The following is a 72,089-nucleotide window of genomic DNA, read 5'->3' as shown; positions in this document are numbered from 1 at the left end:
TATATATATATATATATATATATATATATATATATATATATATATATATGGGCATTTTTTGTTGTTTGAGATTTTTTGTTGTTTGACGAACTTTCAGGAACAAACTTCAAAAATTTATTTGTTTATACTTATGCCAAATAAGGATGCTTTGCAAAATATTGCGATGATTAGAGCTAAACAAAAAAGCTCTAAAATTTTGACCACAACTGCTCAAACGTGAGAGCGACAAGTTAATAAAATATTTTATGTACTATTCTTTAATAAACTTATATTCATCGATAAATTTTAAATTTTATACAATAATCTTTTAGCGTTCAAAAATTATGACTATATAAAGTTAGAGGGGTTTACAAATTTATTTAAAAAAATCACGCTCCAATTATCGCAAGTTTTTGCAAAGCATTCTTATTTGACATATTTATTAATGAAAAATTAATTTTTTATTAATTCTTCTTTATTAGTTCTTTATTTAAACTATTTATTAACGGAAACATTTAGTCTTTTGTTTTCGCATTTGTATAGAATATACAAATGCGAAATCTTGAATCTACGATCTTAAGAATGATTGAGAATTGATCTGAAAATGATCTGAGAATTATTGAACTATTTATTTTTAAGAACTATTGAACTACATGATGCGCAAAACAAATTTCTCAATATTTTTAATAGAGCTATGACTTTATTTGTTCGTTTGTTTAAAGTAAGTTATTTGAGGGAAGGAGGTGTTAATCGTTCTCTTTGAATTTTAGTTTGAGTTTAATTTGAACCAATTGGGAAAATTTTTTTGTCAAAATAAAGTTAGAATATTACTAAATTAAGATATGATTGTTGTGGAAGAATGAAAATCGGGGCTGGGGGGGGGGGGGGAGAATAAATAAAGAATGAGTTGATATAAGGGATTTGGGTATAAAGATAAACAGTTTACTTTTTCAAGGTTTTTTTTATATAAGATTTTTTGAGTCAAATGTTATTTTTAACTTATGTTCACATGTGGTGACTGGTAATGATATGATAATTTTATTTATATTTATTCCGTTATTATCGGTCAACGTGAGTTTGGGTAGAGTTGAATGAGATGAATATGAAATTTAACGCATAATATTAACGTTTATTAATATATTTTTTTACGAAAATAATGTATTTTAATTAATTTTTAATAAATAATCAAAACATTAAAATTGTGGTTGAGCCAAACAGATTTTGGATTTGTTTGCGTTACTGCATTAGATACCCAGCAAATAGTCTATTTCGGAATTTCAGTGGACCTATATAGGCATTTTGAGCTGTAAACTGTAGTTTTGTTCATTGGTTATCTAGTGGACCATTAGTGGTAGCCGCCTAAAGTGGCTGGCCGATGATTAGCCACTATAGCACATGTTGTAACGTTATCGGTTGAACACTTATAGTGGATGACACTAATGGTCCATTGAATAACCGATGAGCAACAAACCAATAAACTGCTCAAAATACCTTTATAGATTTACTGCAAATCTACGACAAAAATATTTGCTGGGTATGCCGATATTTGCATTAGCTATCGCACAGCAACTAATATGCAGTTAGGTTGATTGCATTTTTTTTTAATTAACCTAATTGCAATGAATTTGCAGTTAAAGTAACGGTAGCGTAAAATATAAATTTTAATAGCGTAAAAAAGAAATTATAAAAAATACTTAAAAATTCAGAAATACTGTAGAATTAGTTCTGACGTAATCAAAAATGGCGTAACTGAAATTTAATCGCCGATATCTAACAATGGGAGGAGTAATATTATTTTTGTGCTTACACAAAGAGATAATTTCATCTCTTTCATTTTAGTAAAGTAATATTTTAAATTTCTTATTTAAGCAAAGCTTAAAAATGTTGGCGCATAATTGCTTTAATTATTTTAAGTCACTTTTTTGCACTTAGAAATGCTAACACCGTCATACCGTTAAAATAAAGCAATCCGCTATAAAGATGTCATTAAAAGACCTGAAACAAACATAAACATAAACAAATATAAGGGTGACGTAATTCACTTTTATGTTAGTTATTGCTTTTTTTTATCAGTTTAGTGATGGATCAACTTAGTTGATCAGACATTGTTCCAATGTAATTGTCATAGTTAAGCAAACAAAGCATATTAATTAGAAGCATGGCACAACATTGACATATGGTCCGGGCCAATTTTGTGATTGCGCATGATTAAAAGTTTGACGTTTTGTTGAGCTACTTTTAAAGTTTTAGGTCAAGACTGTCAAACGTCGAGTTATGGTTAGAATGCTGTTGGCTGTTTAAAGAACTAATTTTGTGACTCTGCATGTTTCACTAAGTCGACATTGCATTGAATAATTGAATTGAATCATGGTCTAACTTAATATTTTATATTCTTCAAGTTTAATAGAGTTTATTGCTTACTCAAGGAGCTCTCATTAAAAATATTTATTATTTAGAGAGTTAGTAACCAATAGAAAAATAACCTTTTAGCAATACTCATTTGCTAATGTTTTCTGGTATTATTGTTTATTCTCTTCCAGATAATAGCTAGAGCGTTATAAACTATATTTGTTGATCCAAAGATCAGAACAAAAATTATTAGGAAGAATTAAAAAAAAAAATGTTAGTTACAGAACCCAAAGATAATCTAATAGTTGGTTAAAGGATTGCATTAGAAAATGCAGTTTCTCTCTATACTAAAATTTATTTTTTAATTTTTTTTTAAATTTTCCCTGTGTTATAGATATCACCATCATAAGCTCGATAAATATTACAATAATTTGGTTACCGTTTATGTAGATTTGTTACTTTTAACGTCAGCAATTAAATAGCTTTTTTTTTCGTCTGAATTTAAAAAAAGGCGTCCAAAATATAGTTTTGATATATTGGCTTTCACCAAGATTAATCTTGTCGTTTTTAACATAGCACATGTGCTCTATTAAAAACAGTTTTGACATATTGGCCTTGACATCAAAACCGGTTAAAAAGGTTTTGACATATTGGCCTTTATGAATTCCATTTTTTTTTTAACAAAGAACACGTGCTCTGTTAAAAACGTTATTATTATTAGGGTGACGTCATTCACTTTATGTTAGTTATTGCTTTTTTTTTATCAGTTTAGTGATGGATCAACTTAGTTGATCAGACGTTATTACTACCCGTTTAACAAACAGTAATAATATTTTCTTTTTCAAATATTAATAAATATTTTTTCAATTATGCCTAGATACTTTAACTTGTCAACGAAAACTAATTTAGGACCAGATTAGAAAATAGAAAAAAGTGGTTTGACACAATTTTAAATTTCTACTTTAAATATATGCATATTATATTATGTATAATAATGTATCACAAAATACTAAAAAGAGACGCTAAAAACTTAATAAATAAAAAGTAATAATAATAACAGTGTAAATGAAAAATAATAATAAAAAGTAACAGAAAAATAAAAAGCAAATAAAAATAGAAACTAATAAATATCTCTTTATTAAATAATTTATTAGATAATTAGTACTAAGAATTTTACCAGCGTTCTCGCGTAGGTTCTTTCATGCAAATATAATACTCAAATTCGTTAAATGAATAATACTTTTTGTTTAACGAATAGTACGATTCGTTTAACGAACTTTAAGTTTAATGAATAGTTCTATTCATTTAAAAAATTGCACGAGACATCACTAAATTATCGCGATTTAAGACCTTTTATGAGACCTTAGGTGTTGTAAAAGCTGTATTTGAGTTACTTCACGGATCTCACTCGTCTACTGTCCTGCCAATCAAAAACACCTTTAGTGCAAAAATCGAATTTTTTAGTTAGGTGTTGAATATGGTTCTTGATTTTGCAGCTACATAAAAAAATCAAGAAACCCTTATACAAAGGATAATTGGTCCTAAAGACAAAACGAATGTAACAATTTTGGATATAGTCCAATCTACTGTATCACTCATAGTTGCTTGTGTTCAACTACACCTGAACTATCTCAGTTACCTTTAGTCACACTTTTTTATGTTCAATAACGCATATAGACATTTTTTTCTTGTTTGTCAACATCTTATTTTGTAAAATTAACTATAAGTACTCAACAAAATTGGTCTTTTTAAAGAAAATGATGGTACTGACAATAATTGTCGGAAACACGTCTAGAAAATTTGGTTAGAGTTGAAAATTTTGGTATTTAATAGTCTAACGTATTATGTAAATTTATAATTGTTTAAAAAGTATTTGGAATGTCAACATGAGAAAATTAGGCGTGGCTATCATTAACGTATCTTTCATATCTATTGAAGCGATATTGAGACTTAAAGCTTATTGAATGGCATTAAATTCGATAAACTTAGATAAACTGACGACATAATATTTTTGAGGTAATATTATCAAGGTCTTAACCAATGAATATTCTCTCAAGCGCTACAGACGATTTCGGACTGGTGTGCGACGGATCTACAAATTATATAACGTTGTTCCTATATATACTTATTAATTCAAATTCTTTATAGATTTCTTATTATTTAATGATTTTCCAAACTTTATTATCATTAATCGAATATATAAGTTGCTTGATTTAAAAAAAATTATTTTAACAAGATGTTGCATAATGTTTATGAGCAGGCGTGTGAATAGTTTAAACTGCTGTTTGCATAAGTTATCATTATACAGGTTTGCATGAAACTACCATTATTCAGGTTCGCATAAAGTTACCACTTTTATGTGCATTAATGCATAAATACAATCAAGATAAATATCGTCGGAAGAACAAATTTTATTATAAATAATGGTAATTTTTAAAAGAACTATTTAAAAGTTAAAAACCTAATGTTTTGCTTACATTTTGTTGTAACGATTCAGCTTATTAAGCATTGATTTTTTTCCAATTTTATAGCATATACTTCATTTGATGTTATTATGTCTATAAGTAAAATTTTATAATGTGACGGAATAAATATTGGGCAAAGATTTAATAACTTTTTCTTGGTTACTGGTTAACAGTGTACTACCCAGCGGGCACAGAACGTCCGCTGGATGTCTTATGGACAAATTGCGAACTTGTTACGTCCATAAAATGTCTTATGAACGTTCCACGGATGTTTTTTTATTAAATTTCTAGTTGTTTTTGAATATTAAACCCAAGTATATTTAGTAAACTTGCATATACAAGAGAGCATAGTTCTTAAAAAATCAAATTAAAAAGACAATGGCAGTCCTACGTAAGCAAAACAAACTGTTTAAAATTTTTCTGACAAAAACCATTTTACTTGACTAGCGGTTTTATTGATTGTGGTATCGAGTATAAAGTTGAAATGTTTTTTTTTTCAGATGATGTGTTGAATGGGAGGTTGATTAAGCGCGAATTTCATAAGTGCGAACTGGCGAATTTCATAAGTGCGAAGCGTTGCAAAAACTGGCATAAGTGTGAAACTGGCATATGTGCGAGTTGGCATAAGTGCGCCGAAAGAATTTGCAAACATTGTCATAAATGCAAACCAGCATATGTGCGCCGAAAAAACTTGCAAACATTGGGATAAGTGCAAAGCAATTCGCATAAGTGCAAAATGGAATAAGTGTGCCGATATATATATATATATATATATATATATATATATATATATATATATATATATATATATATATATATATATATATATATATATATATATATATATATATATACTGCTCGTTTCTGACAGCAATAAAGACGCTTTTAATTTTTTCAGTACTTACCCTGGCAATATTTGCATAGTTTATGTAGCAGTGAATAAATGAGAAATAAATTTGTCTTAATTTTTTTTATTGAGATAAGTTTGAGCTTTGTCGTTAACTCCAATGTTTTTAGAGACTAAAGTGCATACAAAATTGATATGTTGTCTCCAAGCAATGTTCTCATCAAAATAAACACCTAAGAATTTAATAACGGAATCTCTTTTTATTTCAATTTTATCAATAGAGATTTGAGGCAAGTTTGAGGCCTAAAATTTTTTTACCTTAGCGAATGAAAAATAGTCCATTTTGTTTTTTCAGTATTTAATGTCATTTTATTTGACTTGAACCAGTGGGATAAAAGTTTAAATTCTTTATTTACGGTGGAACAATATTTTAATGTTTTCCATGTTTGTTTTAGATCTCCTTATGTTTAGGCGATGTAGAGATAAATGTTGTTTTAGTTCATTCAAAAACAAATGCGGTGCTTCCGTATTCATTAAGGAAGAACTATCAAAAAATTTTTTATCAGGTTATGCTCTTTGAGTGTGTGTAAATCATTTAATCTGAAGACATTAGATGGATTTTCAAAGTCACTTTTCATTTCAGTCATATTTGAATTTATTTATTTCTTTTTTTTATTTATTTTTACAACTACATGATTTTAATAATATATAATTTATTAATGATATATATTAATAATAATAATATATACTTTTATTACAAATACAGCCAAAATGCTTCAAAAATAACTGCAACAATAATAAGATGTATTTGATGTACAAAATAACATAATAAAGTAAAATAATATTACAATTTATATTTTGAGGAGACAAGATAAGTCTAAAAAAAGGAAAAATAAACTTTTAGTTATGTAGTCAAGGTAAACTCGCAGTAAACTGTGTAAAGTCTTGTGATCGAGAACCCTTTTTTTAAAATAATTTCATGAGATACTCATAACTATTTTATTCTTTACTTATGTTTTAATGTAATCAGTTGTGTTATTAAGTATGAAGCATAACATAAATATAACATATTCATATATATATATATATATATATATATATATATATATATATATATATATATATATATATATATATATATATATATATATATATATATATATATATATATATATATATATATATATATATATATATAAATATATAAATACATCATAGTTATATTGATCTCATATTACGAGATTAATGATATCATAAAGTGATACGCTTATGCAGAGCCACCGAAAGCCGTCACGCCGCCTGGGACAGCAACCCTGATTGGCGCCCTTATTTAAAAATTTCCCTATATTATAGATGAAGGACCTTTTTTTTTCTTCGGTACCTTATTTTCATTTGGTGCCCCCTGGGATATCTGCCGCCCAGGACAATCTGTCCCTTTGTTCCCCCTCCCTCTCGGCGGCCCTGCGCTTATGAGATCAGTATGATATCAAAATGAAATCACACAATTATCTCAACTTGAGTTAAAATTTTATATCATAATATGATATCAAAAAATGATCACAGACTGTGATATTCTACTCTGAGAAGGTCATGATATCACAATATTGTCAAAATGAAATCACACTACGACATTCTAATGAGAAATGTATCGTTTTTATCTTTTTTATGCAATTTTTGTTCAAAGTATACCTAGAATAATTATTACATAAATATTTTAATTATAATTACAAAATTATGATAAATATATTTATTCAAATATAATAATTTTATAATAGTTATAATTTCAGTATAATAATTAATATATGAAAAATGCGATTAAAATAGTATATACAAAAATGCATATATTTTTAATCTACGCGTTTAGAATTATAATCGCAGCATAATATAATTGCAGTATAGTTTTAATAATGATTAGTCATACAATTTTTTACCTTAAAGGTTTAGTTTTAGCTTAGAAGATAGAAAATTATACCTTACTAATGGTACGTCACATATACTACCCTAGAGTAGAAACTTTTACCTTGTTTTTTTTTTTTAATGTGTACATTACATTTTAAATTAATAATAATTCATGTGTAATATTTTGCTTATAATATGTTCACGAGTATATTAAAATAACATATTTTAATATACTTGTGAACATATTATATTTTCTCTCGAATTACGAGGGTATCGAAATTTGAGAGAAAATGTAAATGTGTGATATATTAAATCTTTATCTTTGCTTTATCGATATAATCTTGTATTCTTAGTTTGTAATCTTGTATTCTTAGTTTAGTTTATGTCTTTGCCTTAACTTTAGAACTTTCAACATTTTTATAAGTTTTCTACTTTATGCTTTTATGTTTTTAACACATTTTTTATTACGTCAGCGATTGCTTTCGTATTAACCAAAGCCAAAACTAAAATACGAAAATATTAATATATTTGCTGAATAAAAAATATTTGCAATTACATATAACACTGATTCAAAATTTTTCAAATTAAATAAATTGATTTTTAAATAAAGTAAAAAAAAATCTATACAGATAAAAAATTATAACGCTGAACATGGAAACAACCCTCCACACACTACCCTAAAATCGCCTCTGAAGACTTAACATGAAGTTTTAAAAACAACTGTGGCAAATCATATGAATCATAGTATTAAAGAATGTTATGTTGCATTGCTATATAAAATAAAGTTTTGATATAGTAAGTGATTTATTTAATTATTTTTATTTATACTGTACAGTATATCTATACTTTTTATATCATATCATCAAAAAAGTATTAGTGTTTTACAAGTTTGGATATGGTTGGGTTTTTGCTATTTGTAGTGGGTCCTTTTTTACTGCAGTATGGAATAGGCGTAAGTCGTGGGGTAAAGCATAATTGGCGATGACGTTTGTGTGACGGGGTAAACTAGCTGATCCTCATCGAAACGCCAGTAATAATAGACACGATTAAGAGGAGATGTTTATTACTTGATCACTACACAAATTATGTTTTGATGATATATTTTTTGCATATCTTCGTTCATATTAGTGTTTAAAAAACAATTTATAGTTTATTATCATTGTTAGTACTGTTTAGGTGCATTGTCTGTCTTATTTATTTTAAATATTCCTCTATTAATCTTTATTTTTGTCTAGACAACTGTCAAAATATGCTTTGTTCGAAAAATAATTCTCCTTTATTCTAATGTACTTCATTTCTTTCCTCAGGCGTTCACTGCTAGTGTGTGACCATTCGGCGAATTTTATATGCCAAATAAAACGAAACTGTTTTTCTAATATTTACTTTAAACTTAATATTATTTTGAATTCCTAATATTAAACTACACCGGAATAAAAACAAATTACCTAAAACTCCAATCTGCTTTTATTTCAAAATGCTTTCTCCAGCAAAACAAGATCATTAGCTGTAAATAGTGGTAGTTAGTTCCATTGATTTATTTGTGGCTAACTGGAACTCTAATTGCTGAACTGTTATCAATTGACACAACTTGTGTTTTAATTTGCTCTAAACGATTGAGTATCTTCTTTACAAACGATTGAGTATCTTCTATACAACGATTGAGTATCTTCTTTACAAACAGTTGAGTAGCTTCTTTATAAACAGTTGAGTATCTTCTTTACATCATATTGGATAGACACAAAAATGTAATTTTTTAAATATCTTTTAAAGACTTCTTTTTAAACTCCAAACCCTCTTTTGTTTAATGCTTTAAAGAAAAATTTGTAAGAAAAGAAAAATTTTGCTAAATATAACAATTTGGCATTGACTGTCATTTAAAAAAAAATGATAGGATCAGCTGCTAAAATTTGTCATTTAATAAAATGAATCATGCATACTTGACATTTATTATTATTATTCAAAATTAAATTTTTAGTTAATTTAGTATACTAAGTTAACCGATATTTTTATTTCGGCGTATATGAATACTGAACTGGACCACACCGGACTTTACCAGACCATACCGGAGTATAAAAAACAATTTTAGTAGAGCGAAACATGCATAAGTTGTATTACATAAATACAATAAAAATCTATATAATTACAAAAAACAAAAAACTTTATATTAAAAATAGGGACAGACGCTGTGGAGCATTCATGCTTTGACTGACTAAAGTATGGACAGGCGCGGTAGAGTGTGCATAAATCGACTGAATAAAATAGGGACGGGCACAGTGGAGTGTTGCTACATCAACTGACTAACATAGGGATAGGCGCAGTGGAGTGTACATGCAAGTGCAAAGGGTTTTTGGTTAGGCCGAGCAGCCCGTAAGGATAACTTATTAATCTCATAAAAAAGCCTATCGCTCTAATCAGATTCAAAAACATCAAACTTATTTACAAAAATTAATTATTTTTTCAAAATATTAAAAACTTTAATAGGTATTGTGGTTTATTCTCCTCCGGCTAGTTGCCATACAGAGACCACCATACCAAGTCACGCAAAGACATGTTCAGCCCCCCAAGAAGGAGCGTCATCACCGCTTCACGGCCGAGAGTAAAGTGAGTTTAGGAAGAACGAAGTTATCTTAGAGTTAAAGATGGAAGTAATCGTGTTAGAAAGATAGCATAGAAGAAAACAGACAGGATTGCACGTGATGTTAGATTGTGTCAAAACTTTAATGATGTTAGATTGTGCCAAAACTTTAATATATGATGGGAGCGAGATCGCACACGTGAGACATACGTATGCTATTAAATTTTGACTATAATACATATTTTTACTTGTGGGTGCACAATTAAGTATGTTACAAAAATTTTTTTACGTATAAATTTTTATTGCATATATGTATTACAAATGCAACTTATGAATATTTCCCTCTACTAAAATTGTTTTTTATACTCAGGTGTGATACGGTGTAGGTCCGGTGTGGTCCTGTGCAGTATTCGTATACACCCATTTAATTTTAAATGTCTACGTAGAAAAATAAAAAAATTAAAGTATAAATTGCATAGAAAATAGAGTAAATGTAAAATAAAGTAAAAACCAAGTTAAAGACATAAATATGTAATAAATTATAAACTAAATACACGGAATTAAATTATAAACAAAATACACGGAATTTAATTATAAACTAAATTATTTAAAAAAAAAAAAAAAAATACACGAACTTAAACTATAAACTAAATACACGGAATTAAATTATAAACTAAATACACAGAATTTAATTATAAACTAAATACGCGCACTTAAAGAGTTTTGATCGAAGCTGAACGAGTCCATTTTTAGATAAATTGATGCATAGTAAGTTGGTGTAATATTTGCCTAATTTTATGAGCCAAACCTTCTTAACATAGCAATACACATCAATATTTAAAAGTTGAAGAATGTTATACAAATGAGCAAGTAGGCCTATGAGCTTGACTTTTAGGTTTTTGTTGACACAAGCTCTGTAAGTCTTTCACGCTTAGCATTTTTATTTAGTTGTGCTAAATTCAATGTTGAATATTTGACGAGAATCCAATTCCTAAAGTTCATGAGCAGAAATCTGCAAATTGATGTACATTACATTAATAGTTTTAAAGTTTTAAAAATAAAATATAATAGAAGTTAGTAAGATAACTTCTAGTTATTTTCATTAATCTAATGGGACTATTAGATTAATCACCAGATTAGTCCTATTAGATTAATGTCATTAATCTAATAGGACTAAACAAATATTTTGTTAGGGTGCTCTATGGGTAACATTTTGCAACACTTCAGCTTTTTTTTATTTCTAACTGTTCATAGTTATACAAAAAATAAAACCTTTAGTGGCTTAAAAGGAAGCAACAACTTCATTCAAATCTAACTAAGTATTTTGAAGAAACTTTTTTTTTTTTTTTTTTTTTTTTGTTCTTATTTTGTTGAGAATATCATAAACTATGATTAAGTTCCGGTTTTTTATAAATTGCACATTTAAATCTTGTGTTGATACTCAAGATTTAAATGTACGATTTAGAAAAAAATGGTTGTAGTATATTATATTCTCAGCAACAAAAAAATAAAGGATAAAAACCACGCAATTATCTTTTCGTGCGAAAGCTTTAAAAACTATAAGAAAAAATATTACGTTGTAAGGAATATCTTTATAACTCAATTACTTTGAACAACAATAATTGTTGTTAAAAATGTATTTTTACAACAGAATATCTCTTTCTTATAGTTTTTATAAAGCTTTCGCACGACAAGACATACGCGTCGTTATTATATGACGGTAATTTTAGGTGAATTTTTCATTCATGTTGTTCTGTTTTACATTCATGTTTTTTTCTTGTTTTTTTTTTAGGTAACTTTTACATTCATGTTTTGAAATGTTTACGAAGATTCTGCTTCTTATTTATGCATACTTTTTAAATTAGTAAAAGAAATTAAAAAAAAAAAATTAAATAATAGTTTTTTATAAAATAATTTTCTTACAATAAAAACAAAAAAGACATAAAATCAATAAATTGACAATAAAAAAAGCTTTTTAATGTTGCTTTATGTAAAGATTTGTAAGCTTAAAATCTCGATGTCTTTCACAGGGTAGGGCGGGGCTACTTAAACATAGGAGTTTTGCAATCTCAAAAACTACGCATCCCATGACAAAACATCTAATGGATGAAAGTTAGAGAATTAGAATGTTAACACAATACACAACAAAAGATTGTTGAAAAGTAGTTAAGTAAGGTACACGGACACTTTTTTAATTTTGGACCAAAAAAGTAAAAAAAAATATTTCACTATTTTTCTCTTCTAATGATGTTTCTAAATTTTTTTATCTGCCATCACTTAAATGTTGATATTTTACCAATTTATCGGACTTTCAATTGAAATTAGCTGTTTTTTCCTAAGTTTTGCTGTTCTCTTTAAAACCTAACTAATGTGTCACCTTGTCTAGTTGCGGTAAATTGGGGAGCTTTGAAAAAATAAAAAAAACTGAACTATCGAACACAAAGAAATAACTTTGATGAGAAATAATAGAGTGGTACATTATTTATATTTATTTTTAAAACTAATAATTTTTAAATCGGGCTTCAAAGTTCAAGAATGTTCTATAAAACAGTGTTTATATATTTTATGACACTTTCTTACTATTTAATCTTTTTTAAAATAAAAAGTTATTTATAAACTTTTTTATGCACACGCTTACTGTTAGTGAAAGTTTTATTGATGATTCACCCAAGTTTAGTGCCATGCATATTTGTTTATTTGTTTATTGCTCAACTTACTTCACGCTATTGCTTAACTTATTCCGCTGGGGTAGTTTTGTCAACTGTTTAGTGTTTCTGTGACTCTGACTCATTTTTTTAAATTAATTAGTAATTTTAACTAAAAAGTTTTGAACAATGGCGCCTAAAAATGGGAAAAGTTAAAGATATATCAAGCGATAAAATTTCAGAAATATTTGCTTTATAAAAATATTCCCCCAAAAAAATTGCAAATTTAGTTAAAGTTTCTGTGATGACAATCAGCAGAATCAAAGGTAAACTTGATAAAAAATACCTGCAAAAAGTACCAGAAGTGGAAAATGTGGGAGACCACGCATCCCTATCCCGAGAGATGAACGGACGATTCGTTACATTTGTGTTAAAAACCAAAGAAAAAGTACAAAAGCAATTACTAAAATCATACAAAATACCGTTATCAAAATTTCTAACAGAACTACAAGGGTCGAATAGCAGAACTGGGGTTTAAAGGCTACAGACCTGCGAGGAAGCCTAAACTTACGCCAGCAACAAAATTAAAACGCCTCACTTAGGCTAAACAACACCTACATATCTCTGCTAAAGATTGGGAAAGTGTAAGTAAATACTTGTTTGACTTTTCATTGCAACACTTATTAATTCATTTATATGAGTTTTTATATTATTATTTTTAATTGTTTTCAGGTGTGTTTCTCAGATAAGTCCCAATTTGAAATATTAATAAATAAGTCTTCTTTTGTTAGACGAAGGAAAGAAGAGAAATATAACCCAGACTGTGTTATGTAGACGGTAAAACACCCACCAAAGGTGATGGTGTGGTCAGTTATAAGTGATGAGGACAGTGGCCTTCTTTATATAGTTGAAGGGATGATGAACCAGGTTAAATATAAAAAAGTATTAGCTACCAAATTAATTCCTCAGTTACATGATTGATTTCCTAATCCACCCAAATGCATCTTTATGTATGATTCTTCCCAATGCAAATAAAGATAAATCAGTGACAAGATATCTAGAGTCAAAAAATGTTACTGTTTTACCATGGCCTGAAAATTCTCCCGTTTTAAACTCAATAGAGAACGCTTGGAAACTTTTAAAACGGATAATTGGGCATGAAACTATAACCAACAAAAAAAATCTCATAGAAACACTAAATAATGCTTTGTATAATGATCCGGAATTAAAAGCAAATGTAAAGAGTTGCATCTAAAGTATGCCAAGAAGGAAACAAGCAGTAATTGATGAAAGATGCGTCCCAACCAAATACTAAAAAACACTTTGTATTATGAGTTTTTTTAAATAAATGCTTTAAATAGTAATAGTGTAGTAAAAGTAATAGTGTTTAAAAGTGTTTTACTTTTTAAAGAAAAATATTTATTTAAGCTACCAGCACCAATATTTATATAAAAATTTAATATAAGAATACGTAAAAGAGCTTATAATTGTTAATATGATATTTTTTGCAAGTGTAACTAATAATTTGACCGCCCACTTTGACACCCACCGTATATGATATTTTAATGCTTATAATATAACACATACTATTAAAGATGTCACTTGAATTTTATATATATAAGTCCACAACCCTTATTTTTACTATTTCAAAGGTAAAATAAACTACTGATGTTATTTTTCTGTAAATGTAAAATATGTTTATTCCATGCATTGATACATTATTTTTCAGTGGTAATTAAATAAATAAATTAATGCTACAAACCTAAAATACATTTAGGTTCTTGATAACACACACGTTGACAAGAAAGAAAAATTATAAAAAGTTAATTGCTTTATATTTATTAAAAAAAAATTAATAATAGGTTTAAAAGCCAATTTATAATTTGATGACCTCTAGCAATTGGTTATGCATATTGTGCATTAATTTTCAATGATTTCTTAAGACATTTCTTCTGCAGAGCTCCATTTGACATTTCCTCTGCAGAGGAATTCCCTTAGCAGAGCTCATTTGAACTGAGTTTTTAGTTTTCTTTCGTTTTGGGGTATCTTGCAGTACAATTTATCCCAAAGATGTTTTATCGGATTATAGCCAGGGTTCTGAGATGGCCGTTGTAAAAAGTTATTTTTACCAATAAATTCTTTGCATTTTAAACAGTATGTTTTGAATCATTATCCTATTAAAAGATGTAGTTGCCCATAAGCTCTAATCGATTGACTTAATCTCAAAATATTACTTTATATTATATTTAAGTAGCCTTATCTTACTATCAATAAATTATAACTTTTCTATACCATTACAAGAAAAACAGCCCAAAACCATAACAAAATCTCCGCCATATTTTACTTTAGGTTTTATTACAGCATCTTTATGGGCTTCTTGCGACCTTCTCCACGACGTATTGAGGTTTTTAATTTAATTTTACCTTTTCTTTCCCAAAATTATCGAGGCTTATCTGCATGTTCTCTGGCAAGCCTCAGACTCTTTGCGGCATTAGTTTTTTAAACAAATAGTTATTTCCTAGTCACACGGCCACCTAATTTCTCTCGGTCATTTCTTTTTCGCATGGTCTTCTATTTGCCTGAGTTGCAATTAATCGGTTTTGACGAGGTCTGGTCCTTCGTTTTCGGCCACATTGCGATAAAAAAAAAAATGGTTCTGGTCCTTAAAAATTTCTTCATATTTCAACATATTTCTCTTGAAATATGTTGAAATATGGAATATGTTGGCGATATTTTGGAAAGATTCACCGTCTTATCTTCGCTCATAAATTATTTGTTGCAGGTGAGCCGTTATATTTGTAATTTTCGGCATTCTAAAATAAATATCTAATTATAATATACATTCTAATTTTTAAAAATTTACTTGGAATTAACTTTTAAAAATGTATAATAACAATATGTTATTACAAATATGGATATATTACAACATAAATATATTTATAAATAAATATATTATAACATAGACTAATTTGAAAATATAATTTAATAGAAATATTCTGATAAACAAAAAATGATAATAAATTAACTTGCCACCTTGGAGGTTACAGTAAAACTAACTAAAATGTTTTGACCTGATTTTGTCATTCATAATGACTCAGCATGTTTACTCTACATAAGCGCGCCATAAAGAAGCCCCTATATATACATATATATATATATATATATATATATATATATATATATATATATATATATATATATATATATATATATATATATATATATATATATATATATATATATATATATATATATATATATATATATATATATATTACGAGTATATATATATATATATATATTTTTTTTTTTTATTTTTTTTAATTTTTAGTTTTTATTTAATATATTTCCATAATATAGTTTACATAGTTTACATTTTTATCTTTATAACTTGTTAGTGGTGAAAATGTTTACTTGCAAAACTTGTGTGTCTTTACTCGTAAAAATTTGTATTTCAAGTTACGTATCCGGTTATAATTTTTTTCAAATTCTCAGTTATTTTTAGTTGTTGAACATCCAAATCTTCAGTTTTAATAAAATAAGACATCTTTTTTTTTCTTCTTAATTTTTTAAATCGTCTCAAATTCTTGACAATCATTAAAGACGTAGATACAAAGAAATTGCTGTTTTGGCCAATGTGTTCCGGTCTGATAATTTTTTTTTTTTAAAATTTATTATTGTTTGTATGTAAACACATATATAAATACACACACTTACACCCATACATATACATACACACATACATATATAAACATTACATACATTTTGTATGTATAAATTTTCCTCTTTTTTTTTTTAATATAGTTTAACATTTACAAATATTGGAACTTTCATACTTTTAATAAATTATAAAAGAGAATATAATCACCATATCAATAAGAATAAAAATAAGAATAATAAAAAAGAAAATTTAAATAAAAACTTGGTATCTGATAGAAGATCTAATGATCTTGTCGCCAGAACCATAAAACGTTATAATAAAATATAACTTAAGCTATTAACTAATATAAACAAATAAAAATGACAAAATACAAAAACAAAAGAGCGTGTTTATATAAATTTTTTATTTTTAAAAGTCTTTTAAAATATTGTCATTAAAAAGAACGAATTCTTTTAATTTCTTTTTAAAGATTCGGAAGATAATTGATAAATCAAAATTAGGTAAAATGATTTTGTTCCAGAGATTAGGTGCACGATAAGCTATACAGAACTGATTGAATTTTGTTCGACAAAAGGGTTCATATAGTGAGTTATCATTTCGTAGTGTATACCTATTTTTTTGTTTTTAAGGTAACAAAATCTTTAAAAATGTGTAATGACGGATTGATTTTACATTGAAACATAAAACATAATATTTTATATACATTCACTTCATAAATATTAAGTACTTTTATATTTTTAAATAAAAACCTTGAATGCGTAAGTCGATTTTCAAAACAAACTAAGCGTATTGCGTGTTTCTGACGATGATAAAGAGTACGCAACTTACTTTTGCTTGTACTTCCCCAAGCAATATTTGCTTGGGGAAGTACAAGCAAATATTGCTTGTACTTATAAATGAGTAATAGAGTTGGATTAAAATGGTTTTGTTTAAATAATTTCTTGACTTATAAAGGACTCCTACATTTTTAGAAACTTTAGTGCAAATGTAGTCAATATGCGGTTTCCATGTAACATTCTCATCAAGATAAATGCCAAGAAAACTAGTAAAAGTTCCCTTTTTTATTTCAAGTTCATCGATAAGAATTTTTGGCATGGTTGTTGGTAAAAAAAATTTTTTAGATATAGGGTGAAACAGAATGTATTTTGTTTTATTAAGGTTTAAGGTTAATTTGTTACATTTAAACCACTCAGATACGCATTTAAGTTCTTTATTCATATCAGAAAACAACTCATTAATATTAGTGTTTGATAAGAACAAACTCGTATCATCAGCAAACATAATACTCCGAAGATTAGCTGCTTTACTTAAATCATTAATAAAATTAAAAACATAAGAGGACCTAGAATAGAACTTTGTGGAACACCACAGGTTATTTCAATATAGTCACTTTGAAGGCCATCATTAGAGGTAACAAATTGCTTTCTATTTAATAAGTAACTATGAAATCATTTTAGCATATTGTTATTAACTCCATAGTATTCGAGCTTTTTAAGCAATATTTTATGGTCAACGGTATTGAAAGCTGTCGAAAGATCAATAAAGACTCCTAAGCCATATTGTTTTTTTTTCGAAAGATTCTGAGATTTCCCTAACAAATTGAATAATTGTGTACTCAGTTGAAATATTTTTTTTAAAGCCAAACTGTTTGGTATATAATATATTAATTTGGTCAAACTATTTAAATATTCTATTATATATTATTCTTTCTAATAATTTTGAAAAAGTTGAAAGAACCGAAATTGGGTGATAGTTGTTAACATTTGTTTTCGCCTTGTTTGTAAATTGGTATAACTTTCGCAATTTTCAACTGATCCGGGAAAAGTACTTGTTTTATAGATGCATTAAACACTTTATAAAGAATATCTTTCAGACTTTCATAACAATCTACAACTATGTTACCACTTACTTCATCAGCACCAATAGCTTTATTTCTTTTTAGAGATTTAAAGGCTATATCAAGCTCGTCGTGGGATAATTCAGAAGAATACTCATTGTTATAATGAGATTTATTTATAGAACTTAAGTTATCTTCAAACAAACTCTCGGTTATAGGAACTTTTTTAGAGAGATTGGTTCCAATTTCAGTAAAAAATTTGTTAAACATGTTTGTTATTTTGCTCGGTTCACATCTTCAAATTTTATAGTTTGTGGTAAAGAACTTAAGTGATTTTTGATTTTCCTGTTATTTCTTTTATTATTTGCCAGGTGGGCGTTGAGTTGTTTTTAAACTTATTGATCAGATTAGAATAATATTTTTTTTTAGATTTTTACGAATTTTTTCAAATAAATTTTTATATATTTTTTCATTTGCAGAAGATTTAGTCTTTAAATATTTTATATACAACTTTTGCTATATTTTCGAAGATTTTTTTAAGCCTTTTGTAATCCAAGGACTGTTAAAGGTTTTATGACTTATTAGTTTTTCACATACTGGAAAGTTCGCGTCATATACTAAGTAAAATGTTTCGAAGAATTTATTATAAATAATACTTGCATCTTCATTAAAGTTGATATGCCCCCAATGAAGTAATGATAGTTGATGTTTAAAATCATTTATTTTTTGTCGTTGTAAATACGTTCTTTTACAATTCTATTTTGTTTAATTTTATTAGATAATTTTGTGTTAAGGTTAGGAAAATAGGGAAGTGGTCCGATAAATCAGTTTTATGATCTGAAGTAAAAATATTTTCAATGAGGTTAGTGGAATTCTAGTTGGAGAGTTACTCTAGTTGGATGATTGATTAGGGGAATTGCGCTTGCTAAAAAAATTTCTTTATAGAAACTTCTCACTTTTTTGTCGTCGTTATAAATAAAACAGTCAATATTAAAATCCGCAATAGACAATTTCAAAGTTAGCGTAGCCATCTTGGAAAAATATTCTTGGGGGTGCAAGTTGAACTTTGAACTTTCTGTTTTTATGCGAAATGTCACATAAAAAGTATGAAAATTTTCTCAATTTAGGTTCAAAATAACTCATAGATTATTAGTCTATTCTTGGTTTAAAATTATTAGGAAAAAAGTAAAACTTGTTGCAAGAGCTTTTGCTGCTATGGAACTTATTCTTGAAATTATATCTTCACAATTTAAAACCAAAAGAAAAAGTGATTATACCTTTTTTTTGGTTTTAAATTTTATATTATAAATATAAAATATATTATACATATAGTCTATATTGAACAGTAAAGTTACACTTTTAGTATTTTAAATGGTACAGACTACACCGTATGAAAACTTTAAATCATTAATTCACTTTAGTACATACATTTCATCACAGTGAATTGTTTGATCTCATTTAAAAAAATCAATAATTTGTGATATAAACAAAGTTTGTTATGTATTTTTTAACTGAAATTATATGTTCTACTGAGGATCAGTGTAAAAGAGTTCAACTTGATTACGAATATTTACGATAAAAGTATGAAATTCCAGATCCCAATGGAGTTAAAGTAGAAAAGCGTGTTGACAATCTTACCAAATGGCCTGTTTTAACGATGGGAAACATTTTCGCTTATATTCTCAACAAAAAAAAAACTTTAACAGATTGTATTAATAAATATAAAGATCAGAAGGCCTTTTCGTACTTTGAGAGTTTTGTTGGCCTTATTTTTATTTATGAACACTTTATAAAACCAAAAGAAAAAGTTATTTTTTATACTGTACAATGACAGCATCACAAGCTCTCCGTGAGTCTAAAACTTTACGGATAGTTATAAAACTAGGTGATGAAAAAGGAAGTGATATTTTATCTGGGTGGTGTTCATGTATGGCAGAATCATATAAAACCTGTAATCATGTAATTGCATATTTATATAAAATTGAATATGCAAATACAAAAGGCTGGTGCAGTCCTGCATGTACTGAAACAGCATGTCAATCGAACCATGGAACCCACAAAGAAGTGGAACCTAAAAGAATTTCAGATTTAGTTATTTTAAAAAACTTGGAACTAAATCTTCTTTAGGTATTGATTGTGAAGAAAATAGGATGAAAAACTTAATTAGCTTTGATTCTCGAGTTGTATTGCACAGGTCAATATCTGCTGATAATGTATCAAATTTCATAAGGGATATACTGTAAATGAAGAAGCTGTCTTATTCAAATCCATTGAATCACTTAGTACAACAAATGAAGAACATTACAAGTATGTCTTTGTGAAAAACATTGCACCTAATGTTATAAAAGATTATTCGCAAGCTTCTGAAACAGAATTAGTTTAAATATTCATAGAAAAACTGAATATATCTATAAAGGCCATTAAAAATATTGAAAAAGCCACTAGAAGACAATCTGATGTTTTATTGTGGTTTGAAATAAGGAGTGGAAGGTTAGCAGCCCCTAAAAATCATGGTATTTATACTAAAATAAATACTACTTTAAAAGCACAAGGGACAATAAAACCTAAAACTACACCTATTGTTTCTAAAGTAATTTCCAATGATAGTAAATCTAGTATTGCTATGAAATGGGGTACCCAACATAAAAACACTGCGTTTAAAAGTTTTTATGCTCAAGAAATATCAAAACATCAGGATTTTAGAACAGAAAAATGTAGAATTTTTTTTTTAAATTTAAATGCTATGTAGCTGCATCACCTGATGGCATTGTATTTTGTAAATGTCATGGTAAAAGTATTTTAGAAATCAAGTTTTCATCTTTGCGATAAAAAATATCCAAATCAGTCAATGAATATGATTTTTTAACTGTTAAAAATGGTGTGAATACTTGAAAAGAAAATCATAAATATTACACACAAGTTAATTCACAAATGGCAATAACAGAAATTAAAGAGTGTTTTTTTGTTGTATGGACTACCATAGAAACTTTTGTTTAAAAAGTTTATTTTATAAAACCTATGTTAATCCAGCTCTTTTAAACTTTAAACCTTTAATATTTTGTTGTAAATGTGATAATATTTTGCTAAAAAAATATGAAATTGACACAAACAAGAAATTGTATTTAAAAGGTACCCAGTGTCATCTTTTTGAAGGTTGACTCCATATTATATGTGAAGGTATAACAGGTATTGAAAATGAAAACAATACTGAATGGATATGCTCATACTGTCTTGTTTTCTTACCAGACATGCAATAAAAAACTTTAATAATCAGTAAATACGCAATTTCTTAAAAAAGTTTTAGAACAATTTTTAACATATTTATGGTTTTCAACCAGAATTAACTAGTTAGTCTATATTTTTTTGTTGCTGTAGTGTGTTAAAAAATACATAGCAAACTTTGTTTATATCACAAATTATTGATTTTTTAAAATGAGATCAAACAATTCACTGTGATGAAATGTATGTACTAAAGTGAATTGATGATTTAAAGTTTTCATACGGTGTAGTCTGTACCATTTAAAATACTAAAAGTGTAACTTTACTGTTCAATATAGACTATATGTATAATATATTTTATATTTATAATATAAAATTTAAAACCAAAAAAAAGGTATAATCACTTTTTCTTTTGGTTTTAAATTGTGAAGATATAATTTCAAGAATAAGTTCCATAGCAGCAAAAGCTCTTGCAACAACTTCAACTTTTTTCCCTGATGTTTTTACCCACGAACAGACAAATAATCTATGAGTTGTTTTGGACTCAAATTAAGAAAGTCTTCATATATTTTATATGACATTTTGCATAAAAGCAGAAAGTTCAAAGTTCAACTTGCACCCCAAAGAATATTTCTCCAAGACGGCTTCGCTAACTCCGAAATCGTCTATTATAAAGTTTTTTTTACTTACGTTGTTACCAGCGTGAACTATATTATGTTGCAAATAAGAGCTAAAATTTTCGCACGCACCGTCATGTGGCCTATAGCAGCTGCTTATAAGTATGTTTTTTCCTTTGTTAATAATTAATTTAGTTGTTGCGATCTCTTTATCAGAAACGCTCAAATCGCTTCTAACTTTATATGCAATGTTTTCTTTAACGTATATCAAAACTCCTCCACCGCGTTTATTTGTTGGTCTTTCTAATGAGACTAATTCAAAATTCTTAACATGAAAATTAGAATTATTTTCAAGTTTGAAAGAAGAGCACCAAGTTTCCGTAACACATATAATATTAAAAATGTTTTCAGTTTCTTCTAGAAAATGCCGAAAGTTTTCATTATTTTTGCTTAAACTCCTTATAATAATGTGGAGGATTCTGAGTCTTTCACTGTTTATATCATTTACATTTTTAAAAAGAAATTTTAGTGGTGCTGGGGTAATGATATAAACTGTCCGTGTACATATCACTAAAAAAATTTACATCTAGGTCTGCGTTTTCATATGATATAATGTATTTTTCGTAAAAATCATATGTTAACGATTGAAAGTCGTTCATTTTTGTAATTATTTTTTAATGTGCACAGGTTTAAAGAATTTCTTTTTGTTATAGAAATTATTAATCGCGTGTTATCAGTTTGTTATAGACTACTTTTGCATACTTACCTGAGGATCTTAATTCTTTAGCTTTTGCAAAGAGTATTTTTCTTTTTTCAATCATTCTTTTGCTGTAGTCGTCGTTGAGATATATCCGTTCATTCCAAAGCGTCGTTTATAATGATGTAATATTTTTTCTTTGTCTTTATAGGTTACGAACTTTACAACTATTGTTCGTCGCTTTTTTTGTCCAGATTTTTTTTTTTTCCAGTTCTGTGGGCTCTTTCTATTTGAATGTTATGTTTTATATTTAATTTTTCTTTAATAAAACATTTTACTTTCGACTCGCTTTCTTCTTATGATTCGTTTTCTTTTTCTTCAAAACCTTCGAACCTCAAGTTGTTTCTCCTTCTACGATCTTCTAATTCAGCAATTTTATCTATAAAAAGTTCGCTTGAATTTTTTTTTTTCATTTTCTTTGATGTGATTTTTTAGTTTTTCACTAAGTTCGTTCGTTTCCTTTATGGTTTTTTCGTAATATTTGTTTTGAAAGTTCATCCCGTTGTTTATTGAAGCAATTTTATTTTTTAATGATATGTTTTCGTTTTTAAATTGCTATATTTTCCCTTCAAGTTTGTCAATTTCCTCTCCAAAGATTTTTAATAAAGTATTTTCATGGGCTTCTAATAGTTCTGAAATAATAATTTTATACGACAACCAAAATGTAAAACAAATATCGGCAAATCCTGCATTCCATTCCGTGGAGCATTTTTATGGAACAAAATAGTCTTAAAAAATTTTGATTTTACTCATGAATGGAGTTATCTAGTATTTAAAAAAAAACTAAAAGAAATAATTTTTAAAATTGATGACATATTTCTTTATTTTTGAATGCTTGGTTTTGATGGCTTCATATTTATATAGCTTTATATTTTAGTTTTGAATATATTTGACCACTAACGATATTTATATTTTTGTCAAGTCAAGAGTTTTTATCTTGTAACTTTATTTTATTGTATTTAACGTTCTAGCGGTTCTCGATGACAAGACCTAGTAGTCTTCTGCGAGTCTCCGCGTTCTTTATATTAAAAAAAAAATATATATTTTAGTATTTATATAATATATTTTAATGATTTATTTTAACATGTAACACGAGTTTTATTCAGATTGTAATAAAAAAAAAAAAAAAAGTTCTTTCACTTGCGTGATTGTTAAACTTTTAGCCATTTTTTTTTAAAGAAAAAAAGCGTCTTATCTCGACGAAAGCTTCTCGCAAGTATATATATATATATATATATATATATATATATATATATATATATATATATATATATATATATATATATATATATATATACCCTGTAAACACCGTATGATGGTCCTTGTTAAAATAAGTTATTGGCCCGTATGATGGTCCTTGTTAAAATAAGTTATTGGCCTTTTATTGGTCCAATAACTTATTTTAACAAATATAACGGGCCATTGTATGCCATCATTTTGCCTTATTTGCTGAAGCTTTTCGCTTGTTGACTTGTATTTGCAGCCGATATCAAAGCCTAAATACTGGCCGACTTGATTGGGAATGTATTGGGCTAAGATTGGTTAATATTAATATTTTTTTTAAACCAATACACAGTGGGCCAGGTGGTGGACAAAACCTAAAAAATAAATATTTATTATATTCAAAACCATATATTAAAACATATTTGTAATACTCTAATTTAAAGTTTTGAAAATTGTTTTGAGTATAATAGTATCTTTTAAAGCCACAAAAATTAGTTGCCGTTTAGAAGTTTCACACGCAAAAAATACTCCAATTACAATAACAATCTCTTTATTCTCAAAAATCTTTCCTTATACAAAATTAACACTTTCTTATATACATATTCTATTTTCCCAGAAAACCCCGAAAAATCTCTACATGAAAACGGCCAAGTGTATGAATAATTGTCATTGGTTAAAAAATTATCACGTGACGCATTTGAAGTTTCTAGCGATCTCGCCGCGTAAACATAACACTCCTCCTTGATCTTCCAGGATCACATTCGAGAGCAGCAAACATCGTGCCACGGTGTTGTGGACCTCTCTGCCAACCACAAAGTTATCTTCATGTTACATGCTACTTGTTGGTGTATTTACCTCCACATTTTGACTGTCTTCAACATGTTCTTCAACGTCCTCGTCGTTTTTTACTTCGCCGTTACTAACTTCCATTTCCTCATTTGTTATTTGCTTGATTTCACTGTGCTGCAATCCACTTCTTGGTCTTACGTGCTTCACATGGCGCGGCATCCCATCCATCTCAACGAATTGCTCCGATATATCCTTAGTGATGGTGCCTGGACGCCGCTTTGTTACACAACGCGCTTCGGGTGGTTTCAACCATACTTGTTGGCCACCTCGTGATTTTTTATGCACTTTTGTTGGCGTGTTGATTTCTTGCTCCAATCCTTTAACTCTCCCCTCATAGTTGTGCAGTACTCCCATTGGGTTCACTTCTTTCTTGTTAATCGAGACGTTATACAAATACAGAGCCTCCATTATAGAGATTCTTGATCGCTCTGCTGTTCGCTTAATGGTGCGGTGGTTTCTCTCGGTGCGGCCTTCTCTCATCCAACACACACCGTACTCCTTCATCATCGATCTCATCATCCCATCCAGTTGTTAAGGAAACTACTCTTGTATACATAACAGGTTTCATGTATAATGAAAAACTTTTTTTTTTTAAAAAAAGAATGAATTTTGTAATAGCATAATCAAGAACAAATAAACTTTACAATTTGCCAGCTTTAATGATGATATCACGCAAATGATGTCCGTTTTTGTCGTTACATTGTGTCGGTCGTGTCCGGAAATTGGTGTCGACTCTTTCCAGCATCTCAATAGGAATGTTGGCGACGGCTTCACGAATGTTATTCTTGAGATGGTTCAGGTTGTTGGGTCTGTCATGGTACACAACGGACTTCAGGTGTCACAACAAAAAATAATCGCAAGGCGCAAGATCAGGGGACCTGGCTGGTCACTGAAGATTGCCCTTCAAAGAGATCACGTGCCCAGGAAAGGCTTCGTTCAAGAAAACCATGGATACTCTTGATAAATGCTTAGTTGCACTATCTTACTAGAACTAAACATCGTCCAACCCCATCTCGTTTAGTTTTAGCAGGAAGAAATCCTGTAACATCGTCACTTAACGCTCAGATGTCACCAAAACTGTTCTCTCATTTTCTTTGAAGAACCAGGGACCGATTATTCCAACTCGGGATATTGCGCACCAAACAGTCACACGTTGCAAGTGTAGAGGTCGTAGGTAAAGTTCTCGTGGGTTTTCAGCGCTCCAATACCGCAAGTTCTGCTTGTTCACAGCCCCAGAAAGATGGAAAAGCGCCTCATCGCTGAAAAACACAAGCGTGTCATCAGACAATTTGAGAAGTGCCCTACACGCAGCCTCACGAGCATCGAAGTCCCGAGGAATCAGTTCCTGGTCGACAACAATTTTGTAGGAATGAAACTTCAATTCCTCCTGAAAGATCCGCCTAACAGAACGAGCTGATAACCCAAGAGCTGATGCATGCTTGCGGGCAGATCGTTGGGGAGACCTCAAGATGGATTGCCGCACCGCTTTGATGTTCTGCGGAGATCTTGCAGTCCTTTGGAGACCAGGCTTCTTCTTCTTCACATCTCCAGATTCCCTAAAGTTCTTCACCCACGAAACAATTGACTGTCGTCCTGGAACACGACCACGATGCACCTACGTTACATTAACTGCTACATCATCAGTTAATGAAGTTGGGAAACCATGTGGCTCTTTTGAAAAAGCTTGTAACAGAACAAAAAAAATAGGCCTAATAATGTTAGTAATATTTTATTTAGCCATAAATTACTTCATGCAATAAAATTGAAACTAAGAAGTGAGTTTAACTACGAAACTGGCAAAAAATTTCTGAAATTTGGTATAAAAACCCCATTAAACCTGCTTTAATATATTCACCTGATGAAACTTTATCATTAAGTATTAATGGTGATATATCAAAATCAACATACCAGCTTCTAAAAAATGGTGCTGAAAAAAAAGGCTGCCACATATCCTTTACATAATGGTATAAGTCTTAAAAAGCTAAATGCTATCACAAGAACATTCAAATAGATGGCTAGTCAGTACAAATATCGCTAAAAGATCTTCTAAAACACACTCTTAAAAAGCTATGTGATATACAAACTACTGTGCTAATCGCAATGCTAAGGAATTAGCTAAACTAACGTTTATATGCAAGGCTGGTTTTTATGGTGCTACAGAATATAGTGTTTACAAACAGGTAAGTTAAAATGAGAATAGTGACGAATGAAGAGTGCCTGTTGATTATTTGTATAATACCTTTAGAACTCAGTAGACTTTATAATAATAAAAAAGTTGTAATATCATTCACCCAGAATCTGCGGCCAATATATTAAAAATAATACATTATTATATATAGAGATGATAAATAATCTAAAGACTTATTCAAAGCGTCGTGAACATGTAATAATATCAATAATAGAGTTTGAAATCTATATACTTATTTATATTTTTTATTTATTCCTATATATTTATTTATATATTTCAAATCTATTATATAATAGTATCGATAATAGAGTTTCAAATCTAGTGATAAATTTCCATTTTTTCCGAAGTAAGTGCGCATTTTTATTTTTAAGGTTTGTTGCATCAATTTTTATTTTAAGTTTCTTCCACCAGTAGAGTTTGTTATTCAGTTCCACGATTTTAAGAAGTTATATGATTTGAAATTAAAAAATTTAAATCTGCGTTTTTAAAGTTTTAAAAAGTTTGTTAAATAATTTTTAGTATTGGCAACTATTTAACTAAAATTGATAATAAAAGTAAATATATCTATAAAAAATGATTCTTTAAACATATAAAGAGTTTTAGTAAAAAAAAGAAGATCAAAATAATTTTGTTCACCGTGTCTAATATCCGTCCCACTGTGCAATAGTTGCGAAAATGAAGGATTTTCTAATACGGCGCACTTATCCGGGTAACACAAAAAAAATTATTATAGATCTGTATTTTGAAAATCAATATTCAGTTTCAAATCATATTCAATTTCAAATATACATATATTCATATATTTTCTTCATAGTTTTTGTTTATTTACATTTTAGCTTATATAAAGTTTATATAAGGGATTTTAACAAATCATAGATAATGATGTGCCATCTTATTGGTCAAAGAGAAGAAAAATAATTAAATTTTTCAACAAAATTATGTGCGATATTGATACAGAATCTTCTTTCTCTAATAATAATACAGCTTTAAAAATAGATAGTGTTATATCTCATGGATGCTATCCTTTTAATGACACTGTGGAGCAAAAAGATGATTATGGTGTTTGTAATCAACATTTATTGGATCATTTCTCTCCAAGACTTGAAATTATCAGATTTGGAATTACCAGATTTGGAATTAAAAATACCAGATTTGGAATTATCATAACTTGGACCAAGTTATGATAATTCCAAATCTGATAACGATTCTGAGTTAAATATGCTGGATTTAAATTCAATAGATAGAAAAAAGTTGAATAAAAAATATTATTATGATGAATTTATAACAAATAATTGGGAAATGTTTATGAAGCAGGATACAATTGAATCCATTGATGTAGAGTCATTGTCGGATGATACCACTGAGGAAAATAGACCTGAAGTTGAAAACAAAGGAAAAGGGCTACCATTTGATTTGGGAATGTAGGCAGCGTCATTTTCTATTCCCATGGTTGCAGTATCTTCAATTTTAGATATACTTAGAGTATTGCACCTATCACTCCCAAAAGATCCACAAACTTTACTAAAAACATCTAGAGCAAGCACTGTCAAAAAAATTGAAGGTAGCTTCTATTTTCACTTTGGCATTGTTGATTTGTTGCAATACATATATCTTTTGCCTCACTTTTTTGCTAGTCTTTGCTCTGAAACTCCATCGATTTCTCTACAAATTAATATTGATGGATTGCCATTACAAAAGTCAAGTACTCAACAATTTTTGCCAATTCTAGCAAGAGTATCGATCCCATTTTCAAGTAATCCATTTTTGATAGACTTGTTTTGCGGCCAAAGTAAACCAGTTAACTTGAATGAATATTTAAAAGACTTCATTGAAGAAATGTTAGAATTATAAAAAGGTCCTGTCAAAATCTATGTTGATGATAAAAGATACTCTTTAAACATTGGTATATCCTGCTTTGTATGTGATACTCCTGTGAGGGCATATATAAAACAAAGTAAAGGTCATATGGGGTATTACGGTTGTGATAAATGTATCCAAAAAGGGGAATGGCACAATAAAGTTACATTTCTTAATACTGATGCTCCACTTAGAATTGATCAATCTTTTAACGATATGACAGATGCTAATCACCACATTGGAGATACTCCTCTTAAAAAATTGTCTATTAGAATGGTAACTCAATTTCCTCTTGATTTTATGCACTTAGGGTGTCTTGAAGTAGCGAGAAGAATTTTGATGTTTTTAACAAAAAGTCCTGTTAGCGATGGGGTAAGATTGGGAAAGGCATTTATTAATGGTATTTCAGAGAGATTAATAGAATTTAAAAAATTTATTCCTTATGAGTTTTCTGGACAATGTCAGCCTTCAGTCAATTTTTATTATACAGTGGCATAGTTGCACTAAAAGGACTTCTTTCAAAGTCTGTATACAACAATTTTCTTTTGTTTTTTGTTGGAATTCACTGTCTAGCTAGTTCAGATCTGTTTCAGAGTCATGCTGATTATGCAAAATCTATCTTAAGAGCCTTTGTAGAAAATGCTATAGAAATATATGGCAGAGATTTTATTAGCTACAATGTACACAGCCTAATACACCTTGCAAGCGATGTTAAAAGATTTGGATCTATTTATAATTACTCTGCATTTCCATTTGAAAATTTTCTGGGGCACTTAAAACATTTAATATGTAAACCTCATTTACCACTTCAACAGGTTATTCGGCGTATATCTGAAAGAAATGAATCAATTATAAGAAACTCTGATAAATTTATGAAGGAAGGCATTCCCAGGAAGGTGCATGAAAATGGTCCAATTGTTTTTAGAACACAAACAGAGTGTCTACAGTATAAAAAAATTACTTTGAATGGAATTTTTTACTCTACCTCATAAGGAAACAATTGCATAAGATTAAAAAGTGACTTGCTTGATTCATAACATACTAAAATTCCATGGCGATAATAGACATTTTATTATTTATGAAAAACTTTTAACTATTGAGCCTTTCTTTAGATATCCTGCAAATTCTTTTGAATGTTTCGATATAGGTCTCTAATTTATCATGTCGGTTTAAATCTGCCACAACAGATGAAATTCAGAAAAAATATGTGATACTACCATACAAGTTCAAATTTGTTTGTATTCCTCTATCTATGAAGCCTCAAAAAATACATAAGTCATAAACTGTATTTTTTGTTTTGCTAACTTTTTGTATTATGCCCTTATTTGCAAATTGATATTAGTATTTGATGAGATGTGGTTTTTATACAACATAGGAACATGAAAAGTTGTTATTATTATTACTAGAATGAAACTTATAAATAAATTTATTTTTAAAAAAATTTTGAAGTAATCTATGCTGTTAAAACCTATAATTGATTTAATTATCATTACATTTATGTAATGATGAATTAATTTATTATTTAAACTGATTTTTATGTTGATCTTTTAATTTCAGATAGTTATGTATTATTTACTCGAATTTGAGGATGGAGTGGCAGTGGTTCCTGATTACTGGTTAATACAAGAATCAGCTACATGTTATTGGCCTTGATTTTTTATTTCTAATAAAAACATTGAATTTCAAAAGTTTTTTATAAATAATTAAGAGAGAAAAAGCTTTTTTTTTTTTGTTAATGTTTTGAAATATTCATGCGTTGGTGAAGGAGGGGAGGGGTCTTGATTTTGTAATAAATACTGTGTCCACACGCAGAGAGAGAGGATGGGGGGTCGTTAAAAGCATTCAAGTGCGTACAAGGGGATAGGGGAGTCCTAAATCAGTGGTTTTACTGCGTACGTACTTTATGAATGGCTCTTAGCTTTGATTATAAGATTGTTTTTCTGCAAATTATAATTTTCTAGACTATGAAAAGATGAAAAAGGCAGAGGCTAAATCTTTGCACCACACAGATTTTTCTTTAAGTGGTTTAGAAATAAAACAAGATTTAAAAAAGAGGAAAAAATAGCAATCACAATGGTAAAGTATATCATATTTATTGTATATTTTTAGAATGTTCAAATTCTAAACGCATTATTAGAATTCTTAAGTTGAAATTTTGTATTTTTTATTGTTTTTACATTTGAAATCAATTTTATTAATATTTTGTTTGCAATTTTAGGAGTCCTGACATAGCAATTGAAAAAAAGAAAAAAAAAGGTCAAAAATCAAAAATAATATAAAATCATCAATCAATCAGAAAATTCTAGTTCTGAATCTTTAGATAGTGAACATTTGGTACCACTTCTTCCACCACCCCCACGTCGACAGTTGACATCCACCACTTCCACAGATGGAATTGATAAACCTTCGCCTGCTAGTTCTAGCACAAACATCCCATCTGCAATTCGTAAGTTTTGCATTTAGAATAATATTTTGGCATATGTTGTTCTAATATATTTGCAAAAAGATTTTCTTTTAAACACCAAATGTGGAGTTTGAAAGTAGACCCTTTTTAAAAGTTACAAAATACTAATTTTTTTATGGTTCTTGGTGCTCTGATAAGTTGAGGGGCTTTTTTTATTTTTTATTTTGCAGCTTAACAGTTATGGTTCCACACTTGTGTGACTTGTAATTTAGAAACCTTATATGTAATTGAGAACAGTAAAATTGAAGTTAAGAAAACATAAGATTTAATCGAGAGCAGTAAAGTTATAATTAAGAAACTTAAGATGTAATTGAGAACAGTAAAGTTGTAAACAAGAAATTGTAAATTGAAAATTTTGAACCCAAATTCCTATTGTCTGGCTTCACCGACTTTAAGATGAAATATAATAGGTTTTATAACTACAAAGTACCTGAAATTTTATTCTTATATAGTATAACCTTTAAATATAATTTATTGTTTTTGGATAGTTCCTGATTTAGTAAAACAAGTTGTGTGGCTGATGTTGTTAGACCATATTTAGATGTTGTTAGACCATTATTATTACATGTTGTTAGACCATTATTAGACATACAACTAGACAAATTCTTTCCAAATGGCTGTCAGGGTCTACTGACAAGATGGACTAAAAAAAGCTCGAGAAGACAGTCGAAAAAGTCAATAAAATTTTTACTTTACTGACAAAAAGTTATTAGTAGATTTTTTTATCTGTTTTATTTTAATCTTATTTGTAATTTTAATATATCAATTATGAAAAGTTGTACAGTTTTAATTTCTAAATAAATGGTTAATATACGAGCGTATGAATATATTAATTATACTATTTAGGTGATAATTATATTTAACACTAATACATGAATTATTATTTATTACTAATAATATTAGTCATAATTAAATTAAAGATAAATTATTTAAATAAGACAGTGAATAATTTCAATCATTATAGTATACAGCTCCAGCCTAGTTTATTTAAATATAACTGAGTAATTTAAAAACTAAAAAATATATAAAATTTTATATACTTTGTATACATATTATTATAATTCATATTATTATAATGATTCAATAATCATTATGATAGCTATAACTTAATAATGACCGTACATTAATGAAATGCCAATTTGCTTTTGAATATCACAATAACTATTGTTAATCGTATTTATGCATAAAGTTATGCATGATAAAATAAGATGTCATGGCATGCAGAGTATAAATATTTAATAACTTGCCATTATTCTCGAATATTATGCCAAGGTTTAGCCGGTGTTGGACATTTGCTGAACAATATTGGGCTGTTATTAGCCATTTCAAACCCTTATTGCCCCAATATTGGAGCCATGTAATCTGCCGATATTTGCCCAATAAAGATCCAATTTGCGCTTCCTAATATTTGCCAAATGTTTGCAGCCAATATTGGCCCAATATAGTAGTCGATAATTGCCCAATAATGGCCCAAGGAAGCTGTTCTATCTGGGATATATATATATATATATATATATATATATATATATATATATATATATATATATATATATATATATATATATATATACAGTGGCGGCGTTAGGGTAGGGCCTGGTTGGGCAATGGCCCAGGGCGCCGAATATAAAGGGGCAAAACTAATTGGTTATTTTACCCTTTGCCTTTTTTTTGAATGGGGTTAAATTGAGCTAGGGGCGCCGTAGAAATCTCGCCCAGGACGCTGGTAGTGCTAAAACCGGCACTGTATATATATATATATATATATATATATATATATATATATATATTATATATATATATATATATATATATATATATATATATATATAATGCTAAAGATGTTGCAGACTCAAAACCAATTTTTTTTTAACTTTAGGAACCTTAAAAACCTTTTTTTTTAATAAGTTCGATAACAATTATGAGACTTTGTACCTAGCCAATTCTTGAGTAAATAATTTTTAACAGAAAAAGTTATATAAAAATGCCTAAAGTTTTAATAAAAAAAAAAATCCTAAAAAAGTTTATGTTAACTTATTTTTAAACACAGATTTTTGTAATTTTTCTTCTCATTTTATAAGTTATTTATAAGATTCATTTTAACAATAGAAAAACACCCACAACTGTCGCTAAAAACTTACTTTTTAAAAGTTTAAAATTACTTCCTTATGGAAACATTTGTTGAATTTCCATTTTTTAAAACAAAGGTTTAATTAAGTTGAAAATATTCCTTAATAAAATCTTGTTTAACGGTAATACGTTACTACAGCAACAATTGTGTTTCAAAATATGTTTAGTAAATATTGTGTCTTTTTTTCAGGTCATAAAATTGTAAATTACATATTCTTAAATTCTACTAAAATAAAAAAAGCATAAAAAAGTTTTACAGATACGGATTTATTGAGTATTGTTTAAAACTATTTTAAATGATTTTTGAAAACCTTTGCACTTATTAACAAAAATATTTACCATCAAAAATAATCTAAAAGCCACTATAAACTTTTATCCCACGTGACATTATGACGTTTAAATCAGTTATAATAAACTGATAAGCTTTTATATTCAAGTTTACGACAATAAAAAAAGCTTAATTAAAAATCCAACAATGTTTTTTTCTTAAGTTTATACAAAGTCAGTTAAAATCGTGAATGCAAAGAGAATAAATTATTGTGAGAGTTTAACAAAGTGTTCCTTTATATATATTCGCAAGAATTTTCGACTTTAAAATACTCATTTTACTTTAGCTTAATTTAAAAGGTTTCATTTACAAAGATGAGAAAATGTAGCTTGCTTACCTTATTTTTAAGTATCCTTGTTTCATCTCTTTCGTACAGACTATACGATCAGGTAACAGATAAAGGTATTAAGTATTTACTTGTACTTTTAGTATTTTATTTTTAGTTATTTTGTTCATTTTACCGTATAACGTAATGTAGCTTGAAAATACGGTACTATGTTTATTATACTTTTATTATTGTTGTCATTGGTTGCCATATTGGTTGTTTGTCATCGGTAATAGTCTTCTTTGTGTTAATAACTTTCATTTTTTGTTCACTTAAGGTAAGTTTTTAAACGCTATTTTTTTATTGAATATTGTAATAGTAATGAGTCGTTTATGAACAATAAAAATACAGGCTCACTGTATCCCTCAAAACATTAATATAAATTGATGGCATTCTACAACTTTACGCTTTCTCTTTTTTATAGCAACAGTTAATGTTGCTTTAAAATTTTTGTAAAAAACGCGATTTACACAGTTTAATGGTATGTGTTATTTTTGTAATCATAATGTAAAGCTCAGCAAACTTTTGAAAGTAAAAATGTAAACAATATAGTTGAAAACGTGGTTGTTTTATCTTTCTGGTCATATTTACAGCAAATTATCTTTTCGGATACGGCTTTTTTAAAATCCTAACATCTTCTCATGTTAGATTTTATAATATATTAATATTATTTAGCGAACACTTATATACTGGTTATTATTACATAGTATGTTCTTATAGTTATAGAAAAAGTAACTAGCTTTTATTAACTGCAGACAAAGACAGTTTAACAAAATAGATATTTTCTACTAGATACAGACAAAAAAGATAATTTCTTCTAGTTATAGATATAATAGATAGTTTCTACTAGTTACAGTTTATCCTTAGTTTAATCGACACGATATTTAAAATCTTCTGACGAATTACCCTCGCTCAATTATTTCTACTACAATGTTCGTAAAAACAAACTCATCACTCAACTATATTAATTATTAAGGTCTTTTTTTTTTGTTGTTGTTTATTTTTATTTTAAAATTTCAATTTATTTCTCATATTTCTTTATATTATTCATGTTTTAAACGACAAAAAATAAATTTTGATTGTATTTTGACGAAAAATCAAGTTGGTAAATAATTGCTAAAACGAAAAAAAAGAAAGAATTAAACATTAAAAAACATAAAAGTCTGTTAAATTATTAAATTTAAAACTTATAAAATTAATTATTTAGTTTCAATAATGTTCGTAACAAACTTTTCAAGATGTTCTGTCAAATAAGCGGAAAAAAGTTAGATGGGAAAAAGTTAAAAATGAAATAAAATAAATATCAAAAACTTAAAATAATGAAATAAGAGGGGAAAAAATGTTTTTTTTTTTAGATTTTTAAAAAAATTTACTAAAAAACGGGCGTTATTTTATATAAAGATAACAAAAAACGAAGGAAACTTTCCGCTGGTTTCAAAATCGATCATTAATTAACTATTATTTTAAGCAATAACCATTAACAGCTTTTCATTAGCCATTGTTTTCACTGCCGATCATAATTTGACAAACATGATCAGAAACTACAACGATTGTCAGTAACCATGTTTATTATCAACGATTGGTTATAAATAACTATGGTTATCATTGCAATAATCGATAATCATCGATTAACTATCGGGAACGTATTAAATAGTAAATAAAACAAGTTATTGTTGCCGGTACAACAATAGTTTTTGATAATTTTTTTTCCTTATAAAAATGGCGTAGGTGTTCTTTTTATAATTGAAGATACTTTTCAATCTGTTTTCTAAACAGAGGGTAATATTTATCAATAAACTGCAGTGGATGCCATTTTGTTAAGTTTGCGTTGGATGAAGCAAAATGTTAACATGAAAACATGTTAAATGATAAAATATGAAAGTTCTAATATTTTATTTTTATAATTTCATAGCTTGAAAATAAACTTTAAATTTAAACTACTAATAAAATTTATAATACAAAAAACAGTTATATAAATATAATGAATATAAGTTATATTCACAAAAAAAGTAGAAAATTATTAACGAATATATTTTTACGACAACAAGTCTTTACAATGGAATTTAAAGCTTCATTATTTTTATATAGAATTTTTGAGTCTTTCTTTTGTTGCTCTTTTCAAATTTTGAACTACTTGTTTGATATAAATAAGAGATAAAAGATTCACAAATTGTAACACAAAATAACTAACAAATAAAATTTACAATGAGAATTTATTTAAGAAAAAGTGATTTTAAAACAAAACTTAAAAAAACCGTAAATCAAACTTTATTTATTTGAAAAAGAAGAAAAAAAAAAGAAGTTTCATAAGAATTGTAATTTTAGATATTTTACGTAGTTTAAGTTCCAATAAATTCAAAAACGCTTTGGATCAAGACTAGTTAGCTTACATAACGTAACAAATCTAGATCGGTTGGCCTACGTAATTCTTTACACATAAATTTACGTGTCAGCAACCGAAATAAGTTTTATAAAATTTTATATAATATACCCGATAGGCAGGTCCGCTTTAAGGTGTCGTTTTGTCACCTTATGTTCCGATTCTATGTTGTCATACAAGACTCTAATACAAAAAGTTTCCTTGTTTTCACTCTGGGAGGTTAAATATTTTTAAAAATGTTGGGTTTAGTGTAATACCGTACCGAACCGTTATTTTAATTATTGCATTATCGGTCGCCAGAATCATTCAAATTTTTATATGTAAACTAGCTTTACTACTAGGGTGATCCGATGAGGTTTCAGCTCAAAATATTGAAAATTTCTTGAGACGATTCGTTTTGAAGTATCTCCTGTTTTTTTTATAAAAATCTGATTTCAACAATGTTGGACATTTCTTTTTGTTTGTTTTGTTTTATCTAATTACTCGTAAAATAATCATTAAAAAAACATAAAAACATTTGTATTCAGCAAGTTTTTTTAGATAAAGAATCCAAAAATCCTACTTAAAAAACCTGAAAAATGAAGAAAAATTATTTAAATCGAGACTGTTTTTTAAAAAACTTTTCTTAACATTAAACATAAAGTAGCACATAAAACAGTTTTTAAAAAGTTTTTTATAAATATTTAAACATTTTTTTTACAGTTGAAAAACTTTCAAAAACTTCCTTTTCACAACATTCAGTGGCACAGACTAACTTTTTTTATAAACCTTTACATATTTTTATAATGAAGATCATTATCCCGCGTTTCAGGTGGACTAATTAACCACTTTAATAAGTAAGAAACTATTTCATATATTAGATAAGAGTTCTGATCAACGTTCTGATCAACGTTCTGATCTGATTCTTTTCTACTAGATGCACAATTTTATCTGCAGAAAGTGATTGTCATCCCCAGGTTTCAAAACTTTTTTGATAAGGGTAATTTTACATTTAAAGGTTTCGTAAAGGAAATTCTAAAAGTTCAACAATTGTTAATTTTTAATATTAATCATTATACACAAATTATTAAAAGCAGCAAAGACCTGAATTGATGGTAGAACATTTATTGCGTGTACTGAAGCTACATATATTAGGTACGTGAGTAAAAATTTCATATTTTTTAAACATTATACTGTTATATATTATTGGAAAGAGAATTAAAACAGTATAAATTTATCAAAATCGAACCATTCCTCCAAAAGTTGACGGTTTAAGTACTGATTTTTTTTAGCTCAAATAGACATTACTCCGTCAATTCTTATCAAAATACAAATATCTTGATATCAAAAAGTAGGTGTAAGAGTGGGCTACAAATTTATGTTGACCACTAACCACTTAGCATATCCAGGGGGATGGAGGGGGTAACAAACCACCACCTTTACCATAAGAAATTGAGCGCTTTTTTCATAAAAAAGTCATTTTTTAAGACATAAGTATTTGAATATACAAAAAAGTTGTTATGAATTTATATTAAACCACCAAAGTATACGAGAGGCAGTGACGAATCCAGAAAGGAGGGGAGGGGAATGGGGTGCATACCGCATCAGAATCTAAAAGTCTTAAAATATCTTAGAAATTGAAGACCTTAATAAAAACGGTTCTATAAATTGTTACTGGATAACCACAAAATACGGAATGTAGTACAACAATAAAGTACAACAACAAAGAAGTAAAAATCAAATCTTACTAGATTAAAAGTTGCATTAGTGTTGCATCCATTGTCAAAAGGCAGGGGCCGTTTTCCCCACCCCCGCCTAAAAAAGCATTAAATTTTTTTTGAATAATTGAAGAATAAGTTGTTAAAATGTTGTTAAACAGATGATGATTAAAAAAAAGAAATAATAATAATTTTTTTTTGGAATTATCTTGCCATAAAATCATATTACAAAGTTAAAATATATAAACTTTACCAGCTGGATTAGTATAAAATATATTGCAAGAACCTTTTTTATTAAAATCATGTTGCAAAGTAAAAATATACAAACTTACTAGTAAGATTAGAGGAAGATGACACTATTTTAAAATATATTACTTTAAAATACAAAAAAATAAATAAATAGTAAACATACAAATCTTGAAGTTGTTTTGAGATTCAAATCATAATAAAAAGTCAAACTAAAAAACCTTACCAGTTTGAACAGATAAAAATGACACTTTAAAAAAAAAAATAAGTGTAATAAACAAAATATATTTTGAAATTCCAAAAATTCAAAACTCATTTTTAAATTATTTTGAAAGCCATACAAATTATTTTGAAATGTTAATATATAAAGCTTACCAGCTGCAAAAGATGACAAGGATACTAAAGATTAAATAATACAATGACAAAAAAACATAATACACAAAATCAAATTATATTTCTCTATATATATGCACATAACAAAGATCTCTTACCAATGAAGTAAGCGATGCTAAAGAATTAAAAAAATCTCTTACCAATGAAGTAAGCGATGCTAAAGAATTAAAAAAATCTCTTACCAATGAAGTAAGCGATGCTAAAGAATTAAAAAAATCTCTTACCAATGAAGTAAGCGATGCTAAAGAATTAAAAAAATCTTTTACCAATAAAGTAAGCGATGCTAAAGAATTAAAAAAATCTCTTACCAATGAAGTAAGCGATGCTAAAGAATTAAAAAAATCTCTTACCAATGAAGTAAGCGATGCTAAAGAATTAAAAAAATCTCTTACCAATGAAGTAAGCGATGCTAAAGAATTAAAAAAATCTCTAACCAATGAAGTAAGCGATGCTAAAGAATTAAAAAAATCTCTTACCAATAAAGTAAGCGATGCTAAAGAATTAAAAAAATCTCTTACCAATGAAGTAAGCGATGCTAAAGAATTAAAAAAATCTCTTACCAATAAAGTAAGCGATGCTAAAGAATTAAAAAAATCTCTTACCAATGAAGTAAGCGATGCTAAAGAATTAAAAAAATCTCTTACCAATGAAGTAAGCGATGCTAAAGAATTAAAAAAATCTCTTACCAATGAAGTAAGCGATGCTAAAGAATTAAAAAAATCTCTTACCAATGAAGTAAGCGATGCTAAAGAATTAAAAAAATCTCTTACCAATGAAGTAAGCGATGCTAAAGAATTAAAAAAATCTCTTACCAATGAAGTAAGCGATGCTAAAGAATTAAAAAGGAGTCTCAAATTAATAATAAAGTAAACATCTTTAGCATGTATCAATAAAGTAATAATCTTTAATTAGCATGTATCATTGTACCAGAGATAAAACAATCGAGGTCGATGTGTTTCAAAGTTGAAGTCGAAGCTTCGACGTCGTTAAAAGTCGTGTGTGAACGTGTTTCGAAATCGTTAAAAGTTGTATAAAAGTTAATTAAACGGCTTTCAAAATTGTATTACTTCGAATAAAATATATTTTTGCGGTTTTCAAAATTGTAAAAAGTTGTATGAAATTTAATTTGACGGTTTTCAAAATCGTATTAGTTTAAATAAAGTATATTTCTGCGGTTTTCAATCGTAAAAAAGTTGTGTAAATTCGAAAATGGCGTGTTTTAAAATTGTTTAAAATTTCTAAAGGCTTTCAAACTTGTATGTGGCTGTACTAGTACTATTATGCTTTTCCCTTCTCTTCTCCTAGACTCTATCCCTTAGATTTGGAAAAAATTACAATCGATGAGAAGCTACCTATTTTCAGGTTCAAAGATACCGATATAAAATGAAATGAAGTGATAACTGGTTTTGTATATGCTAGCAATCTCTGCCCTTCTAAGTTCTAATTTCTTAATAACAAAAATTTGAAGTATACACTACAATAACATTACAGAAATACAGAATATACAAAAGATATGCTAAAACCCTTGCATTTATTTAATAATTATTCTAGATTTCAAAAATCCAATTTCTTAAACATGTTAAAAAGTTATTTGCATATTATCGGTTATCTAATCTAAAATAATTCTAGCATGCTACCCTAGTAAAGAACCTCTAGTTGTCCGCTTCCAGTCTTTCATTCTCATTTTTTGTGCTAATTCCTGGCCTTGGGAGCCCAAATGATGTTTGTCTCGCCTTTCCAGTTCAACAATACTGGAAATTTCATTTTTAATGTAGCGCTATCATCATCATCATTCTAGTCTGAGTCATCATCATCATTTTGATCTCTGTCTGGAGCAGGTTTAGCTGCCAATTGTTCTTCCATGGATTCCCAAACTGGTTTAAAGGAGTTTAACAGATCGAAGTTCTCGTTGCTGAAGACCAACTTCTCAGTGGTTTTTGGAGACAACCTGCATCTCTTTTCGTGGACCACCTGTCCAGCTTCACTAAAGGCCCACTTACTTGAGGCACTTGAGGCTGGCAGGCAATAATATTCTCGTGCTAGTCCGGCCAAGATAGGCCACCAGTCAAGGACATCAACCTTCGAATCTATCAAAGTTGTTTCTCTAAATTTTGCCCACTCAACGGTAATCGGAGGACCCTCAGCTGTAGCATTTGTTTGCCTGAATTGACTGGACACAGTCTAAAAGGAAGGACGTTTAGTAAACTTCGTATAACTTCACTTACTTTAATCTAAAACTGTTTAAATTCAAATAATTTTTAAAAAGTTCGTTTAACTTTGAACCCCCCCCCCCTCCCCCGTATTACATCGTATCCTCAAATTAAAATTTTGATGACTTTGTTCAATTGCATTAAGATTAGTATAAGTATATTTAATTAGTTTTAAAGAAATTTATTTTAATGTTATACTTAATAGCTATTACCTTTGTTGCTGCCTTCTAGAACTTAGTCTCACCATTATCTTCAAGAAGCTCATGGGTGATCTCATCTGAGACATTGATTATACTTTTCTGGTTTGACATACAGTCTGCTGTAGTAGGATGACTGGTTTTCAACTTGTCAAAAATCTCATCCCTTACACCATAAGAGTGCAGTTGTTGGCCTTTCAAGAAGGGGTGTAACAGGCAGCCTACAGCATAAAGCATGATGTCACATCTTTCTCTTGGGAATTGTTTATCGAGTTCTACAAAGATTCCTATAGAGGAGAGGTAACTTGAAGCAAGCCATGCAGGCACCAATTTTAACCTTAAACCTCGAGTCAAAGTGGGCAAGCAGCATTTGAAACGGGACAGAGTCACACATGGAGAAAGGCCGATTGTCAGTTGCAAGGTAAATCATGAGCTTCATGTCACCACAAAGTTGAGTGGTGCTCTGTGTTGGATAGCACAGATTCTTTCTGGCTTTTAGAACCCTTTTTCTTTTCTCGTTACCTAAAAAAAATTGTATACGTTTGTTAACATTGAATTAACTTCGGATACCGTTGTTTACATCAATAAAAAATCACATAAATTTGACATGAAGTCGTATAACTTCGCTACATCGCATCGTAACATCCATTATTTAACTAAGTTACCAGTGCCAACTGTTTCTAATTCATCTTCCGCCTCTTCAACTTAGAAACTTCTTCCTTAGCAACTTCTGCCTCATCTCGTATCTTTTGATTCTGACACATTTCGATGTACTCATCCTTATGTTTGGATCGCAGGTGACCACTCAGGGTCGATGTTGACTCAGAATTCCTTTTTAGGTCCTTCTTGCAGATATTGCACACACCATTGGCCTTATCTCTCCTGTATTCCTTCAGGAAGTACTGCCAAACCAGCGAGTGATGGGTCTTTGGCATATTTGTTTGATGTTTTACAATGTTTAAATCGTGTTAAATAACATACACGAAGTTATAAGTTTTTCAAATTCGTTAAATATAATGTAAACAAATTAATACGATTTTCATAACCGTAAAATTTTGATTTACAACTTTTTGTGGCTTTCAACATCGTTTTAATTAAGTTTTAACAATTATTAAAAGTTTTCAAAGTCGATTAAAATTAAAGTTACGACTTTTTCCGGCTTCTAACATCGTTTTAATTAACTTTTTAGCAACTTTTATGCACGTTTTGTAAAAAATATTAGTTTGGATTTATAAAATGAATTTTTTTATAAAAAATACTTATATTGTAACATTAAAAAATTCCCTCCCCCCCCCTCCCCCGTTTATTAGATCTGCATTAAAATTCCTCCCCTTTCCCCTCTCCTCTTCCTTGTATTAAGAACTCGAGAATAAAAATCGATGAATGTGGTCAAATACGCATTTTCTAACCGCTGTTTTATAATAATTTTAATAGGATTTAATATGTTGATATAAGTTTTATACTTTGGTAAGAAATAAATTAAAAGCTCATTTTAAATGAATCGAGAATTACTTGGTCGGTGACTTTTAAAGTCTGTTTACACTGAAAAATTTTGTTTTCAGTGACTAAAATAATTATTTTCTAATTTTTAATGCCGATTTACAGTTTTTTTTTTTGATAACAAGTAAAACGTAATGAACGAGGGGGGGGGGGGGTCTTAATAAGCACGGGTTGCGTGGAAAAATTATCTTTTCCCTCCCCCTCCTTTTATAGGGACTCGAAAGTAGCTCAAGGTTTTTTTGTATCTATATGCAATAGGCCATCCCATAATTTTTTTTTGACAACCAAATTACATGTGGAGTCGCTAATGAGTGGCGTAGAGGTCATATTTATAAGTCAAATTTTTTTATTTTTTATTTTTTCCTGTTAGAAGTATTCGCGCCGGTCGTTCGAAGTTACGCACTAGGCAATTTATGACCAAAATTGAGTAGTTTTCAACACAACGGCGCGAATCGATTTTGATGTCGAATCCAGTTAATTTTTTCATTTATATTCTCTTCATGTGTTCCCATACCAAAAAAAACACTGTGCTTTTCGAGTTAAGAAATACACAATGCCTACCGTTCACTGATTTTGATAGAAAAATCAACATTTGTGTTATTTCAAAGTGCCTTTTTGTTGATCTATGAGGTCATTTTCAGTCACGGTGCAATATTTTTTTTTTTTTACTTCTTATTGGTATCAAATGATGTTTTTAAAAAAATTACTTTTATTGGAACCTAAGATTAAACAAAGCCAAACTTAAAATGGTTACCCCCAAAAGATTTGTTATTGGACTTTAAATATTTTGCTGTAGATTTAACTAGATCAAAATGTGTTGATATATTTCAGAAAATATCTACTTAGATTTTGTGTGTGTTATTTTAAATTCTCATTAAATTTTAAGAGCTCATCACAGAGCACCGCGGGAAAATTTTTTACTAGTAAATGTCGTTTATATGACTAAACCGGCATCAATCCTCGGACCTCCGATATTAAAGTAAGAACTCTAAGTACTGCCATAGCTGCTATTATATTTATTATATATATAATAAATTCTTTCCTTTAAGACACATATCTCTAAAAATCACATAATTTAGTTTTTTTTTAAATACATTTTCAAGGTTTAGAGTCTACAGTAAGGTAATTCTAATTATTAGAGATATTGGAAAGGTTTTGAATTATTAACTCACAGCCAGTAGCGAGGGAGCAGGCGTTGTAACTGACTCCTTGTACCCATTCTTCGTCTTTTTAAATGGCTTTTTCCAAGAGTTTTTCATTTGGAGAAGGTTCTGAAGTTTTTCCTCGCTCTTCGCACGCTCTACATTATCTTGAATGAGTTTTACTGAACGTTCTGATGAGTCGTTAACAACTTCGACAGATTTTACGAAGCTTTGAAACTCATTGTATTCTGGAAATTCTTTCCAAAAAATCTGAGGGAGTTTCATCCATAGACATTTTTCAGAAGTATGACCTAGGATATCAAAAATTAACCAGGAATCTGGCGAAATATATGATTCAAGACCTGGTGGTTGATCTATATTAAACAAAAAACTGCTATCAGAAAGGATTTTAGTTTTGGTTCTAACCGTTCCTACATTTTTAATGCCACTCCGTTGGGTTGAATAAAGAACTTTTGCCATCTTTTCCATTTCGATGTAGTGATCTTTATTAGAACATGCTAGCGCCAGCACCACGGTTGATGGATCCAAATACCACATATGGTTTCGCCATGATTTTAATACCACTCCTGCGGCAGGCTCATACGCATTGTAATGGCACATCTGCCAATAGTTTTGTTGATCCTAAGAGTGTGAGTTAAAAATAATGCAATACAGATAGTAAGTAAGGTTGATAATGACACGTCTAACATCTAATGTATTAAGTGTCATTTATTTATGTCATTATTCTAAAACAATTTAGTTGGTATTTTTTTGAAACAAATTATTCTTAAATTATGAGACTAATATAAAAATATTTAGGAAATTAAGTTTTACTTCAAAAGCTGCAGAATCAGAAAACTCGCAGGTCAAAAACCACGATGCCCAGAAAAGAGAAATGTATTCAGCCATTCTGTTGATCTCTTTGACAATTTCATCACTCAGAAAAAGAACCTGTCTGATCTTAGGGAGAAGCAAATTGAACTTCATATAGTACAATGCCTTTGCCATGAACCTGGCGTGTGAAATAGCTCCGGTTTTGTGAATTTTATACCTAACTGTTTGATCTTCTTCAAGGAACATAACTACAAGCTCTGCCAGTTCACAATAATCTTTGCGCTTCTCAAAAGTCTAAATGTATATAATTTACAATTTAATTAAAAACTTTAATGTTTCTTCTTTCTATTTTTATAGTTGGTATATATATTTGGTATAAAGTTGTTTTAAAGTAATATATTTCTTTATTTTAACCTTACCTGACTATTTCTTAACTTGTTTTTATCTATCAGGTCCTTGCAAGTTTTTAGCGCCAATAGAGCCTGCTTCTCTAACCAGGTACCCTTAACATTCTGGTGATTAAATTTCAACAGCATCTTCTCGTTGTTTGCATCAATACCATGCCAGTTCTGCTTTAGAGATTTAAATAGTTGATTCTCTGGTCCAACAGATTTTTTTACTGCAACTTCATTGCAAAAGTGTTTTATATGGAGCTCTCCTACATGATGGCGGCAGGCTAACAAGAGCAATGGTCGGCCATGAAAATTAGCTAATCTTGCACAAGCTCCTTTTAAATAGCCAGTGTTTGAAGCAGTGGTATCAAAACAAACTCCGTGGATGAACTGCCCTAGATCAAAAGAATCTAATAGATTTTGAATTGCTGTGAACTGAGCCTCACCACTGCCGTGTTCCAACCCTGGAGCGCCTAACAGATGGGACTGATTGTCATGCCTTATAAGCACACAAATTCGGTCTTTTGTCTCATCTATGCTACCCGTATAATCTTTGATAATTTTGCTATCAAAATGCACAATGATGGGTTTGCCGCTCGTCTTAACCATACTGGTTATGTTTGCTCTAAGAACACCAGCATCATTTCTTATTATTGTATCAAAATTCCTGTGAGTTGAGCTGTGGGATAATGTTACATTTTCTATATCTCCACCGGCATTGCAAAGAAAAGAAGAGATAAGTGCTGTTGCCTGGTTAGTAGATATTCCCATCCCAATAGCAGTTCTGGCAGTTTTTGAAAAAATGTCTTTTGGTATCTTTAGAGTCATATTTTTAACTGTCTTCTTCTTTGATGCGTTACCAATCTTAAAATCATCTTCGGAACATGTATCATTAGAATCATCAGTAATCATTTCACTTTCAGAGGAAAATCCGGAGAAATCATGGAAAGTTTTTTTTACTATACCAGAGGTTTTAGAGTTATTTCTTGATGCAGATCTATTACTAACATCTACAAACCGACCGTCCAACGCTCCAATCACCATCTTTCTGCAACTTAGCTGGTCCCGTATGAAGGTTAAATCTTCAATCTTATCTGCTTCCAGTCTTAGCCTATCAGTCTTTAAACTACGTTCAAGAAGCGTAATGTCTTCTCCAGCCCACAATAATCCTTTAAATTTAATTTTATTAGGTAAGAACAAGAAAAAGTAAACTATTTACTTCACAATAAATTAGCTTAGTACTGGCTGTTTGACTAGAAAATCTTAACATTTAATATTTATCCCCTACCTGTCATTGATTTCTCAAATTTATTTCTTGTCTCAAGATAACCAATTCCAATTTTTTTCTGGGATTTCTTCAATGCTATGTACTTTTCTACATACTTCTTGACATGATACATTATCCTTTTGTCACTGATGACTTTGAAGCCAGTTTTTCTCCAAGGAATTAAGATTCCGGAAAGGATACAACTGACATTGCAAAATTCATTGTTTGTTATGCATTTTAATCTATGAAGAACTTCCGTAAATTAAAAACATAACTTATTAAATTATCTTTACTATATTTGACATAAAACATGAAATAACGTTCTTATCTATTGATTTCTAAAGCTAAAAGCTTACTTGAAAGTTTTGGACATTAAAGGACAAGCGACGAGATCCTTCAGTGCTTTCTTTGGAAATTGTTCTCTTAAAAATAAGTAGCGTTGGATAACGTGAATCCTTAGGGGCAGCTGGTTTGTTTCCATTCTATCCAGAGTGACGTTAACTAGGAACATGTTCTTGCGACTCGATCTTCTTTTTTTAAACCCCTTCTTGGGACAGGGATACACCTCAGATACTTTTGTTGTCATAGCTAGCTTTAAAACAAAATTTCATAATGTTACTCATTGATCATTATCTTAATCACTATAAACATTTTCATAATTTGTATGAAGTTTAAAATTTTTTAAAAGTTTATTTAAAATATTATAAATGTTTAAATAACCTAATTCATTTAACTATAATTATAAAATATAACATGCATTATTATGTTATGTTGTTATAATAAACTTACTTGAGGTGGTAATATTAGATTTTTTAAAATTAAAAATTGTTAAGTAGCTCGATAAAAAAATTGTTTTCTTAACTGCGCTTTTTTTAAATATTACCCGATTTTTGCGTTTCTAAAGTACCACCTGGTAACAAATATGATAATAATAAAAATGCGCACAATCGGTATGGATAAAAAACCTTCCATTCTTTGTATTGACGCAGTTAAATTATTAAAGGTTTATAAATTTCTATTCGCGCTGATCATTTGAAACTGCCCATAAAAACTCAAAAAATGTAAAAAAAGTTAAACTTTAAACGAAAGGCGCGAGAATAAATACTCATCCAGAAAAAAAAAAAAAAAAATTCATTAGCAAACCAATATCTTAGGAACATTTTGAGACACTCCGTGAAATAAAATTCGTTCATGTTGGTCAAAATGGGATGGCCTAATGTGCAAAATCAAATTATTTTTTCTATATTTTAATTTTTCTCTAACTTTTTCAAAAAAAATTGAAAACATTGGCAAAGGATTCGCACTTATTACTATACGATTCAACTTATGCCAATATTTGCAATTTTTTTCGGCGCGCAATTATGAAAATAACATTTATACAGCCTTCCCGCAAAATTTCATTTTCTATTTCCAAACGATTTCAAAGATACAATTATTTTAACTTTGCCATGAACCATCAAAAATTCGCCATTTAACAAATGGTTTTGTTCTGTGTGCAATAGAATACTGAAAATAAATATACAACTTACATATTTTAAGGCTAGTAATCCAAAAAACAACTTATGACATTTAAAAATAAATATAACACCTATATTATATAATTAATATAATTTTGACCTTTATCGTAATTTTACTGGGGTAAGTTGAATTACAAAAAGGCCAATGTAGCTTGATTTTTTTTAGATGTTGTCCTGGTTTAGTTAGTGACAAAGATTTGTTTGTTACAAAGAATTGGAGAGTGGTCTTTCCTTAAACAGAAAAAAAAACATATTTATAAAAAATCAAAGGAAAAAAAAAGGCGCTATTCTTAGGTGTATACTCGAAAGTTAATAGTTTAAAATCATCGGAAAATTTTCCAACACAGCCTAAGCATATTAAGCAAATGCGGTAGTGGTGTAGTGGTAAGAGCGCTCGCTTTGTAAGCGAGAGGTTCGGAGTTCGACTCCCACCACGTCCCTGGAAGTACCGCGCAGCGGCCTTGCTCGACAAGGTTCGTGTTTCGGAGTTAAAGAGTTGAGAGAGGGTTGCACCACGAACAACAACTAAAAAATAAAAAAAACACACAAAAAAAATAAAATTGAGTAGCCTCCTCGACTGTAGTGGCCCCCCTCGGGCCTTGGGGAGGTGAATAATCTAAAAAAAATAAAAAAATAAAAATAACTCAGGTCTCAGGGGCTCCCCTCGTTTATTAAATTTTACTTGTTATGAACAAAGAAATTGTACCTCAAAACAAAAAAATTGCAGTTAATATTTTCTAATTTTTAAGACCAGTTTAGTTTGTAAAAGTTAGAAAATATAGACACCTATAGAAATAAAATTTCTACCCTCCTGTTTATTAATACCCCCTTCACTTTCTTTCTTATCTTCCTTCATTTATTTGCCTATGATTTGCCTGTTGATTGAAAGAGTTTGAAAAGTTTATTATGCTAAATTTTGAGTACAAGTGACTAGTATGTTTTAAATTCATTTTCCCCTCCTTTAGATAATTTGAAAAATACTATCTTTTCATGTTTTTGTAGCTGTTCATTTAAAGCATGATTTAATGTTAGTAATTGAACATTAATTTTATTTTCAATATTTGACCAACCTTTGCTTTAGAGGTTCACTATATGTTCAATGAGAGAAAAAGAAAAGTATTAATGATAATTTTCAGTGAATGTAACATTGCAAAAACATTGATCATTTTTGAAGTGATGCAACACAGATATAACATTTTATATAAAAATGAAATAATGAATAAGTGTTCATTTCTAGTATAATGTAGTATAACCCACATACAGTAGTATAATTCTAGTATAACCCACATCGAGAACAAAAGTTTAGCTAGCTGACTTTCCTTTGTATTTGTTCCTTTATATATACAAGCTATCTTACCTGTTATCTGGCCACTGATAAGAAGAAATGCCACTGTTTATCATCTTATAGCCATCAGCCACAACTTGCAATGTTTTCCCTGAAAATGGCTCCCTTCATACTCTACAATTCCAAAGTTATCTTTTTCCAGGGTAATTCTATCTTTATCTGAGCAATCTTTATACCAGTCAGAATCTTCACCATAGCTAAGCTCAGGAATGAAAATTGATGAGTCTGACTCTTCATACCATTTCTATTTCTTATTTTTTTGCTTACTTTTCCTACCCTTTTTTTTTCCTACCCTTATTCTCTTTTATTTTCTCTTCTTTTTTTTTTTTCAAGCTGCTTTTCTTGATTAAAAAAAAAAGAAAAATATTGGTCTGATAATAAAAATAAGAATAAAAATATAAAACCAAAAATAAAAATAAAAATATAAAACCCATAAAATAGAAATAAAAATATAAAACCCATAAAATAGAAATAAAAATATAAAACTCATAAATTAAAAATAAAATAGAAATAAAAACATAAAACTAAAAATAAAACATAAAAATATATAAATGTTCATTTAGTCACAATCAAGTACCCTCATTTTCATCATCCTGTAAAGTTATATGGCTCTAAAATTTGTGGCACTACTAAACCATATAACATGTAATAAATAAACAATAAACTATTTTCAATGCAATCGTCCCGCTTAATTCTCTATAACAATTTTTTTTTTTTTTCTTTTACTTTAATTCATATTCAATTTTTCTATGCTTGAAAAACGCTGGATCACAACAAAACTCCTATGACTTCTACTTCTTTGACTCTACTTCCTTTCTTTCCTTCTTTTTATTGTTATATTTTTTGTTATTGATATTGTTATGATTTTTTTTTTTTATTTTTTTTTTTTGCATTATCCTTATGATAATCACTATAATATATATAGATAAATATATAGTAAAATATATACCTATATATAGTAAAATATATAGATTACTATAAATATATAGATACTTATTATATTACTGTATTTAATATTATTATTACTATTTATTACTATTATTATTACTATTTATTTTTATTTATTTTTTATTACTTATTATTATTATCATTATTATTATGCTATATTTATACCATCATAGGTCTTTACGCGTCATCAGTTTATAACTGTTTGTAAATGTCCCGCACGATTGTATATATATACAGTTATTATTAAAGTGAAAATATATTGATTTGATTTGATTTGATAAATAATAAAAACATAGATATTATGATGAGTAGGCTTACCATAATTTTGAAGTTGTAAACCGGTACAGCTAGGTGGTAGAGGGAGGGGGGGCAGAGTAATCTAAAATAATTAGGTAGTGAACTAGTAGGGGGGAAGGGGGTGATAGTGTATTTCTATTGTTCAAAAATTCGTGGAAATTCTTTTTTTTAAAAGAAGAGCTTAAAGAAGAACATGCAGCAGATGAGATATCAGCTGTGTGTGAAGATTGTGAGGCACATTTTAAATGATTTTTAATGTCTGCTCGTCATTAATGCCCAACAAAAATTTTTGTTGAAAGTTGCTTAAACATCACTTGGTTGTCTCCATCATTAGATTTTTTTACAAAGAGGTAATCTTTTTGGAAATAATTCGAAAATTACAACTAACTTTTTCTGTTTTAAATCAAAACAAAAAACATACACTAATAAAGTCAACAAAGACAAAAACGGGACAAAATGAAAACTGTTGTGACACTGGGACAAATGGTATAAAAATGGAACAATCTTGGTCAAAATGGGACGTATGGTAAGCCTAATGATGAGGTAAAGTAAACAAAGGAATTATTAAATAATTGATCAACCTGGTCAATTACTAAATTTTTGAAACTTTCTGATCTATTATTGGACTACCCTCATAACTGACTACAGATGGACAATAAGCATATAAAAAATAACTTTTAATTAGTATCAAACATATGTACTTTGAAATATAATCATCTTATATTAAAAAAAAGGTACTAACCTTTAAAAATGTTGATAAAATGATTATATATATATATATATATATATATATATATATATATATATATATATATATATATATATATATATAAATTATTATATACATTATTACTATTATTATTATTATTATTATTATTATTATTGTTATTATTATTATATACTTATATATATATATAAATTGTTATATACTTTATTACTATTATTATTATTATTATTATTATTATTATTATTATATATATATATATATATATATATATATATATATATATATATATATATATATATATATATATATATATATATATATATATATATATATATATATATATATATATATATATATATATATATATGATATATACACACACACATATATATATACACACACATATATATATACACACATACATATATATATATATATATTTATATATATATATATATATATATATATATATATATATATATATATATATATACACACATATATATACATACATATATATATGTATATATATATATATATATATATATATATATATATATATATATATATATATATATATATATATATATATATATATATATATATATGTATATATATATATATATGTATTGTATATTTTTAGATCTAAATGTGATCTATCAAAATTTAAATGAAATTTTTAATGAATTAAAAGATTCATCTTATGAAGCTTCACCTTTGAAACGCTTTTCAAAAAGTTACAATTCAAATCAAAATAACAGAGATATTATCGAACCAATCGGTGAGGATAATGAGATTGAAAAAGTTTCAAAAATTCCTCAAAATGGTGAACTCTTTGAGGAAGACATTATCATGGATGCAAGGCTGAGAAATGCTGTGAATAATCAATTTTTAAATAAAAAATCAGCTATTGTATCAGAAGATGTAAAGTGGGATAATGGTGTACTACCATATGTTATTGATGAATCATTCAGTAAGAATATGTTTTATTACAAAAAATTTTTTTATTTAAATTTATTTTGTTTATTTGTTTTTTGTGTATTTTATATATCTTTTATAATTGAGAGAGCCTAGTACAATCAATATAGACTATTATATATATATATATATATATATATATAATATATATATATATATATATATATATATATATATATATATATATATATATATATATATATATATATATACACACACACACAACCTATTAATATTGTGTAAGTTAAAATATATTAACCTACACAAACAAATCAGCTGCAGGGAGAAACCACTTTACCACTACCATGGTTGGTATTGAAAAAACTTTTGCTTTCTTTAACAAGGTATATAAAAAATTTTATATCGATGGGTTAATTCTAAAACATTGTTTATCCATTTTAGACAGTTGTGAGAAAAACAATTTTAAAAGTTAAAACTCATACAAATTCAAATATTTAAAAACATAACAAGTTTTTAAATATTTGAAAATATTACGAACAGAAATGTTGAAGCAATACAATAAAACAAAAATTATATGTTTTTCAATATTTGAATTTGTATACAAGTTAAAGCTTTTAAAATCATTTTTCTAACAACTGTCTAAAATGGACATACAGTGTTTTAGAATTAACTCATCGATATGTAGTTCAACAGTGGTGTTTCCAATCGGGTCCTAAAAGACCCATTTTTCTTGAGAAAAGAAAAAATTCACATTTAAATTATCAGCTGGTCAGCTGCAACAAAATTAAATTCCGACAATTTTAGATTACCAGTGTTTTTGTACATAAAAGCTTAGGGGGTTTATATTTAGGTACTAAACTTGTCCTATTAGATAACTTCTAATTAAACCATTAAACACAATTTAGTGGTTTAATTATTAGTTTTTATATTTTTTGCATTACCTCACTATTGTCAATAGGAAAGCAAAACACATTAAAATTTATGTATTTGATTTTTACATTAATATTTATTAAATTTTGAAATACAATTTCACTTTTGATGCCAGTATCCAAATTCATAGCAATTTTTGATTTGAAGCATAAACATAAGGTTTGAATAAGATCCAAAAAAAAATTCTTTATGAGATAATTCAGATGTGTGATTAGTAATGGAATTAGTAATCTTACATTTTTTTCTTGAACTTTTTTTTGTGTGGCTGTATATATATATATATGTATATATATATATATATATATATATATATATATATATATATATATATATATATATATATATATATATATATATATATATATATTTTATTAAGTATTGCTCAATGTTTTTAAGTGTATCCAACTTTTATATTTAAAAAAAAAAAAAGTTTAATAAAAATTTGAAGCCATATTCTTTTCTAGAATCTAAAAGTATAAAATATTTTTACTATAAATAATTTTTTATTTGTAAAGTAAAAAATCGCAAAATCCAATTTATTATTAAAAGTAAAAATTGGTTGGATTTTATTAATACTATGAAATTTTATTTCTACACATATTTAGAACCATGTGCATATAATCTGCTAATGGAAGCCATTGAAGAGTTTAAAAAAAGAACCTGTATAAAACTTATTCCACGAACTAATGAATCTGATTATGTAATTTATACATCTGAAGAAGATACGTGAGTAGATTGTTCAAGTTAAATATTTTCTGTATTGTTAATTTTAATAAAAATAGCTATAATTTGATAGAGGGAGAAGTAAAAACAGAAATTGCTACATTCATAGTACTGGAATATACATTTTTGACTTTTTTTTTAAAAATAAAAAATACATTTATTTTCACATTGAAAAATTTTTAAGTTAGATAACTTTATTAGAACAGTATTTTTGCTTACTTCACTACTAGTACTGTATATTATAATACTGTATATATATACTGGCACTGTAAATATTTATAATTATAATAAAAGTGATATTGTAGTGTGTGGCATGAGGTGTTCTTGGAGTACTTTAAAAACCAAAAATTTTACTTAATCTTACTTGTGTATTGAGTATTATTATTGTGTGTTATAATTTTTAAGAAAGCCTTTCCAGGAAACATGTGCGGTTTTTGTATGTCTTGTATGTCCGCACTTGGGTATTTTAGATGACTTAGTCAAGGCCGTTTGCAAGTTTTTTTAAATTAATGTGGAAAAACTAAGTTTCAAAAACAAAGAAAGCAAAACTAACAAAATAGGAAATTATAATAAATTTAAATTAAAAAAGAAATTAATAATTTAATTAATTTGTGTATTGTTTATATTTTTGCTTCTTTAGAGTGGTTGTTATTTTCAGCAACAAAATTGGATAAGACAAAAAAAAAAAAAAATGATTTTCCTATATTTTATTATATATATATTTTTTAAGATAAAAGCGAAAATATAAATTGCTATCTGCTTGTAAAATATATTTGTATAATTATAATGTAACTAGCATTTATTGTCTCTATATAAAAATGTCTATGTATACTTGTGTATTCTTTTATGTATAACTTCTTTTATTATATAGCTATATTTGTTTGTCAAAAATATACAAATGTATAGCTTATTTGGATAAGGTATTTACTTCGTACATATAATGTCCGTGGTACGAATCCACCTCTTCCTAAATCATTATTGTTTTTCTACCTGCTTCCTCCCTTTGGTCTTTTAGTGTTATTGGTGAAATATGCGTAAACAATTGCTAACAATTATTATTAATAGTTGCATAACAATTAATAATAATAAATATTATTATTTGTTTACCAATAATATAGTCAACCAAAAGGGAGGGGGCGGGTAGAACTAAATGTACTGAGCCAAATCCTAAAAAGTAACAGGTATCCAAAATTAGAAAGCACTAAAAGATTAGAGATAAAAAACGTACAGGAATAAAGGGTAATATCAAGCAATTAAGGCTATGTGAAAAATGTACAAAATGCATGGCCTAATTGAAGTTTAAAAACTATGTATATATGTGTTTGAGCCTTACTTAGAAAATACACTGAAAGGCTTAAATGGTATAACAAATTGGAATGTGAAAATATGTGTATTATTCAAAGACATACAACTAAAAGATTTTTTATATTCAAAAAAGAAAAGATAAATTGTTACAAAGTAAAAATATGACCAGCGCTATTTAAAAGAAAAACAATTTAAAAAAAAGTACAGTTGTGGGATTTAAATATCTTATCCAAATAAGTCAAATGTGTGTATAACTATAAACAAATATAATTATATAATGAAAAAGGTTAAACATAAAAGTATACGCATTTATTATAGTTTATTATAGTTTATTATAGTTTATATGTTTATATATACACATTACATAGATGTTTTCATATATTTCAATATATATATACTTGTTACATTACAACAAATAGATAACGATTCATTTACCTCTTTTTAAAAAAAATTAAAATATAGGAAAATCTTTTTGATGTCACTTAAAACTGTTTTTTTTTTTTTGCTTTGCCTTATCCAGCTTTATTGCTGAAAATAACAACCACTCTAAAGAAACAAAAATAAAAACAGTACACAAATTATTTAAATTATTATTATTATTTTTCTATTTAAATTTATTCTAATATCCTATTTTATTAGTTTTGCTAATAAAATAGTCTAAAACAAAGTTGTGTGTACATACAAGAAGAGAAATTACACAAGTTTCCTGGGAAGAACTGTTAAGTTGTTTTTTTTGTTGCAATTATGCAACATTTTTACACATGATTAATTGAAATCTAATGTAAATGTTTTGCATGAAACTAAATATTCTTTATTCAAGGTGTTCATCTCATATTGGTAGACAAGGAGGTCCTCAAAAGATTTTTATTGGTGAAAGTTGTTGTGTCCTTGGCACTGTTGAACATGAAACTATGCACTCACTTGGATTTATTCATGAGCACTCAAGGCCAGATAGAGATGATTTTATTAAAGTTGAGTTTGCTAATATAAAGGAAGGTATAAGAAAAAAACGTTATTTAATAAAAAATTTGATTTGTGATTTTTGATTTAAAAAAAAAATTTATTATAGCGTAAAAGTAATTCCATGTCAAAACAACCAGGCCATGCAACACTATGTTCATGAATTTTCTTTATATTTTCACCATAGTACTTAATAAAAGAAAAAAAAAGTATTTAAAAAATTCAACTCCAAAAATTTCAAGGTCTTAATCTAAATCTCAGCAGACGCAAAGTTTTTTTCAATTTTGGCTAAAATAATAGTGTTTTGAATAATTTCCATTATTTTGAAATTTATATTTTCCCTAATTTAAACTCAAATCTATAAAAAAGAGGAAGCTAAAAATTAAGTTTCTTAATTAATCTTTAGGTGAGGAATTAAAATAAATAAGTTAAAAGTTCATATTTCATTTAAGAATTACTCTAAAATCAACTTTAAATATTCAAACAATAAGTATTTTCCTAAGGAAAAAGTTTGGGCGAGCTGTACTTTTTTTTTAAACTGAAAATTTGTAGTTAGATTATTTGACCCACAAAATCCAAAGGGTTTCAGGTCACAAGAGTGCTGATGTCAACTTAGTTAACATCAGGTCGGCGAGATTTTGCGTTCTGTTTTTTGCATCCTCTTACAAAAGCTTTAATGGTTAATTGGTTATAACAGCATTTCCTTCAATTTTTTTTCTGTCATATTATGACTTGTTTAGAGTTTTCTTTGTGTAACACTTAGCGTTTCTTATTTTTATTCACTTTAATGAAAAAACCTTCACTTGTTTTAAATTGTAAAAGAAAAGAAATTTTAAAAAACTTTAAGATGTTTCTTTGTTTTTTAAATAGTGTTTCTTCTCCACATGTGTTTATCATAATTATACTAAGACTGAACTTTCTATTCTTAAATAACATTAAAGTAAACATTTAAGTAGATTAATGTAAACATGTAAAATGAACGGTTTTATCTCAAAATAAATTTATATTAGATTTTAAAACTAAACAGCATAATAATCAGGAATTTTGAGTAAAAAAGTTTGAGAGCAATCGACATAAGAAAAATTTTGTTAACTTTTAATTGACTTGGTCACCTTGCTATGAAGAAAATGAAGAAAAAATTAAAAAATGAATTGAGCAATTTTTTAAAAATAAAACGTGTCTAATTTGAAAAAACAAATAATTACCATAAATAAATTATGAACTAATATTGAGCGAATATATTATATTAAAATTAAACCAAATATTATGTAAAAAATAAATATAAGATAAATAAATTACATGTGTATGTGTTTATGTATGTATATATGTATGTGTGTGCATGTATGCATTTATCAATATATGCACATTAAGGATAAGAACTTTTTTTTTTCAAGTGATGGCCCTATAACTATTGGTAGAGTATTTGCCTAAAACTCACAAAAACATAAAAATAAACTATATAAACACAAAAAACCCTCTGCACAAATTCATTTTAAAGTAAAAGTTTGAAAATTTGCTTAAATAACTCATCTTGTTTAACTATTGTATGAATCGGTGAATGTTAAAAGGGCGGAAGTCCAACAATGTAAACTTTCAGGAAACTATAAAAAACAGCACTACTTCCTCAGTAAATTTTTGTTAACGGTTTAACAATTTTTTTTTATGAAGGGGATAATATTTTTTATCGTAAAAGCAAACATATTTTTTTATACTTATTTTTAAAGAACCTATAAACAATTAACACTGTGGACTTCAGCCCTTTTAACATTCAACAAATAATTACTACTTAATTTATTATGATTTTAATTTTGGGCTATAAAAAATTTCACAAACTGCAATAAATCTTCACAAAATGTTTATTTATGAATTGATTACATTTTAACAAAAATTATAAAGAAAAAAAGGTCAATTACAGAAATTATATCAGCTATGCCTAATCATTTTCCCCCAACATCTTCTGCTTCTCCATCGTTGCTTTCTGCTGTAGGTTATTGCAGTGGTCAATATGATCATGTGAGATTAACTTAATACACTTCCTTAAATCATTTAATTTAACAAATTTTATTAGAACCTTTCCGTTTGGGTTAAGAAGCTGTTCTGGCAGGTCACTTCGTTTTGAGTATTTTTTCTTATAAAAGTATGTTTGACAATACGATCGATAATTTCACTGGCTTTACATTGAACTATGTTGTCACAATCCTATTGAAAATTGTGAAATTTGCTTATTGCAAACTGAGTTTGTTGGTTTCTGGGTTTACCCATTGTTTCGATTGAGGTAACGTTTCTATTATAGTGAACTGGCCACCAACTTTTAACATTGCAAACTAGAGATGAACTCTCCACTTCAGCCACTAAAAGCTTTCTATGATTACTATATTTTAATACAATTTTTTTATTTCTTGAACGATGTACACTCTGTCATGCCTTCTTAACTCTCTTTTTATAATTGAAAAGTCACGGTCACAGGGCAAAAAGCTGTGCCCTCTGATTGATTGACCATTTTATTCCACTTATTGTCAGTGAACGCCATAAAATGTTTGAAAAGTCATGGTTTATATTTTGCCCCTCACAATTATCGGCATAAGAGTTGAGTTCATCATACTTTTAAGGACAGGTAGACAGGTAGTGCAAAAGAAAGGAGCAAGTTTCATTTGGAGACTTTCTAGCCTGCCCTCGTAATGAAGGTAGAGTGTTACCAGGTTTCTCTTCGTATTACTAATAGAAATACACTAACCATCAACTGCCTTAGGTAAAATAACTCTTGCACAGGTATTTTGGGCAGTGAAATGTTTTACATATAATCTATGGTTAGGGACAGAAGATTTAGATTTTTTTCTTTCCTAGCGCCCTGTACATCTTGTTTTATGACTTGGTAAAGTTTGTGCGTCTGTTATGTACTGCTAACTCAGTTACTGCTGTTTTTTTAGCAACTTCATTAAGGTGAGGTGATTTTGTCTTTAGCTTTAACTCTTCGCATATGCAATAGGTGTCTACTTGATGTTGCCCGAAACGTAAACGAAAGTGTTCATTGTAGTAGTTATAATAGGACTTGTAACTTAACTTTAACCCTTAATTTTTTTTCATGAATAGTTCATACACTAATTTCACGTTCTAATCTTAACTCAAAAAATATCTTTCCTTTCCGCCATAGTGGATCAGTTTTTTTTAGAAAGGAGTCTATGTGAGCGTATACCTTAGCTAGTATATCATGACTGGTAATGTAACTTGAATGTACTCTTCTCAAATCTTTAACTGCTTTTCTATCCATTTTTAAACCCCTTACTCTTCAAACCTTTTTTTCTGACGCAGAAAATGTTGATAAAAATGCCACAACACATACCTGTACTTGTTCATTTCCAATCAAAACATGATAATTAAATTTCTTTTTGTTTCCGCCGTTACTTTTTTTTTTTTCATACGATATCTTCATTGGCATCATGACTTTTTCCCTTGAACCAGGCCTCTTCCTCACAATATCCGTACCATCAACCAAGCCGTGTAAAAATAAACAACGCTCATCTATTGTATTGGACTGGCTGCAGAAGTTTATAAATGCATCATCGATGTTGTCTTTGCAAATAGATTCAAAACCCTTTCTTGAACAACTGAAGAAAAAAGCACTATGTTGTAGTTTTACTTTATAAAAAAAGTTATAGGTAGTCTAGTCTAGGAAAAAAAATAGAGCTTAAGTTAAAATACGATAAGTGATTGTAGACTACCCTAAAAAAGTCATTCTATTGTCTTTGGCCTACAAATATTTACAACCTAAACAAGCAATCAACAACCTAGGTTTTTAGGCCAACTACAAAATACAGAGCCTAAATCTGACCAAATTTTAAGCAAACTATTACAATTTGGCTTAGGGCTTTTATTAAATTAAGAATTATTGTATACTACTTTTTACCTACATGGACTCCGATAGACTTTGCATCAGCTTTTTGTCCCCTATGGTTTTCATATGCTACGCCAGTAAGCCTAGATTTCTTAATCTTGTTTCTTTTATAATCATTTGGGTTTCTTATCTTTTTTTTATAACTCGTATGATCAGACTAACTACCACTATCACCCATTTAAAAAAGCAATCAATTTAAATCACTATTAAAATGATCAAATGTAATAAATCAACTTTATTTACCACGCTGTACAATCAAAACAGCAAAGTGAGGTTACGTTTGGTCCGCTGACTTTAGCGCAAAGTTTCTTGTTTTTTGTTAAAAGGGCCTTCTTTTTTGTAAAAAGAACCCCGGACTTCAGCCCTTTTAACAAAAGACCAAAACTTTTAGACACTGAACAGGCTAGAGGAAACTTTTGACAGACATCTTTTTAACACAAAATGATGAAGCTATCCTTTAAATATACAAATTTGCAAAAAAGTCAATTTTGTAAAATATGTGACTTCCGCCCTTTTAACATTCACCAAATGTTAAAAGGGCGGAAGTCCTTTGTATATATTTAAACATAAACTGTATTTTGGATGTATAAGATGTCAGAAAATAATTTAATTGGACAAATTGATTGCTCTTCCAATATTTTAAAGCCAAGAAATTGTATATATGGAAATTTGATTGAGAATTCACTGATGGATTTTTCAAAATTATGTAAGACAAAGCAGATATTAGGAAAATATCATTTCCTTTTGGAATTGGGTAACATTCCTAGATCAAGTGATGTTATTAAATCTCATTGAAAATTGTCAATTATGGAATAAAATGGAAATACCATGTTTTCCGGAAAAATCGGTGCAAAGAAAAGTAAAGTCTGCTATTCAAAATTGTAAATTTGTTAATAAATCTTCACAAAGTACAAATAAGAAGACAATTATCGAAGACAAACTCTTTTATGAACTTCAGAGATCTTTTAATGGATGCAAAGGTTAGTGCAGTATTGTGACAGAGCCTATTATAACACATCCGTGAGACCTGCCACCTAAAAGAAAAGAACTTAAAATAAATTATAGTCATTTGGTGATACAAAGAATTCTAGTAGTGAAAGTTAGAGAGAATATAACAGAAGATAATATTACAAGTGATGATTACACAATGCCATTGAAACGTGCAAAGATCACCGGTAAAATGGTAGCTAAGATATCTGAAAATGAAGGGTATCCAGTAAGTTGTACGGCAAAGATTGCAGAAGCTGTACTCAATGCAGTTAGTGAGACATCGATTTGCAGATCGGCAGTCAAAAAAATATCTACAACAATTGTGCATGAGTTAAACTTGATTCAGTCTTATATAGACTCTTCTGAAAAAATGTGGCGCTTGCATTTTGATGGTAAGAGCATAGACAAACAACATTATTATAGCACTTGCATTTCGAGCAAGTCTAAATCTTCGGTTATATCTTTGAAGAAATTAGAGAAAACAACTCTGTTTCTATTTATAACATGTTACACAATAATATTTTGGAATTTAAATTAATAAATAAAATTTCTGTTGTAATATAATAATAATAATAACACCACTGCAGTAAATACATTTCTTAAAATGAAGTAATTAAGCGTTTGACAAAAATTATTCCTGGTTTAGAGTATTATTCTTGTCAACTTGTTCTCTATGGTTTAGTGTATTATCCTTGTCAACTATGTTCTCTGCCTGATTCTTAAGTATTTTATGAACTCAAAGTTTGATTCCTTATCAACATTGCCTAATATTACCTTGTGGTTCATTAATGAGTTGATAAGTAACTACCATGATTTAGTTACAAAATACAAGCTTAATGGGCCAGTTATCAAAAGAAAAAAATATGGCAGGAATGATTATACGGAGCTGGATTTGTTATGTAAAGGATACAAGTCTTATTGAGACACAATGAATTTACCTGTGATTCTATTTTCTAAACCAGGGCTTATTTCAAATGCACAATGGAATTCAAGAGCTATCTATTGCTTGAAATATATGCTTTTGACTCAGACAAAAAAAGAATCAATAATAGAGGTGTAAAATTTTTTTGTAGATCACTGGGTCAAGCTATGTTTCTCTTGCAGAAGAAATATTGATGATTTAACGAAGTTAAAGTTGGCATTAACTAGTAATTGCCTAGAGTGTTTGGAAAGGCACTGTGATATTTGGATTTATTGTCCAATAGACATTGATTACACAAATAGTGTGCAAAAGATCTCTTGCAAAAGTTAAATTATCTCTTCAAAGAAACGTCATCAACTTAGAGGCCGAATTTCTGATATACTGTAATAAACTCTAATCTGCCTATGTGTGTTGTTGTAATAAAATAATTTAGTGTTTGAACTATATTTTCTTCCATGATGCAATTTTCAAAGACTTATAATTAAAAATTTAGAACTCAACAAACAGTATCTCTACCCCAAGTTACATAGATTTTTATGTGTAGTTTGTAAGCATGGAGGCTAGCTTGCTAGACAATTTGCAGGACCTGCAAATTTAGGGGTGTTTTTTTCAAATTTAGGGGTCTTTTTCCAAATATAAGGTTGTTTTTTTTTAGTAATACACCTAGTAATTGAAGGTTTTTTAAGATTTCCTGTGTTATAAATCGATGAACTTTTGTTAGAAAATATTAAAAACATGTTCAATTTCTCAAGGTTGTAAAAAGGTCACCCTGCAATTAAAATTACAAATCGTCATTTATTTAATCTTGTTACTGCTACTACTAATACGTGTGGCTTTGCTGAAAATCATTTAAAACTTGTATAGATTAGAAGTGTTTAGAACTTTAGAACATTTTGGAAAATTCCAGAATATTTTAGACAACTTTAGAACATTCTGGAACAACTTAGAACATTCTGTAACAATTTAGAATATTCTAGAACAATTTAGAACATTATGGAACAATTTAGAATATTCTAGAACAATTTAGACTGTATATATAACTGCTGATCTCATTTTATAGTTATTATAGAAGCAACACATGGCAACGTACAAGCCTAGTGATAGTAGCATTCAGAAGAACAAGGATGTCTGGACCAATAATCTGGTGAAATTTGAAGACTCATAAAAGAAGAAGAATGGTCCTTTTGGAAGAATATTCACTGGAAGAAAAGTGCAGAATGCCTCTCCAAAAGCAAATTATTGGACGCTGCCATTTCCTTGGACCAAAAATCAAAGGAAGAAAGAAGCGAATAGCAGAAATTTCCAAAGAAGTCACCAAATTGTGGAAGAATAAACTGAAGTTTCTTCATGTATCTGATCAAGTTATATGAGCAAAGCTTGATAAAATACTAAAATGTTATGATGAATGTGTCAAGCGGGGAAGCTACAAACCCCTTGATGAAATTTTTGATATTACTAAAGTGGATGGAACATGGTTATCTTCTGAGGACAAGCGATTGTATCATCTCCAAGTGGAAAGCAAAGGAACAGTGGGATACTCTACAGGCCAAGCGGTCAATAAAGAAATGATCCATCCCTCTAAAAGACAAAAACTTTCTAATAGGTCATCCAACTCATCATCTTACTCTGAGACTGACGACAGTGAATATAAAAACGATGAAGAAGAAAAAGATAAGACTACTCCTACACTAAGCAGAAGACATCATGAAAGCAAATTTGAAGTCAACTTGGTGACCTACACAAAAGTATCAAAAAACAAAGCTGCTAACATATGCAAGTAGTTAGCTTGTGAAGGCATTGACATCCCAACATGTCAATCAGTTTTTTACGAGTCAACAATCAAAGAGGCAATCAAGCTGGAAAAAAAAATGATTGAAAAGTTGCATATGGAAAGTTGGTCCTTACACTTTGATGGCAAGCACATCAACGGAATCGATTATCAAGTGGTTGTCCTTAAAAATGAAAGAAGAGAAATCAAATTGGATGTCCTGGGCTTGGTAGATGGTAGGGGAAAAACAATTGCTCATTTTCTAAAGTCCTTGATGAATTTTATCTACGGAATTAAATACAGATGATTGTTGCAGGTACCACCACCATTAACACTGGAAAAAGGAATGGTGTTGTTGTAATATTGCAACAAATGTTCACAGAAAAAGGCATCAACAAACCTCAGTTTATCAGTTGTCAACATCATGTATTAGTTAGAATCCTCCGTTTGGTGATGGAGAACTTGGAAGTAAAACACAAGCACCAAACATCGAATATCCATTTTAATTTCTTCAATGAGGACAGTTCTGCAGAGAGTGTGAATTTATATCGTATAGCTGGGCAGACCATTGGTTTACAGACCAACTGTACAACGACCTAAATAACTGAACCCATACAAAAAGGCTTTAAGCTCTTTGAAAAATCACTGAAAACAAGAGCCATCCATACTACAAATCCCAAGAAATAATCAATGCGCAGAGCGCACAATCAAAGTAATGAAAAAAATGTATTCGTCATGCAAAAATAAAGACAAGTTGCACCTTCTATTCCTTCTATGCAACAAGCAAGAGCAAGATCAATGGTCTGAGTCATTGTTGGATTGAAAATTTATTGTATTACATGGCTATGATATTCTAAATATATTTGAATACATAGTAGCACTTATGTCAAAATCGATTTTACTGTCTTCATTACCAACCTGTTTGCACATTTTACAAAGTTGAAAAATCAAGTACAGACAAAAAGAAAATTTATGATACACAAAAAGTATTTATCAATTGATGAATTAAAAATTATGATAACATTATTTAACTAAAATTGGCAGAAAGAAATATTGCATAAATTTTGAACTGAATGTTTAGTTTAGTTTGAACAGACACTTTTAAAAAACTGAAAAAAAAAGTAAATTAAAAATTGCAAAAATTACAATAACGCTATTCAAAGAGCTTATTTACACGAGAATACAATATCAAAAATGTTTAACCACAAAGTTGAACAACTGAATACCAAAATGTGTAATATAGGAAAAGCAAATAAAACTTAAAAAATTCAAGTGTGCCAACTTTAAAAAACAATGGAATTCATATCCAAAAATATAAAAATCTGACAAAGATTCCATAACTCTGTAAATAAAAAAGTATAAAAATAATAAGAAAAAGGAAAAAAAATAATTAATTTAAAAACTATGGACATATACTCACTGGAATCGACTTCTTATAATTTACTAAGAAAAACTCAATGATTAGATTATTACAAGCACCCCACCACCTTGAGCACTCAAAAAAACCCAAATGTTAAAAAAGTTTCAAATCTTAGCAGTCTTCAACAAGACCTAACAACCTTCTTTGAGTTTCTGCATTCTTTAGTTTTTATTTTTGTTGATATACTCATTTGTATTTTTTTCTTTGTTACATATTGTATAAGTATGGTATTAATATGATGTGTAGATAAATACTATGGTATAAATATGATGCAGTGGTGGTAGAGCGCTCACTTCATAAGTGAGAGGTTTCGATTTCAATCCCCACCACATCACTGGTAGTACCTAGTGATGTAAATTTTCTCAACTTGTTTCTCCATGCAGCGGCCTTGTTCGTCAAGGTTCATGTTTCGCAGTTATAGAGTTGAGAGAGGGTTATAACCACAGGTAAGTAGCCTCTATGTCTGTAGTGACCTCGGTCTTGCAGAGGTGAATTAAGATAAAAATATATATTTATATGTATATATATAAACACTAAATGTAAAATAAAGAACAAAAAATAAACAAAAAAGTATATATTTTTTTTTACATATATTTAATTTTAACGACACTCTAAGAGATTCAACTGACACTTTAAGAGATTCAAAGAAAGATCATGTTATAAAACATTTCCTTTATAACATTTCATATAACAATTCTAAAACCATATCTTTTGCAGAATAAATTTTTTTTTGTCATTTTGTACTCCAAACATATTTAAATATTTCACTTTCACTTCACATATTTAAATATTTCACTTTCACTGCGCACCCTAACTTTTTGCTGGGGCAGAGACCCATTTTATGAATATTTAAAATTGATTTGTTGGTATTTTATAATTAAAATATGAGCTTTAACTTGTGTATTTGAATTCCTAAACTGAATATTAACTAAGTTATTTATTTTTAGTTTTATCTTTTTTGAAAATTTTATTTTATAATGAAAAATGTAAATTTAAAAATGAAGGGCTTAGTGCTAAAAGTCACAAAATAAACGTTTTGAGAAAATCTACTTTGATCAGCCATTTTAAAATCTTATTTTGAAGTGTTACATCTCTGATCAAAGTAGATTTTTTCAAAACATTTATTTTGTGACTTAAGTACTTTTAGCACTAAGCTCTTTAAATGGCGAAAGTTAAACAAAACAATAATATTAGCCAAAATTAAAACAATCACAACTTATCAGAAACCTTAAAATTTTGGGATTTATCTTCTTTTATAAATTATGATGAAAATATTTAAAAAATCCAAGAACATAGGATTGCATTTAAATAAAAAATTGACTGTTTTGACACGGAATTACGCGTAATTCTTTTATATAATGAGTTATTTTTGTTAAGAGGACTTTGTCAACTTTGAAAAGTACAATTTTGCGCAAGTTAATGACGAAAATGTAGATTACAACTTTAATGTATGTAATTCTTTTGTTTTTATTATTTTAAATGTAAAATTTGCATTTTTGTCCTGCTTTTTAAAAAAGTTACTTTTAAAATTGCTTTGAAATTTTTTTTTATCTAGAGTGTTATGCATTACCGAGGTGACGCATTTACAAAAAACGGAAAAAACACCATTGTACCCAGGTATCCTGAACCCAGTGATAATTTTCAATTTGGTCAACGAGTGAAGTTTAGCGAAGGTGACATTACACAGATTGTTCGTTTTTATAATTGCCGCGTTACTAAAGAATCATACTCCGGTTTGTTTCACGATTATTCTGGTTATAAATTTGAAAAAGAAAAAAAGCGCCGGGACTCGGTTAATAGGTCCAGAAATGAACTTTTAAAAAAGTTATACTCGTTCCAAAATTTATCAATCTAGATAATGTATTCAAAGTTTGTTTAGCTGAAGAACAAATAACTTATTACGTTTACTAGCAAATTCTAAATTTTTGTTGTTATAAGTAAGAAAATGATTTCTTTTAAACCTTGCAAATAGTCTCAAATTATATTTATTTTGTTTTTAGATTTGAAAAAAAATCTGTGTAAGTTTTAACACTTTTATAAAGTTAATTTGTGTAAAGTTTTAAGCTCAGCTTAAACATCGTATATTCGCACTGAGTTTAATGCGTGTGGAACGCCAATCCTTACTTCACACTGACAATAAAAATTATTTTAACTTGAGAAACTAAACGCGTTTTATTTTTAAAGTAAGCAATAGTAAAAACACGTTGTATTTAAAAAGTGTGATCGGGATATAAGATTTGTCTTTAGTGTTCTTTATAAGTCCTAGTTTTACAGTTAGGGTGTATTGCTGAGAGCTATTTTTGTTGCTGCATTTGAAACAAAAATTGTCACATTCCTCAAACCTGACTGCCAGTTTACGCCTTATTGAAAAAATTAGTGATTCTACTACTTATGTAAAGTGAATAGAAGAACAGAATCAAGTAAAAATAAAGTGTAGAGAAGAACAAAATCAGTTAAGTAAATATAAAGTGTAAAGAAGAACAAAATCAATTTAATAAAAATAAAGTGAATAGAAGAACAGAATCAATTGAGTATAAATAAAGTGTATAGAAAAACATAATCAATTAAGTAAAAATAAATTAATAAAAAGAACAGAAATGAGTGAGAGTTGATTATATATTAAAATGTTTCAAAATATCAAATATAGAATAGAATGATTGCTTAGAAGTTCGACAGAAAGTCAAAAAAGTACACAAAATCATTAACATGTGTTTTCTTCGTTCTTCTTTAGATAGAATATTGAAATCAAATTGATATTATCAATCATATATCAAATATATATTGATGCATACTAAATATAGTTCTATATATGGCGACGTTTGAATTACCTTGTTTTATCTACAATTTTTTTTTTTTTAATTAGTTATTGATAATGTTATGTAAATCAGAATAATGTTTTTTTACTAGTGATGTAAATTTACAGGTAAAGTTTGATTCAAAATTTTCCTGTAAATTTAAAATCTGAATAGGCAAATTTTCGTTCATAAAAAAATTAATTTTGAAGAAAACTTTAAGAAAGCATTTGCTCTTATAGAGTTATTTTCACAACTTAGCACTTAGGCGCTGTCCAAATCAACTTTGATGTTGAAAATAGGGTATGGAACCTAGTATTCAACTGACAAGCCATTTTTGACTTTATCTTTACTCATTACTTCCTTTCAAAACATTTCTCTCAACTTTGCAATGAAAACAAAAAGATGTAAACAAAGTATCTATGTTTAATTATGTCTTAAATTAACTTCCCTTATTAAATAGCATTACTTAAAAATGTATAGGCGATCAGTGCTGGAATAAAGGTGGGACTTTATTATAAATTGGGGTCCCACCGTTTCAGAGGCCCCAATTCAAAATAATTTTTTTTAACAGGCGCTGTTGCATTGACTGGGGGTCAAAAAGTACGCAACAATCTTAGATAATAGAGTTTTACTTAAAACCAATTTTTTTTTTTGATTTTAAGCTAAATTTTTTATTTTCAATTACCACATTTTTTTACAATTTACACTCAATGACACATGTACGGTCTGTCGTCTGCACCAGTCTAGCTACAGTCCATTTTATCCCGACATTATTTTTATTAGAGGCTATTTTCTCTCTCTATCTCTCTCTCCAAAAAAAACCAAAACCAAAGATTTTTTTTCAGATAAACGGCGATTTTTTTTTGCCTTAAAAATTCCCAAAGCTTTTTTTTGAAGAAATACGAAACTTGGTCCAAAACGTCCGCAATTTTTTAATTTTTATGAAAAGTTGCAAAAAATTACCATCTTTAGCATTGAATTAGGGCTATAAATAAAAATTTATGTATTTTTTTTTTTAATTTTAATTAAAGTGTAAATATATATCATGCGTTTTTTTATAAAATCTGCTCTTTAAAAGTTATATAGATATTGAAATTCAATTTATTTTAAAAACTAGAAATAATCAGCTGGATAGACTAAATGACGATTTCCTTAACTATCAATGTTATTACTTATAAAGATAAATTTCATTTGGATCTCAAATTCCAGTTTACAACTATATGTCTAAATTACAATTAAATAGTAGTTGTAAGCAAAATAAACATAAAAATCACTGTATTTTAATGAAACACATATTTACGACATTAGTCATCAGAAGGTATATGTTGTAAACTGGAATCCTAGATATTCACATTATGAACCCATGTGTGAATTCATAGATCATAAGATGCGTCATGGATCGAGTCTATTCACGAGTTTGATGGTAGATTACTTTATTGGTAAAAAGATGGTTCAGAAACCATTTTAAATTTTTCAATACGTTATTCGGAGAAAATTTATTTACTTGGCGCGTAAAAATAAAATAAACTGTCACATTTATTTTTTAGCTATGAATATATAGGACAGATTTAAAAAAAATGAACATTTATTGTGTTAGGGGACGGATTTGAACCCTTGCAAATTGACGCCAATGACAGCACACTATACCACTAAGCTATCGAAATTACGCGTGTAATAGAAAAACAAACCTTTTTATAAATCTCTTATAAGCTCAACTTATGCGGAAAAGGTGTACATTTTAATAATTTTTTTCTCTTAAAGCAATATTTCAATGAATTATATTTCCACCGTTGACTAAATAATTTTGAATTAAATAAGGAATATGTACGGATATGGTCGGTTTTGTAAAGACTCATGTTTTACGAGTCCGAGAAGCTAGGATATATATAAGACTCATGCTTTACGACTCCGAGAAGCTAGGATATATAAAAAACTCATGTTTTACGAGTCCGAGAAGCTAGGATATATATAAGGATTAAGTATAGAAAAGGTCGGTGTAGAATAGACGTACAAAGACCGTGTTTTTATGGGTCTGGTCAGCTAGTCTATATTGCATAGTTAAAATAAAGCTTTTAATGCGTTTTGAATATTATATATTTTATTCATTAATTAATATCGTCTTTCATTTTAATAAAAAATTACAAAATTTTCCAGGCGTTAATTTCTCAAAACTTACCAGTAAATTTTACCTATGCAACACTATTTTCTGCTATATTTAAACCAAAGTTATAAGTGAAAAGGTTGCAGAGAAAACATAAGTTATGAAAATGTTTTTTTATCTCCTAAAATTTTTATTTTTTAAATGGTTTTATGTCAAAACTCAAAAATGTGGAGATAGAACAAATAATTCTAACGTTATGATTTATCTATATTGATTGATGTTTAGTTCTTAATTATTTCTAATTAACATAGTGCTACTATATTGGGCATGAACCCAATTGCTTTGACACGGAAGTTTACTATATTGGGCATGAACGACAATTGCTTTTACACGGAAGTGAACGGATGTGTTTCTGCAGCGTGTTTGATTTGAAAATTTAAAAAAAAAAATTTGTTTTTAAATTGTTTGCAATTATTTAAATAAACAAATATACATAAATATATATTTTTAAATAAAGACATATTGGTTGATTATGTTTAACACGTTTTTTTCCTGTTGCTTCATCATTTCGTCTTCATTCACGTTTTTTTCCTGCTGCGTCATCATTTTCATCTTCTACGTCTTTTTCTATTATCTTTATTTGTTTTGCTTGATGATTAACCTTTAGATCTAGACGTAGAAGAAATCAAAAGAAGCTTAAATTTTCACGAACACTTTTATGAAGAAAAAATTAAAACAGCTATTACTTCTCAGGAAAAAGAAACATCTTACATCAAAAAGCAAAATCATAATTCCGACTATCTTAAAATAAAAAGTAAACTAAGAGAGATGGAGGATAGATCTCGCAGAAACAATTTAAGGGTTGACGGGTTAAAAGAAAACGAAGGTGAAACGTGGATTGACAGCGAATTAAAAGTCAGTAAAGTTTTTGAAGAGCATTTGGGGTTAACAAATATTAGGATTGAAAGAGCTCATAGAACTGGTCAGAGAGATTTAAACAAACCAAGAACAATTATATTAAAACTGTTAGATTATAAAGATAAAGTTAAAAATTCAAAAAAAAACATCTCAATTAAAAGGTAAAAATATTTATATTAATGAAGATTTTTGTGCTGAAACTGTCACAATTAGTAAAGCTCTACGGGATCAGTTAAAGGTTGAACGAGCGGCTGGAAAATATGCATTCATCTCTTATGATAAGTTGATCATTCGGGATTGGGCTGCGAACAAAAGTAAAATATTATTTTTGTAACATATTTATATATTCTACAATTATATTTTACTTTCTATGTAATACTTTGTTTAACTAATTATTTTAAATTTTACTTATAAAAATTGAGTTTAAATTTTCATTTGATTTTAATGTTGAGAATGCTAGTGATGATAACTATTTTAATGGAAAAAATTTAGAAAGCGAGTATTATTCAATTTCTGAATCTACTCAATATCTCTGTCAGAACAAAAATAACTTTTCTATATTAGATGTAAACATTCGAAGTATTTTGAAAATCTTAAACTCTTATTGCATCAACTAAACCACGAATTTCAAATAAATTGTATCACGGAAACTTGGCTCAAAACCAATAGGCCGGTGGCCATATAGCAAAAATGTGACTAAAAATGAGTTTTCGTTGGACACTTGTAATAACTAAGTTTTTTGTTTCGATATTGTTAGAGCATGGTACCAAGATACGAAAAACAGGAACTTGCCCCATTTTTGCTCCGCAGTTTTTGAGAAATTAGGGCTCAGGTCTTTTACCCCAAAAGGGAAATGGAAAAAAAAGTTATGGTCAAATTTTGTGAAAGTGATATTTTACTTGTAGTAAATTAAACACTGAACACATTTTTTCTAACAACATTGACCTTAAAATGCATTGTTCTCAAGGATGGACCCGACGTTAGTTGTGGTTGGGGGGGGGGGGGGGAAGGGGTAACAACTAATAAATTTTTGTTCATTCAGTTGGCAAATGTGGACCTTTTAGCTCATTTAGTTTGCAAGTTTAAACTTTTTTGTCGGATCAGCTTGCAAATTTGGAATAG

General features: G+C 28.4%; 3 protein-coding genes and 1 long non-coding RNA gene across 4 annotated transcripts in view; 1 reads left to right on the top strand and 3 right to left on the bottom strand.

The window, feature by feature from the left end:
- Window positions 1-33,985: 33,985 nt before the first annotated feature.
- LOC100200738 (zinc metalloproteinase nas-4) lies at window positions 33,986-67,060 on the top strand. The gene is made up of 6 exons (XM_065790806.1): window positions 33,986-34,289; window positions 51,948-52,277; window positions 53,779-53,899; window positions 56,022-56,197; window positions 66,531-66,601; window positions 66,709-67,060. The coding sequence occupies exons 1-6, from the start codon at window positions 34,202-34,204 to the stop codon at window positions 67,006-67,008; spliced, it is 1,086 nt and encodes a 361-aa protein (XP_065646878.1). The 5' UTR covers window positions 33,986-34,201; the 3' UTR covers window positions 67,009-67,060.
- On the bottom strand, window positions 44,708-46,365 carry LOC136076922 (uncharacterized). The gene is made up of 2 exons (XM_065790805.1): window positions 45,231-46,365; window positions 44,708-45,105 (listed from the first exon to the last, which is right to left on the bottom strand). The coding sequence occupies exons 1-2, from the start codon at window positions 46,245-46,247 to the stop codon at window positions 44,770-44,772; spliced, it is 1,353 nt and encodes a 450-aa protein (XP_065646877.1). The 5' UTR covers window positions 46,248-46,365; the 3' UTR covers window positions 44,708-44,769.
- On the bottom strand, window positions 46,409-47,569 carry LOC136076923 (uncharacterized). The gene is made up of 3 exons (XR_010636687.1): window positions 47,260-47,569; window positions 46,827-47,062; window positions 46,409-46,712 (listed from the first exon to the last, which is right to left on the bottom strand). It is a non-coding gene; the product is annotated as an uncharacterized LOC136076923 (long non-coding RNA).
- A 3,438-nt stretch (window positions 67,061-70,498) lies between the features above and the next one.
- LOC136076921 (prostatic spermine-binding protein-like) overlaps window positions 70,499-72,089 on the bottom strand; it is a 5,682-nt gene continuing 4,091 nt past the window's right edge. The window contains exon 2 of the mRNA XM_065790804.1: window positions 70,499-72,089. This exon is cut by the window's right edge and continues 1,100 nt beyond it. The gene's annotated coding sequence lies outside the window, so the exon portion shown is untranslated.

This window comes from Hydra vulgaris, chromosome 02, assembly GCF_038396675.1.
Source record: "Hydra vulgaris chromosome 02, alternate assembly HydraT2T_AEP".
Lineage (NCBI taxonomy): Eukaryota > Metazoa > Cnidaria > Hydrozoa > Anthoathecata > Hydridae > Hydra > Hydra vulgaris.
This window is presented reverse-complemented; position numbering and strand designations above follow the sequence as displayed.

Excerpts from the sequence above, each read along its gene's own strand:
- LOC136076922 (XM_065790805.1), bottom strand. The coding sequence starts at position 46,247 with ATGGTGATTGGAGCGTTGGACGGTCGGTTTGTAGATGTTAGTAATAGA. Across the intron at positions 45,106-45,230 it reads ACAAGTTAAGAAATAGTCAG|ACTTTTGAGAAGCGCAAAGA; the intron begins GTAAGGTTAAAA and ends ATATACATTTAG.
- LOC100200738 (XM_065790806.1), top strand. The coding sequence starts at position 34,202 with ATGAGAAAATGTAGCTTGCTTACCTTATTTTTAAGTATCCTTGTTTCA. Across the intron at positions 34,290-51,947 it reads CGATCAGGTAACAGATAAAG|ATCTAAATGTGATCTATCAA; the intron begins GTATTAAGTATT and ends GTATATTTTTAG. Across the intron at positions 53,900-56,021 it reads TATACATCTGAAGAAGATAC|GTGTTCATCTCATATTGGTA; the intron begins GTGAGTAGATTG and ends TCTTTATTCAAG.